Genomic DNA, 72,089 nt, shown 5'->3' with positions numbered 1-72,089 from the left:
AGCAGACTTTTCTTTTGAGACATTGAAACGATATTTATAAACATTTATATGAAAACTCAAATGACCAAAAATGGGCCAAAGCAATTTTGAAATAGAATAACAAAGTTATAGGCCAATACTTCCTGATTTTAAGATTTACCACAAAACTGCAACAGCTAAGGCATGGGCAAGTGTAATAATTTTCAATGAAACAGAACTGAGAATTGAGAAATATTTCCGCACATACATGGTCAGTTGATTTTCGACAAACTTGCCAATGAAATTCAATAAAGGAACGGAAGTCTTTTCAACAAATGGGTCAGCCTTGGTTGGATGTCCACAGGCAAAGATTGAATCTCAGTCCTTACCTTGAACCTGAACAAAGTTAAGTCAAAATGTAAAAGTGAATATGATAAAATATCTAGAAAAATATAGCAGAAAAATCTCTGCCACTATGGCTGGGCAAATAATTTTTAAATAAGGTACAGAAAGTACAAATCATGAAAGAAAACATGATAGTGTGTTATTAAAATAAAAATATATAAGAAACACAACCTTTTCTCTTTGAAAAACACTGTTAAGTAAATGTAAAGTCGAACCATAAACTGGGGGAATATATTATATATATATAAATGTACACACACACATATATATATATGAATATAACAAAATATTTGTAACAGGAATATATATAAGATTCTTACAGCTTACAAGAAGATGGAATAATATAAAAATGGGCAAAAGAATCAAATAAATATTGCACAAAGGAAGATATTCAAAGAGTAAAAGGTATGTAAAAAAGATGACCAATGTTTTTTATCAAGAAAATCCACATTAAAACCCCAGGAAATTTACACTGTACATCCATGAAAAGAGCTGAAATGCAAAAGACTAATAGTTTCCAGTGCAAGACAAGGTGTGGAGCCATGATATATAGGAAGTAATAAAGAGAAAAGAAATAAAACTTTTAGTTAAGATGTGATCATTTTACCTAATGTTGATTTATATATATTCAGTAACTATGCATATTGCACCTTAACTTGCTTAACAATTCAGAGACGATGGCTATATGCCTTTGCTTACTTATCAGTTCAGAGATGATGACTATGAACCTCTAATACTTCCTCTGAGGGGACAGTGGTTGTGAAACTGTGCTAAAGGTAAGGTGGCCGTGACTTGTTTTTCATACGGTAAAATATGCCTGCACATGTTGTACCTGAACAAACAAGCCCTTCTAGTCATTTTCATAAAATAGCAAATGACTTCATAATTCATTTTACTGCTTAAATAAAAGTCAAGTTATCTTCCCTGGAACATGTGTTTGTGTATGTCTATGTCTACTCAGCTATGACTACGGCTCTATCTCTGTAACCATAGGTACGTATCTGTATGTGGGAATTTGATAATGAGACGCTTCATTTTACTCCACAATTCTCTCATTGCTTGCATTTCTCTACAGTATTCACATATCACTTTAGCAAATCAAAATCTATAAATAATAAAATAATTGGTATTTTTTATTTAAATAAATAATGGACACTTTACATTGTAAAAGCCATAACGATATGAACAAAAAGGAAATTTGGGACAACTGTTCTGGTACCTGACCCCTGCTTTTTGTCTACCGGTGGTCTTTCTTTGCTTCTAGGCATTTCCAATATATTTTGGTAATCTGTACGCCCTCCTAATTTCTAATGTGACTTGACTTTAGTCATTCACATCCTGCAATAAGACTTATCTTTCAACTTTAAACCAGTTCATCTTTGGGATCCTGGATCTGTTTTATTCCCCAATATATGTAATTGTTTTTGTTCTTTCTTTTTCTTATTTTATGTTCACTTTATTTTGGACATATCCCTTAGACACTACCCCTGTAAGGGTGATGGTACCTGGCTTGTTGTCATTTTCTAGCACTCTGTCTTCTTAAACAGGTGATTCTGGTCAAGTCATATTCTCTCTAAGCCTTATTTTCATTATCTGCAAAATGAAGATAATAACACCCCTCCAAGTGTTGGGAGGAACTTTAATAAATGCAGAAGATTTCTAAATTAATTTCCACATTAAGAAATTGGGACTAGAGAGCTAGGACAGACACAAAAGGCAAGGTCAACAAGCAAATTGCTTAGCAACATTTTATCTACTCTTTCTCTAAATGCCCATATATCACAATGACCAGAAGCGTCTTTATTCAAAATCATCTCCCTACACAAAACAACTAAATTTAATTACAGTTGTAGAACAATGTTATCTTCACCTTTCCCTACTCACTGGAAATTTGATTTAACACTAAAACTCAAAAAGGGAAGAGAGGTTGGGTAGCAAAAGAAATTTCTCTCAGAGAGACAATCATTAAAAAAGAAAACATTGGTAACAATTGCTGTGGCCTACTTCTCATGTTCTCATTTGGCTTTTTGCCCAGATTTGCACAAATCACTAGTACTGCCCCAAACAATTCATGAATATAGAAAAAATTGGGGGAAAATGCCAAAAAAGGAAAAACAAACTCATAGGGGAAAAATAGCGTCAGTTTTTAATTACTGGTGCACTAATGAAGACAGTGAATCAAATAAGCAGTTTGTTCTCAACATGTTATCATGCAAAACACAATAAACTTGAAAGGTCCTGAAATAACAGTTCATAGCAAGTGGAGGAAAATGCCCTATAACAGTCCTTGGAAGAAGAAATGCATTAGTATTTTGCTTTATTATTCCTCATTGCAGGTTCCAATCTAATCTCCATAGAAATGGAATTCCAATTGGGCCTCAGAGATATCTTACAAGCACAATGTAATCCCAATTTGAGAGAGATATTCAAGTTAACTGAAATTCAGTGTACTCTCCTGGGAACAGTTAGGCTGAACTACTTAGGAGGGACCAGATTCAAGTTCTTAAAAGTAGCCTGGATGAATTCTAAAATAAACCAAACAAGAGCTAATATTGGAATATGAGGAAAAATTATTCTCTCTCTCAATCTCAATCTCTCTTTTTCACTTTGTTTTTTTCACTGTTTGTACCCTCATCAGCTTGTACATCTCTCTTTTCCTTACCTTTCAGAAATATGAAATGGTTATGAAGATGTAAAGGGCAAACATGCCCCCAAATTACACAAAGATTCAGGCATCTTGAGAAACAGTAAATACATATTTAACCACAAATCTAACACAGCGACTCTTGTCCTTAAGATATCCATGGAAACACAGTTTTATTTTTATTGCAACAAACACTATGTCCTTTATGATTGTCAAGAATAACCATTTTTGAAATATTGATGATATAACTATGTTTTCTGAAGTGCAACGAGATTTTTAAACTCATGTAATTGTGTTTGGACACATTGTTTGATTTGATAGTTGCCTCTTTCCTATGTTTTAGAAATTTTCTATTTTCCACTCAAAAGCATCTGATAGTAGAATGTATTTTTCTACGCAATTCTGGATATAGTAATTCAATCAACCTGAGCAACCACGTTATTTTAGTGATTTTTAAACAATATACCTGTGTACTAAGAGTGACTGTTGTAACTCATCTTCAGCATGTTTGGAGTCGAATAGGGTGAGGTTTAAGTGGTGGTTCTGCCACTTCTGGGAAGGTTATTGTAAAGCTGGCAGCCAGGTTTCTTAAGCTGTGAAATAATTCCATAGTGAAGATGAAATGCTGTAATGTAAGGGAAGCTCCTAGAACAGTGCTGAGTTGTGGCAGACAGCCCTAGGCATGGCCCTCCACCTCTGCTGGTCCCCTTCTGGGAGACCAGCTCTGAAGACCACAGGGGAGCTTTCGGGGCCCACCACTGTACCACCTGGAATTGTTCTCGGAGGTAGTGAAGCGATCCACGGCTTTAATCTGGGAGAGTTAAATTTTCTCTCTTAAAAAAATCTGGAACTGAGAAAAGTGAGGACATAGAGCCTGGGGAGCCATTAGATCTGAATGACGTCACAAGAAAACGCTCAAGGAAGAAGGAAGATTGGTTCTTGCTGCTGAGACCTCCAGAGCTGGCCTAGTTCCTCCCCTTCCTGATTCTGTCTCTGATCTTGTGATGAACAACATTTATCTTGCCCCATGGATATCCATGTATTCCCCCACTCTTTTTTTTTTTTTTTTTTGCTTCAGCTAGAAACAGACTCAGGTGCTTTTAAACAAACATGAACACATAAATGTGTGTAGAAGGGTGTGTGGTAGAAACAGACCTTCAGGAAAATGTGAGCTCACATTTCAGAGAATGGGTGATGGTTACATGAAAGATAAGCAGATTATCTTCTGTATTATGAGAAGAAAAACTGGTAACCCAGAAACAATTCTTTATAGTTATTGCTGGAAGGTGATGCTCTAAGAGACTTTACCCCATAGAAAACACTGAGAGACAAATGCCATTCTCATAGAATTGTATGTTTGCTTCTGATTGTTTGTATAATATGATGGCTGCCTCACTGTTCTGTTATCGTCTATAGTGGTTAAGCCAGGGTCACTGAAAACCAGATACAGAAAACTATTTGTTTAGGCTAATTGCTTACTTTAGCTTAATTTATGAGCTATCCCTGGTTACAGTGCACGTGTAGTGTTACTAGACACTAGGAGTGGACTTAGTTATGGAAGATTAGATTTAGAATTTCTAGGCAGCATCATATCATTAAGAACAGGTGTGCTGCCCACCTCCACCCTGAAATCTACTCAAACACACTTCATCTCAAGCAACTTTTGCTCAAGGAGGTACTGAATGAACTGATGCCTCAGTGCTCATTGTTACTTGCAAAATGACTATTTTTCGAGCTGATTTAGTTGATAATACAATAGAATCCAAGTTCTTTATAAAAATAGTTCATGTCTCCACCTATCCCATCTATTTCTCTTCGTCCACAGGTAAAATATTCACAAGATGTCTCTGTCTATAATTTTAATTTTATGTAGTTATATTGCATTTATATGTATGTCTATCTATATGGGTGTGTGCACACATTTTGAATATGTAAGGTATAGACTAGGAAACAATATTCTGAACACATATGTCTGGAAAAGATTTGTAAGAAAGTCACACAAATAAAAAATAAATAAAAGATTACCAATCCAATTTTTAAAAAGGGTAAAAGACTGGTGTGGACTCTGACCAGCTGTGTCCGTGGCGTTGTGGATGTGAGGAACAAATTCACATGGACTGCAGAAGTCCTGTGAGGAAAAGGGACAGCATGGCTACTCTCTGAGTGACAGAGCGCCCCGACCCTTGCCTGGACAGGCTTTTATTGCTTGTCTCGGAGCTTTACACCAAGAAAGGTCCTCACTTGTTATGCTCAGGTTTGCTTTAGGTGGTTACTTTTTACAGATAACAAAGAAAAGGATGTTGGGCATGCACAGGGAAAAGTGGTTCAACTGGTTATACTCTGTCCTTGGGAGAATTAGTGCAGACTTTAGAAAGTTACTTTAAATATATGCAGTAAATATTTGTTGCCTCAATTCAGGGTGAGGGAGTTTTAGCAAAAGCAAGCCTCAAAGTACCCTAGATATAATGCAGGCCTGGTTCCCCATGGGAGAGCTGATCTGTGGGCCTGGCTCCTGTGTGCTGCCTCATACCTGTCGGTTTTCTCAACCAGGGCTGAGCTACATTCGCCACTGCCATGTGGGCCGGTTCCCTATGAAAGACTTAAGCAGATGCTTCCAAAAAATGATGTGCAAATGTCAGTGAGCACATGAAGAGGTATTAATATCTTTGGTCCTCGGGAAAATGTCCTCAAAGTGATAAAAAAGATTAACAACAACTAAAAATTTAATAACTTAACTATTCTAAACACCTGGTTGTCTGTATATATACCATGTGTTAGCCATAGCTATAACTAGTCCAAGATCAGGGAAAGCTTATACCCATTTAGGGAGAAATGAAATGACACAGAATGTTGGCTTCATGAATGGACTCATCAGTTGAAGAAGAATGTCATATGAGTTGTATCAGCCTGTGAAAATTCATTTCAATATGTTTACAACTATTTCATTTTCCTGCCCCTGTAATGTAAATTTTTAAGTGCAAACTTTTGTGTTTGCCACCAGGAATATGAAAATGAATAAGAAGCCAGAGCTCCTTGGAAGACTCTGTCTTCCCAGAGCTCCCGGGAAGGTAAGAAATACAGCGACTAAACGTTATCATCATAACATAGTATGGAACATGCTTAATTTATGTTTGTACTGAGAATTGACCTTATCTGGGCAAGCCTATAACTACTTTGCACATGAAAAAAAACCCCAAAAGCATTCAAACTGAATTAAATAATAAATAGGCATTTTGCAACAAGAGAGAGGAAGCAGAAGCACAGGAAGGCAGTGGAACCAGCCTTTCAAGGCACAGGTACGTGAAAGCGTATGAGAGTGGGGAAAGAGTATGAGATGTGCTGAAATGGAGACACTTTAGGAGAAGTGGAAGACATTGCAATAAATGGAATTGAATGGGGAGGCCTAAGAAGAGCTGTGTGGGCTTGTAGCATATAGATTCTATCCTCCTTTAAGTGAAGAATGTTTGATAGTTTCAGTATCTGGAATCATTTTGGCAAAATTGATGGTTGAGAAAAATCTTGTGATAGGCAGAATAAAACTACTTTTTCTCCCCAAAGACATCCATCCTAATCCCCAAAACCAGTACATGTGTTATACAGGAAAAGAGATTTGGCAGATTTGATTAATTTAAAATTCTTGTGATTATTCTGGATTATCTATTCAGGCAGGCCCAGTGTAATCACAAGGGTCCTTCAAAGTGGAAGAGAGAGGCAGAGGAAGATTTGACTCCAGAGCAGGAGGTTGGATGAATGAGACGTAAGCAAGACTCTACCACCATCACTGGCTTCCAAGATGGAGGACAGAGCTGTGAGCCAAGGGCTGTGAGAAGCTTTTGGAAGCAGGTTCTTTTCTAGAACCTCAGAAGGATGTACCTTGGCTGACACTGAACTAGATATCAGTGACACCTCTGGTCTCATTTCAGACGTCTGGTCTCTAGGACAACTGGAAGATAATGCATTTTGTTGTTTTAAGCTACAGAGTTGGTAGTAATGTATCACAGCCACCACCAAAATCTAACAAAGATCTCATACATGGGTGAAGGGGCCCTGGGGATGGGCAGTATCCTTCCTGCTTTCTTCTTAGATACGAGTCTTTCCATTTTTCAGACGCTGGGGCTGAAGACAGGATCTTGAACACTGTTGAGATATGGGGCTTAGAATCATACAATAAACTTAAGAAGGGCACAGTCTTTGCAGCCAGACATACTGCAGTTATTATGGTCTCAGATCTGTCAAACACTTACTCTGTCACGTTGGAATAGACACTCCAAAGTCTGAGCCTGACTCAGCCTTCTCATCCAGAAAACAGGGAAGATCATACCTCTCACTGATTTGCCATGGGAATTAGCTAAATGTAGGCTTATAAATATTCTAGCATAACATTTGAGTATATATGTTTAGCACATGTTCGTTTTCACTTATCTTTCCAGAACACACAGTACAGTAAAATCTGAATATATATATGTGTGTGTGTGTGTATATATATATATATATATATATATATATATATATATCCAGAAGGTATCCAGCCATGTAATATGAAAAACAGAGACATTTACTGAAGAAGATACCAGACACAAGAAACAGTGTACATAGGACAAAGACACTTCAGCCCCCTTCAAAGTAGGCACCACAGGACCTCACACAGTTCTCCCAATCACCATCAGCTGCCCTTTGTATTTTCCTGAATCTCATAGATGGTCTGATATCTATTCCCTTTCAAAGGTGATTTTAGATATATATATATATATATAACTAAAAATATATATATATATGCATGCATATTCTGGGGCATTAATTAGGATGCCCAGTGATTGATGCAAATATGAAAACTAACAGTGAAAGCCTGTGGAAAACCATCTGGAATTTGATGGTAATCATACATAGAAGGTATGTGTACACCCCTACAAATACACACATGCATATGCACATACAAGTTACATGATTGACTGGATTTGGGCTTTTTTCTTTTGGATAATACTGTCACAAAGACAGAGATGAAAAAATGACTTGCCCCCCACCCCACACTGTGCCAGAGCTTTGCAAACCCACCCTAATGTGTGGGATGAAAATGCACAAGGCAGTCCTAGTGAGGTTCACCAGGTAAATCTAAATGTTCCCTTGAGGAGTTTGTTTTTTTTTCAATTTTGTTTTCACAGTGGGGTTTTGTTTTAACTTCCCTCAGTTTCGTACCAATATCCTGAGCAACAGTCTAGGATTTTAATCAAAGATCTCCTGTTGGTGTCCCAGTAGAGCAGCTGGTTGGGCAGCACTGAAGGAGAAGCTGCGGTGAGATGCAGTGATTCCCAAGAGCTTTATCTCTGCGGGCACTCCATGGGCTGTACACCACATTACCTTTTTCAAGGAGGGGCTTTTGCCTTTCATTTCTTCAGACTGTGGAGCATTCCACACACCATACACCACATTACCTTTTGCAAGAAGGGGCTTTTGCCTTTAACTCTATCCCCATCCCACTGAATGGCCAATATAAAACTTAGGGAAGTAAAATACCTAAAAGCTATTTGGCAAATGAGTTTCAAATATTTGATTGGTAGACCATTGTAACAATAGCCCAAACAAAAGCAAGAAAATAAAACCAAATAGTGCATGTAAAATGTTGATATTACCTTAAAGTACTTCCTTGAAAGTATCTACTTTTTCACAACCAATTAAAATAAGCATTGTTTTCTCCTACTGTGTAAATTTAAAAAATTAAATTTTCTGTGAAAATTAAAACTAATTTCCTAATACCCTAAACTTTCTATATGACAAATCAATAAGTCTTAATTGACCCCATGGTCTCTATAGTTAAGGATCAATTCTGGCCAATGTGTGTAAAGACAAAACCTTTCTGTTAATTTTTATATTCATGCTTTCTTAGAATATACATATATAATAAAGATTTTTTCTCCAGAATTTGCCTATGACAAATATACACACATTTTTATTTGTTGTCATCCCTTAGGAGCTATGATTTAAAGTTAGTACAGGTCTGGACAATACTCTAGATCCTGAGAGTATCTTTTTGAGCAAGTATAGGGAAGCCAGGTCATTTTTCAAGTGTTTTGATTCTAATTTGTAAAACAAGGGGACAGAGCTATGTGTTTTGCCTCAACTTATCTTTTTTAAACATTAAATATTCTATGATGCTAAATCCTTGTAGCTGTTGTTCATCCACTAAGCATAGGGCTAAGAATCATTTTACTTTATTCTCTGGTTCCTACATGTTTAAATTAAGCCTTATCCAGACCCATTATCTGCTTTCATTTTTATAGTCATCTTGTCCATCACCATAATATGAATGTTACATTGGCTCCTCTCTTTGATGTGTTATTTTTTGAAAGTGAAATTAGGTTTTTCAACAGGCTTTTCTCAACAGCAATTTCTGTAAATAGTTGTTCTTTATTAGTGGACTTATTGAGAGTAGATACAAAAGATATCTTCTATTACTAACACCTTACAATAGTTACAGAAGACACAGGAAAATATAGAAAACCTTTACAGAAAAGGGGTAAAGCATAAATAAAGTGCCCATGAGTAAGAGATGGACTGATGCCACTTGGGAAAGAGAATCTTCAGTTTGCTACTTGTAGCTGAAACTTTAGATATATCTGGACTGAGAATCAATAACACGATGCCAAAGCCTACAGTCTGTGTATTTTTAACATGGGTTAGTGGGCAAATAGTAAAACAACTTCACTTTAGGGACCCTAAGAGATCCTTATTTTTCCTTTGTCCATATCAAATTCACCCGTGTACTTTTATGTCTCTCTCTTATCCTGGATTTGATCCACCGTCGGTTATTTTTATCATAGCATCACTCATTTACACATACCTTAGGGTCCACCTTTGAAATTCAACATCAGTAGTAGAGTTCCATTTTCAGCTGGTTTAGAACCAAGTGCTGCCACCACTAGAATTGCCCATTAACTTCTCTCGATCCTCTTCTCTCATTTATTAGGCACCTACTGTGAACCAGGCACTTTAAAAATGTTATCACATTCAACCATGGGAGTAAAATTTGTTTAAGAAAAACACATTTCAGCTGTAGTTAGCTTAGTGTTTCTACTGCCTGAATAACAGTGTCCTCACTTGTTAAGAGAAGGAAGAAAAAGCTCATCACAAGTAACATTGTCAGCAAATTGAGGAAAAGGACCTGCCTTAAAACCTTCTTGGGGTATTTCCTCAAGCTTTCTAAGACCTTCACTAAAACAGTTTGACATAGCACTCATCCCTGCTTACAACAAATGTAGAAATCACTGCTCCAGGCTCAGACTCTCAGGGATCTCTCCTTGACAGTAATCTCTAATTCATCAAATTGTTTGACTCCCAGGTGGCTGACAGTATATGCCTTCTAATTTCATTCTCCTTTGCAGAGTGCTAGGATTCTTAATTGGGCAGGATGGATTCATATTTTATGCATCAAGAATTTACCCATAACTATAATAAAATATAAAGAATGTTGATTAAATTCTACTCTTCCTAGCTCCTCAAATCCCTCCAATTCCTTATATTTCTGCTCAAGTTATCTGTCTGAAATGTCTATATGATCACAGCTTTAAATGTGTCCATATCTGCTATAGTTTCAAGGATATTGATTAAGTTCCTCAGCTTAGCACAGAAGTCTATTTATAATAAAACCCTCACTATTATCTCTAACTTCATTTTTTGCCACTTCTCGCAAGCTTCATTTCAGATTTATGTTGCTTTATGCCATTGTATATTTATACATATCCCGTCTCCTAAGAATATCCTTCATTTTTTTCTCCACTTAACTCCCACTTAATTTTTTAGAAAGACTTGACTTTATCAAGTCTAAATGACAGGATATATAGCATTTTATGTAGTCCAGTTTGGTCTGTTTTCTGCACCGTGCCTAAACTGAAGAATCACTGGTTTATTTATCTGATTCTCTCATGAGGCCCTGCGAGTTTATAGGTGGAGAATATATCTCAGTCATAATTTGATTCAGTAATTGGAAGGAATTGGACTGCAGCTCTGTTTCGGTCAGGCCCTCATGCCCATCTCTCTGCATAAAGCATCTGTCTCCATTTGCATGTGCCATAGATACGTCTAACTCACTGTGTACGAAACTGAGATTCGCTTACTTTATGAAACATTAGTCTCCTTCTATATCCATTCTCTTTATAAATAGCTACAGTATCTGCTCAGTTTTCTAAGACACAGACTTTGAAATCATTCTTAACACTTCTCTACCCTCACCAGACTCTACCCTTGCCAAACTGTCACCCTTTCTATGTCCTTAAATCTCCAATTTCAAAGTCTGTCCATCTCCACTGCCCCTGATTGTGGACCAGTTTCTGGAAGCCCTGCTTGAATTACTAATATTCTAAGAACTGAATTCTCTGCCGTTCATCTTATCCTCTTCAACTGATATTTTACAGGACAACCAGAGTGATGTTCCTTAGGTACACAATACGTTACACCCATGCTTCATCTCCAGTACCTTTTGATACTCTACCATTGTCTTTGGGAAAAGTTCAAATTGCTTATTGTGGCTAACAAGGCTACTCACCACCTGGAACACATCAAGTTCACTTTTATGTACTTCATGTGCCAAAGTATTATCAAGTCAAAACTAACGTCTTGCTATTTTCCCCAAAAGCCATGTTTTGTTTTGTTTTTTACTTCCAGATGTTTGTGCTGATTCTTCTGCCTACAAAGTTTTTCTTTCCACTCTCTGCTTATCTAATTCTATCTTCATATTCGATTAGATATCACTTCATCCTAGAAATTTTTCTTGGTGACCCTGACTGTGTTATTTCCACAAGGATGGGTCAAAGCTTACTTGCTTTTGCTCAAAAACTTAAATATTCAACAACTTTGTGAATGGCTGTTAAACTACAGGTAGCTTGAGATTGGCTATGGTGAAAATATTTGCAACATGCAAATCAACAAATACTACAAAATCAGGCCTGGTTTGTGTGGGTCAGTGGACTGAGCTCTGGCCTATGAACTGAAAGGTCACCAGTTCGATTCCAGTCAGGGCACATGCCTGGGTTGTGGGCCAGGTCCCCAGTTTGGGTCATTCCAGAGGCAACCAACTGATATTTTCCCCACACATCAATGTTTCTCTCCCTTTCTCCCTCCCTTCCTCTCTCTCTGAAAATTAATAAATAAAATCTCTAAAAAATACTACAAAGTCAGGCTTTTAATTGTTCCCCTAGAGTGCCAGATTTACAGCATACTAATTAGAACACAAATGTTTCATGGCTTACCTTTATCATAGCATTATACACACAGTATTGATATTGTAAGTTCACTAGCTTATCTTCCCATAAGTTGTAAGTTAAAGTTAAAGATAGTTTCTTTTCCTTTATTTTATCACGGGCATCTTGTACATAGCAGATATCAAATTATAATAAGCATTTAATGCAAAGGGCTCTGTAGATAAAATAACACAGGAGAAAGTCTCCTTTTAATGTGGTATTTCTGAAGTTTATGGGGTTGTCCTAGTTTTAAAAGAGCTTTACCACTCTGGCTGGTGAGGCTCAGTGGATTGAGTGCCAGTCTGCAACCCAAAGAGTTGCTGGTTTGATTCCCATTCAAAGCACATGCTTGGGTTGCAGGCCAGGTCACCAGTAGGGGGTGTGTGAGAGGCAACCACACATTGATGTTTCTCTCCCTCTCTTTCTCCTTCCCTTCCCCTCTGGCTAAAAATAAATAAATAAAATCCTTAAAATTAAAAAAAAAACTTTACCTTACAAAGGTAGAAGCAGAGAAAGGGCTTCGGTGAAAGTCCGATGGCACATCATCATTCTTCACCAAGTCGCTCAGACATAGTAGAGATTTTTACAGTAATTGTTATTAGCAGAAAAGTATCTCCTTTCTTCTGTTTCTAGACATTTTTCCAGTTTTGGGTAATTGTTAGAGGTATTAAAAATATATATATTTCCACAATATTATAGGAGTTCAGAAATAAATCTCATTAAGTGCAAGTTTGTTATTAAAGGGGAGGAGGGATGACTGGGGTCAATCCACTGTGGAAGGGAGGAACTCATCATATACCTTTAAGTTAATTTTATTTCCAAGAACATCATTATAAGGTTAAATTGTATAGGAAAGCGAATAAACTTTGCCACACTGAAATTGATTATTTCTTACTTTTTGCCCAGTGATGGTCTGTTTCATTGATATCTAATAAGCTGTTATTAGATCTGTGGGAAAATTCTGATGAGATATTATTGTTCACAGAAGCAAGAATCTGTGATGCAGCTGGTAAGTTCGACAAGTGGGAGGTAAATATATGACGGAGATAAGACCTCAACATTCTTCTTACAACATTGTCGATGTCTGCAAAACAAAACTTCTTTATTTACATTTCATTTAGAATGCCATCTTATCCTTGTAGGTGTCCTCCTAGAAACATGCTGTTTACTTGGTGATGTCTCACTAAGAATTTTAATAGATTTATTTGATGTCTTCCAGTTATAAGTGATTGCCATCTAAATCATACTACTGATGAGCAAAGAGGAATATATTAACTCAGTTTTTAAAAGAAGGGATTCCTATTTTACGACAGCAGGGAAGGAACTGGAGTCTATTATGCTAAGTGAAGTAAGTCTGTCAGTGAAAGACAAATACCATATGATCTCACTTATGAGAGGAATGTCATGGACAAAAAAAACTAATGAGCAAAATAGAACCAGAGGCATAGAATCACGGAATAGGCTGACAGTGGTAAGAGAGAGGAGAGGTGGGCACTGGTGGAAAGAAGGGGAAGGGATTACTCAAAGAAAGAATATTAAGGACTCGTGGACATGGACAACAGCATGGGGACTGACTATTCAAGTTGGAGGGGAGTTAGGAGGAGCGGGGTGAAGGGAAGTATTGGGATAACTGCAGAAGCATAAACAATAAAACATTTAAAAAATAAACACCAGAAAAAGAAAAAAGAAAGAGAAGAGTTGTGGGTCCAGTCTTAGACCTGGCTACGTCTAATTCCTCAGATGTGAGGTCTGGTCTTCTGTTCTGTGGAACCTAAGGAAAGAAGTGTCTTTTCTGTTAGTTGTGGAGAAACAATTCAAGTCTGGGTCACATCATCCCATATCTACCAATTGCTTTGTTCAAAGAATGCAATACTTTTTCATTTGCCTATGCTTGTAAATGAGCATATATTTCAAAATCTAAAACATATTTCTTTATGTACATACAATGGTTTAAATATCTCACCAAGCAAATTACAATAATCTGATGTTCAATTTACAAATGCTCCCATTTTCCACAAGGGATGCAATGTACAGTCTCTTATAGTTACTGCACCCAGATCCCAATTAGGAAGTGTAGGTTTTGTCTTCTTCAGAAAGAGGCCAGATGATAAATTCATGTGTACCCAATATATACATCTAACAAAAATGATGTAAAATCACAATAACTTTAGCAAGAAGTTTCATTAGAAAAAGAAGAGAAGTAGAAACAGGATAAAACATTGATCTATAACATTTCTTACTGGGAAGGAAGAATACATACTTTCTCTATACCAATGAGCTTTATAATCAGCCAATCCATTCACTTCTAGTTCTTGAGAGAATATATTTCCTTCCTGTCACACCTATGTAAGCCTTTGGGGGGCAGCATGGATTCAGGAGCCTCTTTCTTTCCCTTCCTTCCTTCCTTCCTTCCTTCCTTCCTTCCTTCCTTCCTTCCTTCCTTCCTTCCTTCCTTCCTTCCTTCCCTCCTTCCTCCCTCCCTTTCTCTCTCTTCTTTATTCTCACCCAAGGACATTTTTTCCTTGTTTTTTTTAGAGAGAGGAAAGAGAGAGGGAGAGAGAAACATTGATGTGAGAGAGAAATATGTTGCCTCTCATGGTCTCCCCAACCAGAGACTGAACCTCAGCTTAGGCATGGGACCTGTCTGGGATTCGGTCTCAACATTTTCCTTCATGAAGGTTACTCCAACTGACTGGGCCACACTGGCCAGGGCAGGAACCCATTTCTTGTTACTACAAATTTAGGACCCTGCAGGATATTTTAGGCATTGAGCAAAGAGGTTATAATTATACCCAGCTCCTAAAACTATTATGGGCTAGTAACTAAATTAAAAAATATTGCCCCAAATCCAATGCCAAAAGATCCTGAAAATCAACTTCACTGTTGTGATTTATGCTGCTTTGCACTGGGCTGCGGTGTTTAGCCCAGCTTCCCAGACCTTCAAATCTGCTGATCCAACTTGGCCTCAGCTTTTGCAACAGGTTTAGTTATATACATATTACTCAATACAGGAGGCCTCATATGTTCCCTGAACACAGGCTGCCTCAAATAGAATTACTCTTTAAAGTTGGATGATGATTTAATTTAAATGGGAAGACGTACCTGGCTAGAGAGTTTCCCAAAACCCCTGGGTTCCATTATTACAATATCCTCTTGTGTTTTCTGCATCCTCTCTCCCATTTACATTAGCTCAGAAGCCGAGTTTATTGTTCTCATTTTGTTTGTTTGTTTTTCATTCCAGCAGCCTGCATGACTTTACCATTTGCCGCATCTTGACTGAAGACTGAAGGAACGGAGGACCTCTCATAACAACACACTGTGTTTACTTTTCGCTTTCCAACAGCTCAGCTGAGACTGTAACTTTTCTTTTTCCGTGAGATTTTACAAAAGGGCATTACAGAAAGACTCCAGTGTTCTGAAACATTTTACTAAGTCCCTTAACTGCCCAGTCTTGCTGGAGGACATGATCTTTATTTCACAGAGTGGTAGACAATATTGTAACCATCTGCTTCTTGTGTACAATAGTAAATCCTGAATCTGGGCCAGGGAACTCCTCGCCGCATTACCCTTTCTCCAAAAAAGTTTAGCCACTTTTTAAAATTAAATGCATTGGAGTGACATTGGTTAATGAGATTATACAGGTTCCAAGTGTACAGTTGTATGATACAGCAGCTGTATGGTGCACTGTGTGCGCACCTCCCAGACTCAAGTCTTTTTTCATCACTATGTATCTGACCCTCTTTACTACCCCCGCCCCCCAGCCCTCTGGTGACCTTCGTGCTATTGTCTGTGTCTGTGAGTTTTGTTCGTTTTTCTTGTTTGTTCAGTTTTTGCTTTCAGTTTTGTTTCTGCAACTATTACTAGCAATAAATGACTTCTAGGTACTAATCCCTTAATAAAGTAGGAGTCATTAAATTTCAATTTACAAAAATCTAACTCAATGTAGTTAGCAAAATAGCATTTCACTGGATGAAGTCATTGCGAAGTTCTGAGGCAGGCTTTCCTCAGATGTAGCAGAATCACCTCTCGGCCCCGCTGCAGCCCTGGGTTCTGCTCTCCTCAAAACTGCCTTTATTTCCTGGGACTGCGTCCTGTGTAAATAATGGGGGATTGTGCCCCCAGTGCATCACAGTTTCATTTCTTCCTATGGCTTAAACTCCGAGGAGAAGTGGAATGATTTTCCCACTGATGTTCACAAAAGTCCGAGGAAAGATGCTAATTTATGGCCATCGCTGAACGATTGCTCTCTTCGGAGCTAACATTCTGATGACCCAAACTGGTCCTGGAGGGCACAGGTGAAGAGTCACTTTAGCCCCAAACAAAACATAGGATTATTGCCCTGGCTGGCATAGCTCAGTGGATTGAGTGTGGGCTGCGAACCAAAGTGTCACAGGTTCGATTCCCAGTCAGGGTACATGCCTGGGTTGCAGGCCATGACCCCCAGCAACCGCACATTGATGTTTCTCTCTCTCTCTCTTTCCCTCCCTTCCCTCTCTAAAAATAAATAAATAAAAGCTTTAAAAAACATAGGATTATTATAAAACTGGGGAAGCATTGATTCTTAAATAGGAGGTTTATTGTCAAAAAATAAAAGAAAGAAAATGATAGAAAGAGAAGAAAAAGGGAGGGAAGGAAGGAGGGAGGGAGGGAGGGAGGGAGAAAATAATCTTTATATCCAGTAAATACTAAAGCTAGAACTCAGTGCATCAGCTCAGTGATTTTCATGTCATTTGGTGGAGTGCCAGCTATCATGATAGGGCTCAGATCATGTTCATGAGACGGGCGGACTAGCAGGAGTGACGTTACGGAAAGGAGAGAATGTGGGTCATCTCAAAGGTGGCCTGTGCATCAGTATGTTGATGATGAGTATACTGATGATGATCAGTATGTCAAGGGAAAAGGGACGCTGCACTAATTGAGACTAGCAGGTGAATGCGATCATCTATATTTTGTATTAAGATGAATGGCTTCAAAAGTCCATTTCTTTTCTATTAATCTTATTATTAGATACTAACTGCAATTTACATATCGTTGGCATTCACGCCACACTATCTTAAAGACCAAAGGAAAGAAATAGCAAACATGCAAATAAAACAAACATTAAAGGGATTAAATCCTTATCTTAAGGCATTTCTCATTTCTCAAACAGTATCTCTCTTGAGAGGGATACACGTCTGAGCAATAAAATGAGAATCAATTGACAAGCTCTTGTCTCCACGAAGAACATTGCTTTTCCTCTTCGTTTTCCATTTCCACCAACACCCCTCCAGCAACTTCAGTTACAAAATCCAAAAATACACTGCTTTTCATTTGTGGTTTAAAAGAGGATGTGAGCCTGAAAAAGCAAAGGAAAAAATGTATACATGTGACAAGCAGTTTCCAATATTTCTAAAAGTGTAAGAAACCAGCTATTGGGATATGTATCACAGCACTCTGTAAAACATCCTGTAAGAGGCGCTGGCCGGCATGGCTCTGTATTTAGGCATCTCCCATAGAGCGAAAGGTCACTGGTTGGATTCTTGGCCTGGGTTGTTGATTCGGTCTGGCGTGCACATGAGAAGAAGCTGATCAACGCTGCTCTCTCACATCGATGTTTCTCTCTTTCTCCACCACCCCCTCTCTCCAAAAATAAATAAATAAAGTCTTTTTTAAAATGTGCAATAAGAGGGTTGATTATATACCCCACAGTGTAGGGATAATGATGGAAAACGATCATTAAATATGATGTGATAGCATATTTATTGACATGAGGCCTCCACAATGTGTTTGACATGAAAATACAAAGCTTATGCCACAGTAAAAATAAAAGTATGCATGCTACTTATTTATTGATGTTGTTAGCCCAACATATTAAACTAGTAACCGTGTCACCCGGTGGTAATTGTTTGTAAGCCTCCTCTCTGTCTCCCAGAGCTGTTCCTGAAACTCTGGTCTGTGGCGATGTGTTCTCCAACTGCTCACGTCACTCCACACAAACAAGTAGACCCTGAATTAAATGTCTCGTGTCCTAAGAGAAAGTCACACTATGTGTCTGTCGATCGTCTAACAAATATACTCTCTCTAAGCTTTGGATTTAAAAATCCTTTTGTAAGTTTGGTAAAATTACAGGATACAAAATCAATGTATGGAAATCCATTGCATTTCTATATACCAATAATGAACAGTCAGAAGAAGAAATCAAGAAAACCATCCCATTTACAACTGCATCAAAAACCATAAAATAAAATTGAATTCTATGAGTAGGGTAAGCCTTACACATACCTAATTTTAAGCCATTTCTCTAAGTAATTTTTGTGTAAATATAAAAGTAAGGTATGCTCTTTATAAAAATGGGGAATAAATAAAAATGCTCAAGCACACAAAATGAATCTGTAATTCCTTTCTTTTGAATTATATATATATATATACATATATTCATATTGTATTGCTGTAACTAGAATTTATGGCTTCAGAAGCATGCCAAAGTCATTTTTATTTGATATTATAAGGTTGATATATATTTTAATATATAAAATTACAGCTGGCAATATCAATATCCCCTCAAATTATACCTATTCATACTCTTGTCATATTACTTGATATTGAACTTAACTGTAAATATCTTTTGATTATTTACTTTTTCTATGTTAACTTATTATACCATATATTAGCAAGATATCCATTTAAACCATAACAGAAAAAGCAACTTTTAAAAAAATTCTGGCAAGAATTCTTTGTCAGTGCTAGTCTAAAACAGGATCTTTAGAAAGACTACAGTAAAGTGCTGTAGAAAAATTATGAATTTTAAGCCTGAAATCTTGGGACCAATGCTCTTTAAGTTCCTCTTAATGTGAGCTTATGAGCCAGTTGATTAAATACCGTGAACCTCATTGTTTCTCACCTATTATATGGGGTTTATACTCCTTATTTTATTCATTTGTTTTGAGAACTAACTGTTCTATACATGTAAGACATCTGCCATTCAGTAATAAACACTGAATAATATTGATTTTTTCCCAAAGGATTTTGAACTACAGCTTTAAGAAAATAATGAATGCAACTCATAGGCTTAAGAAATTACTCATTGTTGAATATTTTGTGTTGCGTGTTTTCAATATTTCCCTGCAAAACCGGAAAAGCCAGGGATCGTGCTGCCTGCCACCTACCAGACCTGATAAGCAGAGGCAGGGATTGAATCCTTACGGGCACTTTATTCAGTTGGCCAGCGATCTGAGAAGACGGTGGGTTTGTACCCTAGCAACAGTCTTCTCTTTCCTTTCAAGCCAGCCTTTTTTTCTGATAAGGGGGCAAAAGTGTAGGTAAGAGATTTGGAATTCGGGAAAGAGGTTAACCAGATAAAAGCCACAGTCTGGCAATTTCCCTTACATCCTTTCATCTACGGACTGGTCATTTTCTTTATCTGTGTCCCATGTCTTGGCTGGTGGACTGCCTTTCCCTGGAACACAATTGCTCAGATACCACCCTGATTGCTTATGGTCTCTTGGGGAGCACAAAGATCTATCATTTGTGGCCTCCTGGAGTCAGGGAGGTCCGTACCTGCAGTTCCTGAAACAATGGCTTTTCACATGCATTAACTACTAGGCTTATTAACTATTACTTTAACCTAAAGGGTTCCAAACTTGAGTCCTCCATCACTTTTACCCATACACACAAAAAAGGAGGGGTATATTAGAGTTCTCCAAAGAAATGGTACCAATAAGTTAGGTAGGTAGGCAGGTAGGTAGGTAGGTAGATAGTAGATAGATAATCAGGAATTGGCTTATGCAATTAAAGAGGCTAGAAAGTCCCAAGATCTGCAGTCAGCCAGCTGGAGACTCAGGAGGACCAACGATATGAAGTCAGTCCCAACCTGAAGGCATGAGAACCAGGAGAGCCAGCAGTGTACATCCTAGTCTGAATGCTGGCAGGAGCAGAGGAAGGCCAACATTTCAGTCCCAGTCCTAAAGCAGGAAAAAGACCAATGTCCTAGCTCGAGGCAGCAAGCCAGGAGGATTCCCCTCCCTCCTCCGGGTGAACATTTTTGTTCTCTCCAGGCCTTTAACTATTGGATGAGGCCCACCCACATTAAGGAAGGCACTCTATTTAACCTCCTGACTCAAATGTAAATCTCATCCCAAAATACCTCCTAGACACACCCAGAATAATGTTTGATCAAAGTACCTGGGCACCCTATGGTAAGTTGACATAGAAATGAACCGTCACAGGAATAGGAATGGCGTGCTTACTTTCTGACAATGGACGTTTTGGTGTGGTTTTACTGCTGGTAGTTTCTAACTGCAGAAATGACCTCTGAAGCATAGGACATTTCCGTGGGAATTAATTGCTGTACTAGGGTTAATGGCCCACAGCAATGAACTTTCTGAGACAGCCATTAATCTGCCTTGATTATTATTGCTTAATTACTAACCAAAGTCTCCTCCTTGGTATATAAGTTGAATATCTCAGCTCAACCTCTTCCAGTTTAAATTGTTCATTCTTTCTTGATTCTTCTGGGCATATAAACTAATGTTGAAAACAAGAAAAATTCAGATAATCACAAGCACAGAAACTAATGTAATATTTTAAAATCAATAGATAGTGTTAATTTTATTAGTATTCATTTATTATCAAATCAATATTTACTTATGGTATCAGCATTGATCCTATTCAGCTTAAGGAAGAAGTAATTTTAACACATCACTCACCATCCTTTCAAAGCTGACTTTCTTTTTATTAGAAATCTAATAATGTTTATTACAGAAATGCATACATATAAAATGAGAAAAATACTCTGTATTTTACCACACAAATTAAACAACAAATGCATTTGGATACCATCTTCATAACGTTCATCGATGTTTTCTTTGTGCATCTTTGTGCGCATGTATAATATCTTGCATCAAAAGTCAATATTACAGCATAAAGTTGCTTCTATGTCATCTCGCATTCATTTTATATACTATCTTAATGGTGTATGTCAATCATAAAAACTTAAGTTTAAATCGTTTACATTAGGTTTTCATTTAGAATTTAGTTGCATACAGTTCTAAAATTAAAATGAGTTTGCAAATCTTATCCAGAGAAACACTGTTATAAAGGCAGGTTATGCTGGGATCAGAAGAAGAGAATCTTCAAAAGTAAAAGTAACTTGCATAAGTAGCTCTATTATGCCTCTGCCTGGGGCGAAGGCTTACTTTCTTTGTTCATTTAATTATCATTCAAATTCATTAAATTAATTAATATCAACTCTACTTTACATAGTAGAAACTGGGACTCAAGTAACTTGCTAAAATCCCATAACTAGTAGGAAGTAGCAAACCAAAAAGTTTAAATTGGTTCCAAACCTTTGCACTTTGGTTTTAGGCATCAGGAAAGTGTGGCAGAGGAGATTCTTAGAAATCCACCCATTTTATTGAATAGAATTATAAAGTATATCATAAAAATTATTCTGCTGCCTTCTTTCTTATGCCTTATTTTGTTCTCTAAAGACAACCTCTTCCAATTCTTTTAAACACTACTTGTTATATTTAGCATTGTTGTTTCTAGCTAATATATGCAGATAGGCATTATTACTATACTGATTTTATTAATATTTTATTGATGTCTATTATGAAATAAGAAACAATATCATATTAAGCACTTTGGCTTCCCCCATCCTCAAAATTATTCTGGTATTAAACAAGAATATAGCTTATACATTTTTTTGATTATGCAAATATTTTTCTTTGTTATTTTGAGCTGGGTTAGAATTAAGATTAAATTACATGTAATAAAAATCTTTTCCTCTCTGGAGTTAATACTTGTTTGAGTTTTAATTTGTTTTATGTACCTATCAGTAATTCTTTGGAACCTCTCTAATAGAATTCCAATACCATTTTCCAAAGGATGAAATCAAGATCTGTCTGGAAAAATTCCAGCCATTCTTAATATAATGAGAACTGTTTGTGTGGCATTGATGTAACCTGGCAGCCAAGGAGAGTGGACTGGAATGTGCTTGCTTAGACAATGATGACTTCACCGTACTAGTCAGTGGGGGTGGTAGGTGCCATTGAGTGAGCATGTGTACTGTGTGGCTGTCACATTTTAAGTGACTGAGGAAGTAAAGCAACAAATCTGCATCAAATTTTGCATTAAGCTTGGATGTTCCTCTGCAGAAACTATTCAGATGATTCAGAAGGCTGCAGCTATGGGAAACTGGTGATTGGCAGTTTCATTGACAACACACCCACTCATGCATCACATCTCTTACAGAGTTTTCTGGAGAAACATCAAATCACCCAGGTGACTCAGCCCCCCTACAGCCCATATTTGGCACTCGGTGACTTCTGGCTTTTCCCAAAACTAAAATCACCTTTGAAAGTGAAGAGATTTCAGACCATCGATGAGATTTAGGAAAATAGAATGGGGCAGCTGATGGTGACTGGGAGAATTGTGTGAGGTCCCAAGCTGCCTACTTTGAAGAGGACTGAGGGGTCATTGTCCTATGTACAATGTTTCTTTTATCTTCTTCAATAAACGTCCCTATTTTTGATATTACATGGCTGAATACCTCCTGGACAGACCTCATATATCAAATAATGTAATTTTCCCAAAGACTTTACCTGTGTATTTCTCTCCTGGAATTCTGCATTGTCTTGCTTTAACTGAAATGGTTGCTGTCCAGGCATATATGGTTATACAACATGAGACTATGTAACATCAACCTTGGAATTCTCTTTAACTCTCTTTATCAAATTTGTTTCCTGGATACTTTAGCTCCCTGTCTAATGAGTGTTAAACTTTTGTTTTTGAATTTCACCATCATGAAGACGTCTGCCTTGACTGATGATTTAGATAGCTGTAAAACTGTAAGTTAGCAAAAATGTTTCCTCAAAGCTGTCAAGTCCTTGTTCATTTGCAGGAGGTCAGTGCTGCTCTTCAGAGGTACAGAGAGATTTTGATAGAGTTTTGATTGTGTGTTTGAGCTTTTAGAATTTTATTTAAACATTTTTGTCACCAGCGTGACTTGAGGTGTTCTCTTTATTTCTTTTGTTCTAAAATTTCACTGTGGTCTGCCTTTCTGTGGTTCTTTTTTTCATTCATGTATATATGTATTTATTTGTTTATTTATTTTGCAGTGGGACCTTTCTTTTTTTAATTATTTATTTTTAAAAGATTTTATTTATTTATTTTTAGAGAGGGAGGGGAGGGAGAAAGAGAGAGGGAGAGAAACATCAATGTGCAGTTGCTGGGGGCCGTGGCCTGCAACCCAGGTATATGGCCTGACTGGGAATCGAACCTGCGACACTTTGGTTCGCAGCCCACGCTCAATCCACTGAGCTATACCAACCAGGGCGGGACCTTTCAATATGAAAACTCAGGTCCTTTAGTTCTGAAAATAGGCTTGTGGTACCTTTCTTAAGTTCTTCTTCCTTTTTCTTTAACCCATGCTATCTTCCTGAAATAATTTTAGTGACTTTCAAACCCCATTAATCATTTTTTTCTCTACTGTGTCCATCACATCAATTTTTGTTTTTATTCTTTATTTTTTTATGTCAAATCTTTCATTAAGGATTTTATTGTCCATTTCTAACTTCACTGTTTTAAGTCAAATTCATTGAGTTATAAACTAAATTCACTGAAATTTACACTGTTTAGACATGGAGTTCCACTACCACAATCAAACTGTAGGATATTTTGCCCCCGTTCCACAAAGTTCCTTCTGCATCCCTTTTTTTTTGTCAATTTCTTATTCTCACTCACTGATCTGATTTTGCTTTCTGTATTTTTACCTTTTCTAGAATGTTATACAGATGGAATCAACTTGTAGGCCATCTTTGCATATTGCATTGTTCAGTAGCATAATGCTTCTTTGATTTATCCCCGCTGTTGAACTTATCAAGAGTTCACCCCTTCTTACCAGTGATTAGCAGCTATTTCTGGATGTACTATAATTTTATAATCAACGCATTCCTTGATGGACATTTGAGTTGTCTTTTATTATATGTAACAAGGGGACATCCACATTCACATAGAGGTTTTTTTGTTTGTTTTTTTGCATGACAATATATTTTCATTATTCTTGAGCAAATGCTGTAGCAGTAATATTGTTGGGTCATAGGATATAAGTACATGTTTAACTTTTAAGAAACTGCTGAAAGCTTGTCCAAACACCTGCATCATTTTGCAGTCCCACCTGCACTGTAAGAGATTTATAAGGGCTCTTGTCTGCCCCCTTTCCAGTACTTGATATTTCACTTCTCGTTAGAAACCTCTGCAAGCACTTGTGTTTTGGCTTTCCCTACTAATCTAAGTCAATTACCACTCTTTCCTCCACTTTTAATCTTTCAAAAATGTGTTCAGAGTTCTTCCAGAAAGATGGAAAATATGTGCTTTTTCTTATCCTTTCTGCTAAAACCAGCTAAAAACTATCAACACTATATATATATACAAAACAAATGTACGAAGACCCCAAAAGGCGGAGAGAAGGCAAACTGTCTAGGGAACACGGTCCCAAGGAGCAACACAGTATGATTTTTGCCTCCAGGCATCCCAGACTTGGTGCTGAAGAAGTCATACGGCTAGAAATACGCACAGGTATAGACAGAAGGAGGACCAGGAAAGGGGAAGCCTGGCAAAAACGGAAAACTTTTCAACAATAACTTCTCTACTCTAGGCAATCAGCTCAGAAAATCTGTGGACCCACCCCCTTTGTGTTAGCGAAGGCCAAGTGGGGGAGCTTAGATCTTCACCACTAATGGGGTGTAATGAGGGTCTTCCATATCCCCACTAGGATGGTTACAGAAAACCACATAGGGAGCTGAAACTTTCAATTTTACTGACCAGTAACAAGTCATGGATCCCTTGGTATCAGTGGAAATCCCCTGGGGAGGAGACTGGACTCCACCTGATGATTATGCAGAATCCCTCACCTTCCCAGCAAGCTGGGGTCAGAAGGGACCCAGTAGAGAATCAGTGCTATTGCCCAGCAGTAGGGAGGCAACACCACCATGGTGTCTGGGGGACCAAGGAAGGAAGCAGAACTCCCACCTCTGTCCCACAAGGTGTCTCCACCTTGAGGCATCCATGGAGGCCTAGGAGGTAACCCAGACTTCTGCTTTCACCTGTGGTAGTAATTTAATACCTGTACCCTGTGCCACTGATGTGGCTTTCTACTATGTGACTTCTATCTCTAATGTATCAATGCTCCCTGATATGGTTTATTGTGAACAAATCACTGTCTTAGGATTCTAATATTACATTGTTATCTCAACACTTCATTGCTATATATGGTTCCACATAGTTTGTCTTTTTCTTAATTCCTTGAAAAGTAGAAAGTTATGGTTGAAATATGTCTTCTATTTTCTAGAACAAATGTTCCCTTAGAAATAGTTCTCCTTTTTTCCTTTTTTATCTTTTTATTTCACCATTCTAACCTATTATTATTTGCTCTAGTAATGTCGTATTGTTGTCCTGTCCTATTCTTCCAGAATATTTGTTAATGAAGTAGGCTGCTTCATCTGGACATGGCATTCGGCCGAATGTCCCGTGAGGGTGTTATTTTTGGCTCCCTGGAAACATTACATGAGCAATCTGTTTGGGTCTTCCCTTCAGCGCTTCAGATCAAAGATGGGAGGTTGTAGATTCTATTTCGTATCCCATGTTCTGATTTTATATCAACTCTTACTGGTGGAGGTGGGGCAATAAAGGGCTTTATACTGCTCTCTCGTATTTTAAACTTTAAATTGCTTTGTTTGCATCATACAAAGTATTGTGGGCATCAGAAGTAGAAGAGCTTCAATATGTGTGATTTCCCTGGTTTATTATAATTCAAATATTTGAGTTCACCAATAGCATCTGTTCCTATCTTTCTCCAGGCCAGTGCAATGGGGAATAGAAGATGACCTAGGTCATCTCTGGCTGTGTCATTTCTTATTCATACTGAGTAGATGGACTTCACTTGAGATACTGTGTTTGCCCCTTAGCAACAGACACTTCCAGGGATTTTCATTGTTTTTCATTTTATTATTTTTTAAAAAATTAAATAATATTCATTTACTTACTAATTAATTAATTATTTTAAATATTTTACTTATTTATTTCCAGAAAAAGAAGAAGGGAGACAGAAAGAGATGGAGAGAAATATCAAAGTGGTTGCCTCTCACATGCCCCTAGCTGGAGACCTGGCCCGCAACTCAGGCATGTGCCCTGACTGGGAATCAAACCGGTGACCTTTTGATTCATAGGCGAGAGCTCAAACCACTGGGCCATACCAGTCAGGGCTATATCAGGGCTAATTATTCATTATTTAATTGTTGGCGATAATTAGTATTATTATCTCTCTCCCTGTCATCAGGAAACAAGTGACAAGTGACAAGTTCTATTAATGACGTTGGTTTCTATCAAGTCACTTTAACAAAGGAGAACATTCCATTTTTTCCCTCCTTTTCTAACTTTACTCGCTTCCCATCTGGCCTACCACCACCTTACCACCCTTTCTTCTCAGGCCACTCATTAAGGACATTCCAAATTAGTAAAATTCCTCTTAATGTCCCACTTCCCCTGTGTCCCTCAATGTGCTGTCTGGTAGTGATTAGTGGGGGGGGGGTGGTGTCAACGGGATGGGTGTATAGTAATGCTAGACTGATGGAGGAAGACATTTCTGTGGCTTCTTACTGCCTGCTTTTAATTTTCATCAGCTAATTCTTTGCTATTGTACTGTACATTTTGATTTATTTATGATATAGAAAGTGTCCCTTTCACAAGACTGAATACTGCTATTTTATTTTTTCTATTTTAATTTTTGTGTTTATTTCCTTGAAATGTATGGTGAGGCATGTCCTGTGAATTTTAATTTAATACTCAATTTTTTCAGCCACCAAAATCTAATTAACAACTTACTTATGAGTTGGGCTACTTATTAGGGTAGCGATAGAACACATACAGATGAAGATATTTCTCATTTAGGTCTAATGGCGATAATGACAACCAAAGTTGCAACTTCAAGACCTGTGTTAACAAGTTAATTTATTCTGTTTCCTAGCTAATACCCTCTTTCGTGACATTATTCTTGAAAGTGCTAATTTTCGTCAAAAGAGTGACGGGTGAGTGAGGACAGATGTTTGAGAGTAAATGCATTATTTCACATGTAAAACCAACTCAAAGTTCAACGCCTGTCAATGATATGTCAGTTGTCAATTATCTGTCTACATCCAGGGTAGATAGTTTCTAAGCACTCTGTGGTGACCAGAAAATTTTTAATCTGCTGTGTTGGTGATATTCCCAGGTTTCCGTCAAGGCAGTGATGTGAGTAAACACGCACACACATGTATCTACACATAAACCTCAGCTTTTTGGCCATGACTTTCTAAGAAGTCACTAATGGTCAATTTCTAGAATATCTAATGATCTCGTTAGGGTCGTCCATCTCAGAAAAATGAACTACACGTGTCACACTATGGAAACATTAGAAAATAAATTAGTTGCTGTTGACTTACATTCCAGTGAAGGAAATAGCCTTTGAGAACTGCTGTTGAAGTCCCAGGCATGTCTCTAATAACCTTGGGATAATTTTATTGCACCTGAAATGCTTCTACCTGAGGAACATTGCACCCTGTTTAGATGCCTTCGGTAAAAGGATGAAGGATGCAACTTTCCCAGAAATTCAGAAAATACAACAGTATGTGTCAAAACAACACATACCTAAAAACCTGTTTCACGTTTCGGGTAGTCATTCACAGCACATGTCCTTCGAGCGATATTTTGTCCAGGATGTGTCTGCACTTGGAGCATTAACCTTCAGGCTGCAGTCTCCTTCTTCTACTTCTTCCTTTTCTACCTAGGATTAATTTTAATCAGATGGTAATTAAAATAGGTACTGCATAACCAACTCACATTTCTGCAAGTAATTAAAGCTTCTAGATTCATGCCTCCCCCCCCCCAGTCCTGTTAGAAGCAGTGGCAGATAATTTGTATTTTCCCTTGCAGCACAATTTTTGTAGCAGTAATGGCTCAAATTCTAATAAATCTCTTGCAAATAACGTGTCTGGGCTTTGCAATATAAGACAGAAATTATCAACTGTTCATTTGTTCTTCTTTCCTGTAAAAATGTATGTAATTCCCAGTTGTATGCCGTCGATTCTAAAAACTATAATTTGTCATTGTTTTATTATGAAATAGCGGGGAGTCGTCTCAGAAGTTGGGTTACTTGTGAGAACCTAGAACAAAGACAATCAGCATTTTTATTACTTCCATTCTTATTTCTTTTTCACAGTAACTGAGTGATACAAAGGATTTTGAAAAAAATCATTTCCACATAGAGGGAAAAAATAACCTTGGGGAATGTGGCTATATTTCTTGCTCATTTACCGTATTCCCATGTTGTAAAAACAGACCACTCATTTACCCAGTGAAACAAATAGTTTCTTTACGGAACACTTGCCCATTATCATTACTTTTAAGATGGACTCTTGAGGAGTCTCTCTATGTGCACACATTATGGAACATGCAACATGGGTAAGTGGAGCTGGCGTACACGAAATAAAATAAGCAAAGGTTTTCTTTCAAACGGGGTGCCACGTTTCTCACAGCTGCTGGTGTTTCGTATAGCCTCCATCCTGGAACCGCCTGAATGTCCCTGGCAGCCCCGAGCCTGGTACACTGGAGCACCTGCCAATGGCATGATCAGCAAACAGCGGCCCACCAAAACCTCACTCCTTGGGAAGGGATTGCCTCTTAGTCATTGCCAGAGTCTCTGGTGAGCAGCTCACTATGCATCTGGTGGTTATGAAATCTCATTTCATTACACTACTAATTTACAGGGAATGAAATTATAAACAAGGTGATTACCGAGCGTAATTTATGGCCCATGTAATTATATAACTGTCAAAGTGGTGCTGGCGGCAGAACTGTACAGAAGAGGCCTGCACTTTTGCCTGGTCTGCTGAGCTTGTTAATTGTCCACAGCTGAAAAAAAAAATATATATATATATTGCACTGCAAGATCAGCAACCTTCAGTTAGGAGAGAGGCTAGCTAGAGCTGGTTATAATTACCTGCCTGGCTGGCAATGCTGCCTATTGGCTTTGAAGACCTTCAGGTGCTGGAAAATTAATCCTCCAGCCTTTTGGTCAATGGATGTTAGAATAACATGTCGAACTTTCCTGGGTGGTGAGCAAGAGACCTGATGAAATAGTGGCAAATAATAAAATACAGAGCCACAGATATTATATCTCTGTATCTAAATATCTATCTACCTACCTATGCACTCATATTTACATGCACATAATAAAAGCAATGGTGTTAGAAAGGTAACTTAATGATGCTATAATGAAAGACAAGCAGAGACAAATTCACCTTTGCCATTTCATGGTGTATTAGACCTTTAATTATGGCTTTCTAAAGCACATCAGCTTGACTTGTGAGGGAGACCTGTTGCCAAAACAGGTGAAAAACAAGGCACAGAGCTGTGCCTTTAAACCAAAGTGCAGGTTCTGTTTAGCCAGCTACAGCCTGAGTTGGTGGGTTTGTTTCCTCCTCCAGCCACCCTGCAACAGTATCACGAGTTGTTTTGCTATTTTCATTTTGTGGATATTGCCTGGAAAACACAGGCACTTTTTTTATACCTTGATACCTGAGTAGCTTGTGCTGCAGTTAATCTGAAAGCTTTAATACACAGAGTTACATAAACTATATTGCCTGTGTAAATGGATCTGAATCCCTCTGTGACTGATTATTTTTAGCTTCTTCTACTGTAGCTCATATGGTTTGTTGATAATGAGCAGATGGGCCTAGTATTGTTCTCTTGCCCTGCTCTGACTATTTCTAGGACCGAGTTTATCCAGAATTCTGCGTCAGACACCTTCCTGAATAATAACAAAGACTGTAGTATAGTCACTATTTTCCTTAGAACAAGGGATAGTGAGTTGAAGTTTCTGGTCTGGAGATTTGACATGCATAAATATTAACTCCAAAGGTAGAAAGTAATTTATTTCATTCTTTGAAGTTAAAAAACACTATAATATATTGTATTATTTTAAGCGGAATTTTACATCCTACCAGTAGGACTCAAATTAATTTTATTTAAAAATTATTGAGATCCTAGTGCATGCCAAATATATTGTAATTTCCTAATAAGCTATAACGTAACATAGTTAGTCTATAGCAGAATAGTTAATCATCAGAAAATAATATTGTTGGAAGGGTCTATGAGGAGGTCTGGGTGTAGAAAATGTGTCTACAAGCTGATAACATCATATATTACTAGCAACCAGTCTACATTTTTCAGAAAGCAATTTCTCAATTTTATCAAGGTTATGTGGTCCCTTAGAATTAATTTAAGGAAGTAAGTAGAGATTTATAGTCAGAAAGGTGTTCATATGCAAAATTCTTTATTAGTAATAAAAGATTAGAGACACCTAAATTCCATTTCATGGAAGATTGTTTTAGTAAAGTGTATGCTATATAATTAAGATATAAGCTGAAATAAAATGAGCTACATAAACCACTGTATCTACATTATAACGGTCCATTAAAATGGAGTAAACTTACAGAAAATAAAAAAAAAAACAGTGGAAAAAAGAAAAAGTGGATGAGTTAGGTTGGTAGACTTATGTATAACTTTACTGTAAAAGCACCACCATTTCTAAAGAGTTATTTGTGTAACATGTACTACAGAATACTTCAAGACAAAAGTTGCTTTCCCATTCAGAATCCATTGAATTCTCCGTTTCTTAAAGACCGTGCTTGGCTGATGATTGAACTTGGATTCAGGATATCCTCAAGACGTATTCATTTGGCTGACATCTGTTGCCAGCTCAGGGGCATCCAGGCAAAGACTCAGAGAATGTCTGTACCTCCTGAACTGCTTCGTTTGTCAGGAGCAGAGCAGCCCAAAGGGCAGGATTCGCAGGCGAAATGCATGTGTAATCAAATTGCAGGGATGCTTTGGTGAAGAGGGGCCAGTCACACCCAGCATTTCCTCTAAGTTACTAAAGGTTCACAGTGGGGAATCCTATCTAAAGAATCTCCCCTGTTTTTATGATCTAGGGTTACTGGAAATTCAGCTTCAGGTTCCCAAGGTTCTAATGCGAGCTGATCTCCAGGCAGAGTGAGATATCGTAATAGGGGAAAGTGAAAGAAAATAGAAAGCAAATGGGGCTTAACTTCCAAGAGAAAACTATGAGATCATTATGGACAATTATATCTTTTGTTCTTTGCTGCTTGGTGAACCTATGGAGTCATATTTTACTCAATGATAGTGTATTTCAAGACAAAGTTTATGACAACTCTCTAACTTCCAGTATGCAACTGTGCACATCTCTGTAAAGAGGGTTGGTCTCAATACAACAGAAGCTTTTGACTGATTTGACATTTCTTACTTTGATTCAGACACACACTCCTTTTGGTTACTTATCTTAATAATAATCATGTTTTCTTAATTCTGCATTCTTCTCCATATTTACAAACTTCATTAGACATGGAAAAAATGCATTTTGTGTCTCCCAACTTAGGACAGTTTTCTCTCTTGAAACCAAGTAAGTCAAAAGATAGTTCACGCCCACCTGTGTAAGTCAGCCAGAACTGATACCTGGCTTCACAGTGGGGAACGATTGGCTCTTTTATTATAAAAGCTGCCACCAAAGAGAATGGGAAGCTACTGCTCAAAAGCCTGAATTCCTCAATAGTTTACAGGAAAGAGGTTTCATGAAGCAACAGTTATGCCTAATTATGGATAAGGTTCAGGGCCATGGGCTGTGTTGATTGGTCATGTTTTATGCAAGCTTTAGCAACTTGATTTATTCAGCTCAAGGGTCTATGTGACTATGGCCTGGTGGTCTTGAACAGAAAGTGAGGTCTCTAAGACAGCATGGAATTGTGAGTCAGTGACATATTTTTGGTAGCTGGAAGAGAAGAACAGAGCTATACATGCCATGCCTACCAGGCTGCATTCTTCTGTTCTCTTAAGTAGAGTGCATCTTTTGAAGCTCAATTTACAAGCAGGCCTGCAGGCCCCAAGACATGACTATATTCCAGTTGCAGCTATTATTACTCAACCAAAGTGGGGGTTCAGCTGCTTGCTGCCATTGATAGGCAAATTCTAGAGACAGAGGCTGGTGAGAAAGGAAAGAGGTTTTTACTCAAATGCTGCACAATCTGGAAGAATGGTAGACTCTTGTCTCAAAGCCCACCCCCTCCAGGAAACCCAGAGGAAAACCCAGCTGACCTCAGTCAGACCAAAACCAAAGGCAGCATCCAGAGCTACTTATCCCATGTGAAGTACTATCCTTTGGGAACCACAGGCAGCCACTGAGTGGTCACCCAAGCAACTCAGCTTTTCTCCCAGCCACTGTCAGTGTTCAGGTTCCCTCCTGGAACTCACATGTAGGGCTGGTGCTGCCACCAGCCATGCTGCTTCCAGGGCCAGAAGGTCTCATGAACACACTGGCCGTACACTTGCCAGGTGGGTCAGAGTGCATCCCTTCTTTCCCTTGTTACCTTTCTGATATCTTGGCACATCTGCCTGCATTCCCCTGGTCCCACCTCCAATCAGGTACTGGAAGGGGGTTGGAGGGCTTTTCCCCCTATCCAATGATCTGTCTAGCCTTGCTTGTGCTCACTGCAAAACTTCCTCCTGCCTCTGCCTTGCCTGGGGTGTGTATATGCCACCAGGAGCCAGACACTCTGTGTTAGGGGCAGAGCATTCACTAGGCAGAGCTTGGTTACCTGGACACTGCAGTCCTACCCACTGCTTCAGGCAGTTTGGGATTTCCTCCAGCAGCCCCTCCTTTTCCCTGTCCTCCACCTGCTCCCAGTGGTCTGGCCAGGCTATCAGTATCACTATGACCCTTAAGAAAGACTAATTTAATTTTTTAACTAAAAGCTAAATTTTAATATATATAGTCTTATGATTTGTTCAACTTCACTCTCTTCTCTTCTCTGCCACTTCATAAACACTCACAAATATTTCTCCATTCGCGGCAAGACTTCAGATGCAACTGCATTTCAGTAACCTCTTTAGCACTCTTATTTCATCACCATAGGCTTTCCAAAAACAAAGTTTCTAATTGGCAGGGGTGAAGGGTGTGTTTCCTTTAAACTCTCATGCTGCAAACAGAAACCTGCAAGGTAAAACATAATGAAATTAGCGCACTCTTCCCATTTAGGCAGAAAAGAAGTGAGAGCAAAAGTAGCTGAAGTCACATCACCAGACTTGTCCTGTTCAACTTGTCCTAAAAATCCTCATCTGCATGTTGTACACATGATCTTCCTCTCTCCCTCCATGGCTCTCATGAGGAAAGATTGCTTTTAATTTCCTTGATGTGATGGGTACAAATATAAACTCACTCGAGGCAAGTGAAATTTATTTTCTTTGTTTTACAGGGTTTTTTTTTTTCATCTGTACCTTAGACCTGGGCTCAATCTTAGGCTTTGGGGGAAATAGCCACTTGTGTCTTCTCTTTTCTCCAAAATGTGTTTATTTATGGAACACATGTCATTATACTTGTTAGACCTCTTCCTTTCTCCTGTTTATGTAGGAGACAAGTAAGGTGGTATTTCAAAATATGCTCCAATATCTTAGGTTGAAAAGGGTGATTTGCCTCTCAGCTCTGGTTTTATCTTTCCCTAATGTGGTTGCTGTAAACCTTTTTTTTTTTATTATTTCCTGAGGGGGACTGGTAAAATCCTTTTTAACAAGAGGTATTCACCTGAGTATTCAGAGAATTTTAATTGAGCAGTTTTGGGACCTTATTCCAGTAAAAAAAAAAGTGTTAACGTCTCAGCTGCTAAGGAAGGGTATTTAAACCTAGACATGATTTTCATAGCAATCTAATGGAATGCATTCAATTCAGTAACCGAGTAAACTGTGAAATACATGATTTGGGCAAAGCAAGTCCCCCAGAGGAAGACAATCATTCACCAGGAACCCTGCTCAACAGGAGGTGGGCTTTGCACATGACTCCCTGATATGTGCTAATATTTTAAATCTCCCTTCACTCCAGGCTAATTGGCAGTGATTCCTGCATGTGTCATACACCATGGGAAAAGAATACGAGTATTTATCACCTTATTCCTCCCAATAAATAAAATGCATAATTATTCTAATTTTTATTTTCTCTTTTATTTTTTCAAAAACTGTTTTCTTCCCCTGGTGTTTATCTCATTAACGCAATGTTGAATTATTTCCATCTGGCAGGTTGCGGGGATTGCCTAGTAGTGTGGAGGCCAAGCCAGAAACCAACATGATAAGTTATTTATTAGTTTTGGCCCTCTGGTTCCTTTCCCCTACTGGGGATTGAGGAGATAGTTAGTCATTGCTTATTTGGAATCTTTTCATTTAAAGGGGGAGCAAATGCTCCTATTTCTGCGCTGGAAAAGAAATACCAACATGCAACCAAATACGCTAGGAATACCCGTGCTCAGGTGCAAACTCTGAAACTGGTTGGAATGGGTGGAGATACCTACTGAAGGAAGAACACAAAGAGTGGAAGCTTTATAACTGAGAACCATTACTGATAGGCAGAGTAGTGGAAATACTGCTCCTGAAATAGGCAACTCAGATAAACAGGCGATTAGCTGGAAACCTATTACCAATGACCAGTACTATACATAATCTGTCAGGCTTAGACAGGAAGAGAAGATACGATGGAATGAACAACAACAACAACAACAACAAAAAGAGTGAGAAAAATTAATGAAGTACAACTATGCCAGAAGGATATGACTAAGCAGCAATTTTCTTCTATCCTGGTGTCCTTTAGGGGAGTCCTGATACGACAGGACAGGCTGAGTGTGTCAAGATTTCCAAAGCGCACACAACATGGTAATGAGTAGCCCCTTTAACATTTTGTAATAACTACAATGAAGTTAAATAGCCAGGTATCTCACATTGTATCAGCACTTAGGGTAATTCTTTAAAAAGGAAATAACATGATTGAATGCTGCAAAATTATAACACCACTCTGATATTTCTGTGTTTTTAGCTGTCAGCTCTATAGACAGATTTTGACATGGACAATTATTACATTTCATGACATATTTTCAAAATGCCAGTTCATATTTCGGTCTGTTTGTCCTACTCCATTCTTTGGCTAATGGATGGTCTTCTGACTTATGAATATGAATTGGCAATGCTGTAACCAGTAAAATTGGTGGCAAGGATGAATAATCTTTCTCTAGTATTTTCTTCACTTCTCCTTAATAACCAATAGTTACTCTCACGCGTCACATCATCTCAGGGCTCTGTCAATACCCTCCTATAAAATCTTCCTTCTGTGCCTTTATTAGTGCCGTCCTGACAACTGACTTGTCTTTTTCTCTTTCAGCATTACAGTTCTTGTTATGATGCTAAAGCCCATGTAAGTCATTCCTTCAATAATGTATTCCTTCAGACTTTGCAAACATTGACATATGGTTAAATATTTTGGTTGAATGTCTTACTCTGTTTCCCCACTCCACAACATTTTTTAACAGTAAACACTTTGTCTTTTCTTTCTGAAGAAAAGGCAATGAGATTACAGAGGTTCTCAGAAAAAGCTTTCAGTGCAATATAAGAATGCTTAACCATTGTGTAGTCAACAATCCTTATTTCACTGATGATCAAACCAAAGTTCAAAATTTGAAGAAACTTACTGATGTCATTTAAGGCAGATGTGAAACCAAGAGTCAATTGTGAAGCTTGACTCCAACTCCAACGTGCTCTGTCTGGTACCTGGCTACCTTGTAACTTCTGCTTAAGAGGTACACCAAATAGTTGTGATCAAGAGCCTTAATAATCTGGCTGTTGTGAAGAACACAATGCAGCAGCATCAATAAGTCAAATCCTGTATATTTGTTATCTATTGCTGTGTAACAAATTACCCCAAAACATGGTGGTTTAAAAAAAAAACAGTTACCATGAGTCAAGTACCTGGGCACAGCTTAACTGGTCATCCCTTGTCTCAAAGTCTCTCAAAAGGTCTCATTTGCAGGTTTGACTGACAAAGAGTATACTTGTAAGTTCATCCTTGTGATTGTCAGAGGCCTTGGTCATTCACCCTGTAGGTTTCTCTTGAGAGCTGCCTCACAAGACAGTGCTTTTCCCAAAGTGAAGGGTCCGGGGAGAGAAGACTGGAGAGGGAGTGAGACCTCGAGGTAGAATCCATTACAAGCTGACCCCAGAAGTGATTTCCTATCACTTCTGCTATATTTCCTTAGTTAGAAATGAATTGAGACACTTAAGGGGAGAAGATTACACAGGAGCATATATAGTACAGGAGGTAGTGGTCATTGGCAGTCACCTTATAAGCTGCTTATCACACCCTATTCATAAAGAATAAGATAATTAAAGCACAATTATTCTTCAACAACTATCATTATATTCTCCTAATTTTTAGTTCTTTAGGGTATGTTAGAATTAAGGAAGCCATATTTTATTAATCAACTCAATGATAAGTTACCAACTATACAAGTTTATCCTCAAGAGATGAGATTAAATGCATGACAACGTTGTTGATTAAAGATTGGGTTTGAATAATTTGCAATTAAAACAGAAATGAAAACAAACTTTTCATGTTAAGAGGAGAAAAAGTGAAAATGAAAATTGTTAGTCTGGAGCTTGTGTCTACATAAATGAAGAAAATGTCTCCTCTAAATGAAATTGCAAAATGTCTAGTTTGTTAAATATTGGACTTAAATATAGGAAGAAAGCACTGGTTTTATTATCCTAATAAGGTGCTTTTGAGGAAGTTCCACTCATACAATTAAGATAATAGTAGGTCTGAATACAAGAAAGGGTTCAGTTCTAGCTGAAGTCCCTGAAATTATCCATGGAAATAATAGTGTCCCGAACGAGGTGGGGCATTATAGACTCTTGGCGTATCTTAATCAGTTAAATAAAAATAATTCTGAAGATCTCTTTAACCTGTAAAAGAACTTTGATGCCCTTAACTATTATTCTTAAATTATCCATGCACCCTTTGTTAATGTGGCTTAGACTAGTATACCATTATAAAAATAGGAGTTCAATTCAAACTAGCTCTATGACTTTGGTCTAATTATTTTACTGATTTGCAATTCAACTTCCTAAGGTTTAAAAGTGGCATAATGATAGTGTCTGTCTCACACTTTATTGTGTAGATTGAATGTGATAATGTATATATGAAATACTTAGAATGCATTCAACATGTAAGTGCCAAAAAATGTAACATTATCATCTATCACAGTTCAATGAAATTATCTTAGCATCTGTGGTTCATCCCAGTTATTGCTCATCATATTATTCCCATTGTTTCCTATCTATAGAAAATATACATGATGAACATGAAAATATAAAATAGTGATAAATATTCCAGGTGTACTACAGATTTTATTGCTACTATGTATGACAACAATAACAGCTAACATTTGTTTTCCATTTCTTATGGGTTATGCTACTCTTTTAATATTACTTATTCTATGTTATCTACATAGCAACATATGAGTTATATAGAATTATTACTTTTTAAATACTGGTTTTCTTTTTTAAAGATTTTATTATTTAGAGGGGGAGGGAGGGAGAAAGAGAGGGAGAGAAACATCAATGTGTGGTTGCCTCTTGCACACTCTCTACTGGGGGCCTAGTCCACAACCCAGGCATGTGCCCTGACTGGGAATCGAACTGGTGACTCTTTGGTTTGCAGGCCTGGCGACTCAATCCACTGAGCCACACCAGCCAGGGTGAGATAAATAGGATTATTGTCCCACTATATATTTCTGGAAACTGAAACCTCCAAGGTGAGATAACATGCATGAGAACACACACTTTCTATGCAGGGGCAGAGACAGAGAGAATGCACAGTATAGAAGAATTGTCATCTGATAACGGTATGATGAATTGGCTGAATATTAGATAGAGCGACCCAGTTTCTTAAGACTATTTGCACCCATGTGCCATGACAAGCACATTTGGACTTACAGAAACATTGCTAGTTAGCCTGTACCTTGTTAAAATTACTCAAAACGAGACACTTCATAGGTTTCAGAAAGGCTGAGAATCCTCTGTAATTGATATATGGACCTTCACAAAAGTGTTCATCATACAGGAAGTAGGTGACACTGGTCGCTAACAATGTGAAGGCAGAAAGAAAGTCTGCTGAAAGGAAGATGAGTATGTGAATACTATCAGAATGGAGACGTTTTCCACAGCTACAAGGACTCAAAAGCATTTGATAAAGAGGGATTAAATTCATAGTGTGTATGATTTATAATTTGTTAATAACTGTCATTTATCATTTAATTTGAGTATGTCTGCTTATGTTTAGCAAAGTAGTTTGCATATCTGTGCTTTGCATAATTTATTTCAGAGTCAGTCATTTCACCTAATTCTTTCTGTTAGCATATTTCATTAAAAGGAATCTTTGACGTGTCCTTAAATATAGATATTTGTTTATTCTGGAAGTAATTTTCAGTCATTGTGCTGTGCCCAGAATGAGAAGACCAGACTGTAGGACCAAAACATCTCCACAAGAAATAAACAGGAGTAACCCTTAGGGAGGTGATTCTTTGCCTGTTTATTGGACATTTTTGTTCCTCTCTCATGCATTGTGAAGGGCTCTAAATCTCTGCCTTATGGAATATCATGTAAACAAAATTTACCATCTTTCAGGTGTGCCAAACATTTAAGAAACATTCCCAGCAGAATTATTAGGTATACCTGTCTGCAAATATATGAGGTTACTGTGTCTTTACCAGTGGTATATACTGTTCTGTACCATTTCCCCTTCTTGGAAACTTGGTCTTGTCTCTGTTCTTGGACCCAGAAGCAAAGCATATTTTTTAAAGATTTTATTTATTTATTTTTAGAGAGGGAAGGGAGGGAGAGAGGGAGAGAGAGAGAGAGAAACATCAATGTGCGGTTGCGGTTGCTGGGGGCCGTGGCCTGCAACCCAGGCCTGTGCCCTGACTGGGAATCGAACCTGTGATGCTTTGGTTCACAGTCCATGCTCAATCCACTGAGCTACACCAGCCAGGGCTGCAAAGCATATTTTTATAGAATCCTCTTGTGATCCCTGCCTCATTGTTCCTCAACATATGAGTCTTGCCTATAGTATTCCTGGACACTGGTTTTTCATCCCACCCTTTACTGATAAGCAAATCCAAGTCTGAGGTATTCCGGTCTTGGTTCTGGAGAATAGTATGATCTTTTAAATTGAACCAATGTTTACTCTTTCTTATCTTATTCCTTTCTACCTCAGCATTAGACTAGCCATGCAGTGGAGGTTTGCTGTAGTCATTGCTTGGACCCGAGTGGTTTCCTTGTCTGCTACTTAGTCCAGAATCTGCACCACCTCTCCTACCTCCCCCTCCTCATCCCTCAACAAGGAACCATGTCTTATTCTGCAAGCCAATCTGTTGGCCATGACTGGGGCAGCCTGATTGCCACCTAAGAGGATAATATTTTCCCTTGGATTGGACCAAGCTCTCATGGCCTCTGACCAACATATTGCCACCTGTCTTACTCCCTAATAGTAACTGACTCCAAATGTGCCCTTTGTGGCTGAAAATGTCAAGACCATTTCCAGAATTAGCATTGACATGTTTTCACTGTGTGTCACACTGACCTTGAATGAACGCCCTCTTGGATATCACTGTGGTGACCCATTCTCCGAACACCTATTAAACCTTAGTCAGCAGACACCCGATGTTGCTAGGACAATAACCACCATCTAATTTATCTTTTATGGGAATCCAAATATCTAATTTACTAGAAGATAGCTTGTTTTGTATCTTCCTTTGTAAGATTTCTTTCCAAAATTGCAGACCATCACAAAGGGTATGGTAAATGATTCTTAGAAGTCATTTTAGCACCTCCTGTCATGAAAGTTGTAACAAGGACCTCTTTCCTGGAGAGGTAGAGAAAAAACTTAGGGTGGGCAAATTAGATTGTGTTTTGTACCTAATTCCATCACTCTTGGCAAGATGGTAAAGAGTGATTGCATTTCATCGTGGAATTTGGGAACAGTTATCAAGTCCTTATCTTGGCATTGATTTTATTTTGGAAAAGCAGTTGGACGATGATGCTTAAGGATATCTATATTGAAATCTCCCTGCAGATTTACCTGGTTCTTATAATGGTGGAAGCACTGTTTCCTATCTTTTAAATACACTACTAGTAATCAACTACCTCTCCACCCATGAACTGTGCAATTTGACATATTTTAGGCTTGTGCAAGGCTAGGCTACTCTCAAATTTTCAAGATTGTTTCTTTCATAGATTCTTAAGGGGGATAGAATTCTCCAACTCCCTAGAAAGTGCTAGGTCCTCATTCACTTACGTCCTTCATTTATTAACCCATGTCACTTTATACATGTCTGTGTTATAGGCATCACAACAGAAAAGTTACAGCATACTAACACTCAACAATTGAAGAGAATTTAATAAAACAAGTATTTTTAATCATGTAGACATGGTTTAGGGAAACTAAAATGGTACAGTTCTATGCCTTAGCACTGGTTTTAATGAGGTACACTTACCATCCTGAGGCCTAAAGGGACCCTGGGCTGTTACTGAATCTGGAGGACAGTAGCGATGTGGAGTAGTCCCTAGCACGGCCACTCTGTAGATACTCCCGGTAAAGGAGACTGGAGAAGAAACACTCTGACAAAAGCCTCCTTCTGGCCTCTCATCTCTTGCTAGTGACTCCTCTGGGTGCCGTCCACCGAGCTCAGACCCCCAGGAGCAGAGCAGTAAAGGGGTGGATCTTTGAGGACAAAGAGACTGTGTCCACCATGGTATACCTGAACATAAGGTAGTCCTCTACAGGTGATTTTTTAAAGGCTATTGTTTAGAGCAATTTTAGGTTCCCAGGGAAATTAAGAGGAAGGTACAGAGTGTTCCCAGAGAGCTCCCACCCCCTCGCAAACACAACCTGCCCAAGGGTAGCACACGTGTTACATTCCAGTTGATGAACTTGCAGCCACACATCGTAATTATCAAAGGCCATAGTTTAACTCAGGGTTCATTCCATGTGGTTCAACAAATATGTAGTGACATATGCATGTATTTATAGTATCACACAGTTATTTTCATCATCTAACCGTATTTTATTTCATGTCTCTTTTGATTTGTCATCTGCCTCCCCAGCCACACTCTAAAATCCTGAAAAGTAAGGACTGCAACTTGATGTGCTCAGCTACCCGAGGGCTTTGCATTATGCCCAGCACATAGTAGGCGATAAATAAACATTTGCTGACAAATAAATGAAGGCAAACTTGCTTTTATTTTTAAAAGTAATGTGAGAATTGTGATGCAAAATCAATACAAGGTCATTTTCACAATATTACTATCCTTTCTCCTATTTAAAGTGTTCGGGTAAATATTATCTTCCAGGTAATAAAAATCAATCACATTCTCTAAATTTATGGGAGGGACTTTTTGAGTAAAATTACATTAGTTTAAACAGAGCATTAGTGAATCAATTGACTGACTCAATGTGCAAAATACTTGGTTGTTAAATTACATTCATAGAATGCTGAAAATAAGATTTTTTTAGGCTTATTGACTCAAAGCTATTATCTTTGATAATGATCTTTCCACTCCCACTGCCTGAATACCAAAAAGGCCTTTGTATATACTACTTTGGGGAAAATTACTAACACAATTCCTGGTTTGTAATATAAAGTACTCTAATTACAATTTAATGCTTCTTATTGATTGTTTGTGACTCTATCTGCAATTATACAATCTCATACACTCATATTTTCTATGAAATGTAAGAGGCTGAGACTTATTTAAAGTTTATTTGGTTCAGTTTTCCTATAGTCTTCATTTTCCCATAAAATTTCAGCTGAAATTTGACATTAAAAATTAAAACAAGAAATAAAGGAAGGCAGAACACTATTGCCCATAAGCAGTTTGACTTACACGCTTGGAAAACAAACAAAATCAACCACAAAAACATGTGATTTCTTGCCCCTAGACAGTGGACTTAGAAACCCCAAGTTAAAAACTCATTGTTAATTTTTTTTCTAATTGTGTGATCCTGGCAAATCCCTCATGAGCCCCAGCTTTTTCATCTGTAAATGGGGTCACGACCAGCTACAGGAAATGACAAACTGTAAGAACGAAAACAGATAGTCAAATGCTTCTTGCTTAGTAGACCTACAAATCTGTTTATTTCCAAAAGAATGTACTAGGAGTTTCTCGGGCGGTGAGTTTTTAATTAAGGGCTTGTGGGAAAACAGTTAACTGACGCCGTGTGAGCTCCGCGCACAGTTCCCTCTGTTTGTGGGAGATGAGTCCTTCCCCAGCCTCGGAGTTGTTCCTTGTACACGTATTCCATTGAGAAAGAGACAAGCAAAAACACACATAATACAATTAATAGCTTTTGAAATCCGTAGGGGAATGAGAAGAGTAGAACGAGGAACCGTGATTTCAGCAGGTGGAGAGTGCTGGGGGCTGCTTTGCGCTGGGTCATGACGGCAGTTCCCTCTCAGGTGGTGGCATTCCGGCTGCGATGGGAACACCTGAAAAGCCAGCACAGGAGACCCAGGGTAAAAAAGAAAAATCCCTTTGGGGTTTATCCCTCTCATCAGTCAGGTTCCATTCAGAAGAGCAGAAAACAATGTCGTTATTCTAATAATTATAAATTAATTTTGAAATGTGGTGAACCATGTGGTGGAAGATGAAACAGCCCAAGGGCTATTGCTGCACGAATGCAGGGATAGTTACTGGAGGAATCAATTTCTGCTCCTGAGACGGTGGGGACCCAAGGAGCAGCGTTCTTACACGCTCCGGGTTTGGAGGAGGAGTTTTGCAGGGCTGGGGCTCGGGCCCTGAGGGGCGGGCACTCTGTGGGCTGGTATCTGTGAGGGGCATAATGAAGCTGGTTACTGAAACATGGAGAAAGCCTGGAAATTAGAACCAACTGCTACTGCCAGTTAATATCGCGGAGGAGACACTGATAAGAGGTGTGACCAAGCAGAAAAGATCTTTCTGCCTCCCTTAGCTCTTCACTATCCCTCTTGCTCTCCACACAGGCAGAACTTCACTGGGCTCCAGCCAGTCAAGGAGAAACACCATCGGAATAGTCCCAGCTAAAGTGAGACGTGATAACTTAATAACCAGAAGCAGGCAGAAGTAGAGTGAGCATAAGAGAACTTGTACGTATCAGGTGCTGTTACAGGTCATTTGCAAAGAGTATAGATTTTACTCTATAAATGAAGATAGGACAGGGAGATAGCCAAAAGCTTAAATATAACAGGACATTTGGTTTATATGGGGAGACATAGTAGGTTGCTACATAAACATAGGTTGGAAAATGTTAAGAGGGAAGGCAAGGGAATCGAACTTGGAGGCAGATGGGGTAGTTCAGGTGGGACATGAGGGTGGCTTCCACCTGTGAAGCCAGAGAGGAGGGAGTGGATTGGGACTGTCTCGCAGAAGGGACTGTCTCGCAGAAGGGACTGTGGGGTCAGACTGGGAGGGCGAAGGAAAGCAATGAAAGAAAGACGACCCCTTGGTTTTTAGTGTAAGCAATGAAAGATTTAATATGCTTTATAGTGTTCATTATTATTTGAATTTTTCATGATTTATTTGCTTTCTTGTTAAAGTGGAATGTCCCCCAGTGAAATATGTTCTAAGTCAGAGTGCTTTTTTTTTTCACTGCTGTAACCCTAGTGGCTTTAACAGTTACCAGCACATAGAAAACATTTAAGACAATTTTTTACATAAGTTTAATCAAGCAGCTGTTCTTTTCATTATATTGCATTGACCAGAAGTTCATTTGTTTTTTTCCATATAATGGCTCCAGTAGTGCTTAGTTGTCTTTAATGTCTCTTGAAACAATTTCGTTAGATTGTATTGTGACAGCTGTCATATCAGTATTCATTTAAAAAAAACTTAATCAAAGTTGGTGAATTTTTGTGTAGGCATTTTAATATCAAAAATGGAAGAAAATATACAACATTTTTAGCACATTATGCTTTATTATTTCAAGAAAGGTAAAAATGCAACTGAAATACACACACACAAAAGGATTTGTGCAGTGTATGGAGAAGGTGCTGTAACTGATGGAACATGTCCAAAGTGGTTTTCGAAGTTTCATGCTGGAGATTTCTCGCTTGATGATGCTCCACAATTGGGCAGACCAGTTGAAGATGATAGTGATCATACTAAGACAGTAATTGAGAACAATCCATGTTATACCACACAGGATATAGTTGACATACCGAAAATATCCAAATCAATGAAGCTATTGGTAAAAATGAACAACATGTCTTTTAACAGAAAAAAAACCATACGGACTTTTTGGCCAATCCAACACAATACAGTCTAGTGAGGGCCAACACTGAAGCAAAATCTAAGTTCCCCTTGCTTCCTTTAATTATATTCCATAAGCCGATTATCACAATTTGTGATTATACATGCAATTATTTTGTGTGTGATGTTTGTTAAAGCTACAAGTACAAGGAAAATGTTTTGTTCACTGATGTGTCCTCCTTAAGTTTTCACAGTTCCTGAAATATAGTATATGTTTAATAAATATTTATTGAATACATGAGTGAGTACATTCAAGAATATATGTGAAAAATTGTATTTATGAAGTTGTAGGGAAACAAAAACACTGAATTAAAATGAATTCTCTAAGCCACTCTCCACGGATGGCTTTGCTTCTTTAAAGCTGGCTATGAATATACTGCCCTCTCATGGTCCACATCAGACTAAATTTAGAAAAGGCACGTTGTATCCATCCCACTATTATGTAAATTTAACTCTGAAGGGATCTGTACTCAGAGGTGACTCTGTAACCAAAATTTACCAATAGGAGCTTGCTGGACTTGTGGAAGAAACACCTGTTTCAATGTAGCCGATAATAAGGCTGTAAGTGACCTGACGATTGCAACTAAACCTATTGTGAGATTTTTAAAATACTCTCAGGATTAAAAGTCAAAGGACCTTGACCATGGAGTTTCAATATTAAAGATGGTCAGAATAATACAAGACAAAATCCCTAGGCACCTGGTTCTCAGCACAACTCTCTGCTCGTTTGAAATATCTTTGTTTGCTTTTCACGCCAACACCCGTCTAACTGGGGACAATCAAACAATCAATTCTACAGAGGTGACTTGCTGCAGAACAGGAACATATGTGAGCGCTGGGAGTGGAGGTGCAGGTGTGGGGAAAAGGGAATGTGAAGCTCATGGGCTCTGGGAGCGTGGCACTCGTTGCCCAGGGGGAAGTGGTGTTTTAGCTGCACTCCTATATTTCTCAGTGCAGAGATGTGACCTGCATTAATGGTGGTCTCAGACGGCAGAGACGAGAGAACACAACGGTAGAAAGAGCCAATTTAGAAATATGATCATTTGCATTTGTGTAACACCTTTCTTCCCCCTTAAGGAACCTAAGCACTTGCCTAACAAATCATTTTCTTGACAAAGGTCATTCTTGTCTTTGACATCACTCTGAATTCTTCTTCCCAGCAGAATAGCCTACCCCTCCATGCATTCAATTCCCTGCAAATTTTTCCTCTCCTCTCCCCAGAACATAAATCTAGTCTAGGGGAAATAAGATAATTACAGAAACTCTGAGTATGGAGGAATCCTTAAACATTTTTGGTCCAAACATGAGTCTGTGGCTGCACTCCTTTTTAATCTCTAAGTTGGAATAAGAACATAAACGCTGTGTTTATGTTTCTATAAATTTAATCAGGTAAAAGCCCTGGCTGGCATAGCTCAGTGGATTGAGCGCAGGCTGCGAACCAAAGTGTTGCAGGTTCGATTCCCAGTCAGGCTACATGCCTGGGTTGCAGACCATAACCCCCAGCAACCGCACATTGATGTTTCTCTCTCTCTCTCTCTCTTTCTCCCTCCCTTCCCTCTCTAAAAATAAATAAATAAAATCTTTTTAAAAATTTAATCAGGTAGATGTTTTTATTTGTGTAACTCATTGAATATGCAGATTTCTAAGGCTCGACCCAGACTTCCTGATGATAAGAAATGTGGAGTGTCTGAAGCTTGGGTCAGGAATGCACATTTAGCAAGCGTGTCTGGGCCAGCGAACAGATATATCCCAATGTCTTTCCGTGTGCTTATTGTTTTAAAGTTATACAATACTTGAAACATTCAAAAAGTCAAGAAATCATTCAAAGGAATTTTTAGTTCACCCAATATCCAGACCAAGCCTTTTTGCCTTATACGAATCAGGCAAATTATAAGCAATACACCACAGATGTGTGTAAAACCTCATGACTAATTTATGCTGTTCCTTTCTTCCCCACAGCAAACTCCTACCCTAAAGTCCTTGCACATTTTATATGGGAATACAGTATTTCTTTGTCAATATTATACTCCACTGTCACATCATACACACAGTTTCAGAAATCATGCATGTAGATCTTAATGAATGTCACAAAATGTTTGGCTTTGCAGCCAGAGCCCCGAGGAGAAAACTGAACACCCCCAGCACCTCCTTGGGCCCACTGAGGAGGCACAGCCCCCGGTGTCCCAGGCGACAGACACGGTAGATGCGTATGCCTAAGCCCTCCCCGGAAGGGGTTTAAATTTTCCCTTTCGTTCATGCGTTTCCCGGTGTAGGAAGACTCCCAAAAGGTCTACCCGCTTTTCGGCAGAATTCTGTTTGCCTTCTCATCTTTCCACCCTTTTATGTTTGGTGTTTGTTCAATGATTCACAGGGAGAAACCAATGTGTGGCGAGCTCATTTGTATAGATCATTTGTTCAGCCTAGAATCCATTCCCCTCCAATCCTGCCTGCCTCAGGGTCTCTGCAATGTCATTACAAGATTCATTTCGTATAGAGTAGACTTTGTTTTGGAGCAGCTTTAGGTTCATAGAAAAATTGAGAGGAAAAACCAGTTTCCACCTAGCCTTCCCCTCATCCCCCATTCTTAACGTCTTACACAAAGGCAGTGCATAGATTCCAGCTGAGAAGTTAGAAATGATAAGTTATTATTCACCGAAGTCCGTAGTTTACATTAGGGTGTACTCTCTCTGATGACCACTTTATAGGTTTTCACAAATAAACAGGGACCTGTTTACACCATTGAAATATCATGCAGTGGAGTCTCCCTGTTCTAAAAATCCTCTGTGTCCTACCTACTCAGCCCTCCTTCCTCGTAAAGCCCCTGATAATCACTGATCTTTTTTTTTTTTACCGTCTTTGAAGTTTTGCTGTTTCCAGGAGATTATGTAGTTGGAATTATGTAGCATGTAGACTTTCCAGATTGGCTTCTTTTACTTAGCAACATGCATTTAGGCTTCCTCTATGTCTTTTTGTGGTTTGATATTTCCTTTCTTTTTATCACTAAATAGCATTACATTGTACAGACGTGCCTTAGTTTATTTCTCCATTGACATATTGAAGGTCATGAAGGGGGAGGGAGGTAGTGAAGGGTAAAAGGGGCCAGACATATGGTGATGGAAGATGATCTGACTTTGGGTGGTGGCTTATTAACCAATGTCATATTGGTTAGTGACTTATTGGTTAGTGACTAATAACTGACTTATTAACCAATGTCACCCCAATAAATTTAATAAAACAGAAAGTTTTGAATATTACGAATAAAGCTACTATTCATATTCACGTGTAGGTTTTTGTGTGGGTTTCATTTGGGTAAATACCAAGGAGTGGTGTTGATTGGTCGCATGCAGTGAGTATATTTAGTTTTGTGAGATATTGCCAATCTTCCTAGGTGGCTATACCAGTTTGCATTCTCATTCGCAATGAATGAAACTCCTCTTGTTCCACATCCTCACAGCATTTGGTGTTGGCAGTGGTTTGCATGTTGGTCATTCTTATAGGGGGAGCGGTATCTCAGTGTTGTTTCACTTTTTTACTCCCTAATGACATATGATGTGGAGCACCTTTTCTGTTACTTTATTTGCTGTCTGTGTATCTTCTTTGGTGAGATGTCTGTGCAGATATTGTATCCATTTTTTTAAAATCAGATTTTTTCTTGCTATTGATTTTTAAGTTCTCTTTTTGTATTGTGAATAAGTGCCCCTTAGCAGATATGTCTTTTGAAAATATTTCTCTCAGTTTGTGACTTACCTCGTCATTCTCTTGACATTGCCTTTCACACAGCTGATGTTTTTAATGGAATGAAGCCCAAATTATTCATTTTTTTCAGAGATCATCCTTTCATTGTTTTATCTAAGTCATTCAAGAATTCATCACCTAGATTCTCCCCATGTTACATTCTAATAACTGTAGTTTGGTATTTTACATGTATGTATATTTATGACCTGTTCTGAGTTGATTTTTGTGAAAGATGTAAAGTCTGTCTGGATTCTTTTTGTTTTGCCTTGCATGTGGGATATCTAGTTGTTCCAGCATCATTTGTTGAAAGACTATTCTTTCTTAAGTCAATTAGCTCGACGCCTTTAAAATGTCAATTGACTACACCTGTGTATCTGTTTCTAAGCTTTCTGTCCTGTTCCTTTACTCTGTATGTGTATATTTTCACCAATGCTACATGGTCTTGATGACTGTAGCTCAAGGTTAGGTAGAGCCAGGACTCTTGTTCTTCTCTTTAGATATTGCATTGGCTATTCTGGGTCTTTTGACTTCCCATAAAAATTTAGATTCACAAAACAACTTGCTGAGATTTTGACTGAGATTGCATTGAATCTATAAATTAAGTTGGGAAGAACTGACATCTTAACAATATTGAGTCTTCCTAGCAATGATCATGTACCATCTCTCCATTGGTTTAAATCTTCATTGATTATTTTTCATCAAATCTTCTTCAAATTGTAACCAGCTGTCAGGTTATTCTTAGCAGGATCGTTGTTCTATGTAAACCTTTTTCATTATAGCTGGAAGTTGACTATTCTCCCAAATGAGACTTGAATTCTCTAAAGCTTGAGATCCATTCTAATGCAGAAGTATATTTGAATTTAGCATAAAGAACCACATTTCAGGGGTGAAAATGAGTTTAAGTGAACTATAGATCATAAAATCAAATGCTTTGGACTTTCAAGGCATGAGCTTAAACCTTTGATCTAGTGTTTGCTGTAAGTCTTGGTCAGGTTTATTTGATGTCTGTGAGCATCAGTTTCTTAAATCTACGCTCTGAGGATATGAACATTATCAATACAATATTGTTTGATGAAAATTAAATAGCACAGTATACTTATGCTGTTCAAATTGTTTAGTGAATAATAGGTAACACTCAAAATATTATTTTTATATATTATATTTTGTCATTGGTTATGGTTTTAAATAAATCAAACATTTTTACTAATGATGGATTTTTATAAAGCAAGCCTAAATAAGCAAATGAGAACATTCTTTAAAAGCTCCCTTTGCCCAAGATATCTGATAGTGTTCCAGGGGCACAGGAATTTTTCTGCCCAGCCACTAAGATGAGCCCTAAAGTGAAGGCAAGAGGAGTCCATAAAGCCCTAATCAAACTACCTTCCATCATTGTTCTAGACTATGCCTTCTTGTCTCCAAGGACTCGGGTACTATGGCAACTTTTAATACCACCACCAAGTTATAAAACATATAATAACCATGACTATCCACTGGTGCTCAGTTTCCAATGCTGGTAAGTATATTTTGCATTAAGAAATATCTTTGGAGCCCTGGCTGGTGTGGCTCAATGGATTGTGTGCTGGCCTGAGAACCAAGGGTTGCTGGTTTGATTCCCAGTCAAGGCACATGCCTGGGTTGCAGGCCAGGTCCCCAGTAGGGCACAACCACCCATTGATGATTCTCTTTTTTCCCCTCTCTCTAAAAATAAATAAATAAAATCTTTAAAAAAAGAAATATCTCTGGAAACCAATCCACGTGGGCATGTTCACTGCCTTAACTTGTACTACCAGTATTTTTTTTAACCTATTAGCTTTCTAACAACTCTGCCTCTTCCATCTTCTCCCATTACAAGGTATTATTTTGATATTGCAAAGATTTAAATTTATATAAAATATAAAAATAAACACTTTACTCTTCACCTAAAAACATTTAATTGCCTCCTACCACATCTACTATATTTGTTTTCAGATATACTGTCTCAAGATTATCTGGGATCATTCTTTAGTCTCAGCTCAGTATAGTGACCAATGTATCCTGAGGCTAACATGGAAATTCCCACATCCCAGGAAACCCCTTGTTTCCAGGAAAGGTGGCACAATTTGTCACCCTAGATGTACTGAATCAGACCATCTACTTGTAGGTAAATAGATCCAGAAAACTACATTTGAACAGGCTTGTCCAGTGATTCTTATTCACACACACAAAAATGCTAGAGAGCCACTGGCCTCACAGTGTATAATCTAAAAATTGTATACATTATATAATGCAATTTGGAACAGAATTTTATTATAATTTATTTGTTTAGCATTGTCTCTCACACACAGAAAAATGTGGCTTCCTTTAAATAAAGAAAATACATAATTTATTTTTAACCCACAATGACTAAAAGATAGCTGAATCTCATTTTTTAAATAGATATATAAATACGGTATCTACTTTGATTTTCCTATAGGGGGACTTTCTTTGTTTCTTTATTAGCTTTCCAAATAAATGCATGGTGAAGAAGGCTGAAATTTCATATTAAAGAACTTGATTTTTGCCTTTATTTCTAATAATCATGTTATTAATTTATTATGTACAATGTAACAAAAGGAATCTTTCTCTTCACTCATGTTTTAGTCTGAGCCTTATTTGAGTCTCTGTTGAATGAATCAGCACCATGAGATTGTGAATACCATGCCAGTGGCCATAGAGAAGTATGTACCTACTCTGCTTAAAAAGCTTAGCTGGCCACAGACAAAGATATTTAGAAGCAAAAAAGAATATATATTCATTTAGGTTCAATGATTTGGGGGTTCTTTTTAAAATATTAAGATATTATTTTCACTAAACAATCACAGTGGTTAAGTACTTTATCATTCTTTCTTATTTTGGAACCAAATGTGAATTTATAATATCACAAATGGTCAAACTATCTTTTTTTTTTTTACATTTAAGCATGAAAATATTAAAGAAATCCAAAAGAGTTTCCTTATTTTTTAAATATCATGAAAAATTCATATATAAAACAAATATCAAATTCAGTACTTCTTTTCAATTACCATCTTGTCTTAACATCCCAGCAAGTAAGATTTGAATGGATCATAGTTTTAGGACATGGCTAAGAATATTTTAAATCCCCTGGTGAGTTCTTAATGGATATTTACTTGAAGATTTTTTTCTCATAAGACATTTGCTCATAAGCTAGGTATTGGCCTTACTAAAATAATTTGAGGATTTGAGAACCAGAAGCAGTGATTAGGTCAAGTCTAATTCAGCAATTTCTTCATAATATTTTATATAATAGTCATTTTCATATAACACATAAATGACTTTTAATATAAATGAAAAAACACTGAATGGATTACCAAGGTAGAAATAGACAAAATTTAGTTGAATTATTTAACAAATATTCACTGTGGGTTTTTCTTTTTTAATTTTGTTTTGAGCATTAGAAATGCAATAACTATATCATGCAACCTGTTGTGAGAGATAGAATAATGATAAAAATAAACTCTTCTTAGTTTTGGGTCGCTTCCCCATTAAAGCCACATTCTCCTAACGTCGAGACTGAGCACGAGTGTGTAATGCACTATTCAAACTCGAACACACTGATAGTGAAAGCTACTCGACAAACACACAGAGATATGTACATGCACATATATTCATAACACATTTATTGAGTCAAAAGGCATTATTGTATTGGTAAATTTTAAAAGTTCTTTTGAAATGATTTTCAAAAATAAAATTATCTCTAAAAATTAAACGCATATACATGAAATACTATTTTCATGACCTAAATTACATATTTATATGCATTAAACATTCTACTAATATCTAGATATTAGATGACATAAGCTGGAGAGTTATTTTGGAACATGTTAATATACTTAATTTGCTTCCTTAGCTCCATTTAGCTCTAAAAATGTATGACTGGAATTTTTTTTTCTAATTTTTTTTCTTTTAATAATATAGTTTAAAGTTTTGTCCATAAAATTTATTCTGATTTATTTTAAACTTGCCTTTTTAAGTGATGTCCAACTGACTCCTGTCTCTAGGTGGACAATAATATTTTTAATTCATTCTTTACCAGTGCTAAGTTACCTCGTAACTTCAGAAAATGCTGCCAGTTCCAATGTTGTCTTCTCAGTTATTTAAATATCTCTACCCAAATATTTTCACATGTACTGTCTTTTGCATCCCTTGCAGTACTTTTCCCCAAGTATTTCTTTACAAAAATAACTCTATAAATAGACTGTTTCTATATCTAAGAAGGTGGTCTTTTACTGATATGAAATGCTACATTATCTTAGACCTATTTTACCTGAGAAATAAGTTTGTCCAAACAAAAATAGTAGCTCCAAGAAGGAATCAAAGAATCCAAAGATTCTTTCAGTCTATTCAAAGCAAATTTTTAGAATAGCAAAATTTAAACTTTTATATAACTTGATCTCCTAATTATTTAATTTATTCAGTTTTCCTTTCATATATAGTGATAAATTTCAATTAATTGTTCCTTGGAAACTTTGCTGTTAATAATTGAAATTGGCTATAGTTTTAATAGTTGATTTTTAAAAAATTTTCATTCATTGAATGCCTTCTAAATTTCTACTGATTTTGAGCCAACTATCACACCAACTTAGAAATTTAATTTACAAAAACATTTGAGATCATTTGAATAACAAACTAGTTTTTCAAAGGGTAACTCTAAAACATTTTAATAATCTAATTAATTATGTGAGAAAAAAAGCACTTGTTCATACTTGTCATGCTTAGGATTTTTTTTGTTTGTTTTATTCAAAGTCATTTCAGTGCAAAAATTGAATAGTTCAGCTATTCTGTCTGTTTATGATTAAGTATAAATGTACATGTATAATTTTAATAACTATAGATAATATTTCTATTTCAACTGGAAGAATTTCTCAGTTTGTTTGGATACTATTATTAAATTAAGTGTACACATCAACTTATTCTTGTATGTACATATTAATTTTAAAAGAACTTTTTTAAAGATTTTATTTATTTATTTTTAGAGAGGGAAGGGAGGGAGAAAGAGAGAAACATCAATGTGAGGTTGCTGGGGGTTATGGCCTGCAACTGAGGCATGTACCCTGGCTGGGAATCGAACCTGCAACACTTTGGTTCACAGCCTGCGCTCAATCCACTGAGCTATGCCAGCCAGGGCTAAAATAATTTTTTTTAACCATGAAACTATGCTATACTAAAATTTGTATCCATATTGTCACTGCAAAAACTATGATTTCTATCTTTAATGTTGAACAATTTAACAGATTTTTATAAGAACATTCACAGTAATATCTCATACTCTAGCTTTAATAAAATAACCTTTCTAAAACTTTATTTTGGGTGAAAAACTGAATCAAATTAAAATACTGAACCATTATTGAAATGAACTAATTTTCAATCTGAGGCATCTCTATTGTTGATACAAATTAACATCATTTAGAAAAAATAAATGAGTGAAATTAATTTAAAAGCTATTTAAAGGTAAAGTCATGCTTCAGAGGGTGATATATAAAAACATTTTTATCAGTTATGGCATCGTCTTCCAAAGCTGTCTCCTTCAGTAACTAAGAACACTTGAAGTACCTGCCCAGGTTTCTTCAGCAGATTTGTTATTTCTGCTTTTCATGTCCTAAGATTGAGATCTGTGTGAGCCCCAGGATGATGCTAAACATGAAGAAATATTTTGTGCATACTCTGAGTTCATCCTTGTTAAAATAGAAATTCAGTACTTATTTTTTCATTAAAAATGAACTATAATTTTCTAGCTGATGCTCATGAATTGATTAGAAAATTGGAAATTACTCAAAACTAAAATATGAATAAAAGGTCACAGATTTATATTGTCGTGTTCTAGAATTACATTAGACATGCTAAAACCACACGGCAAAAATGCTCACTAGCTAATGTGTCTTGGTCTGCTCTGTCTCTCTTGCCCAGCATATACTTTCTCCTGTTTGCCACTAACTCTGTTGAATGGTGCTCTGATTGCTCCGTGCATGTCAGGTCACCATGGCATGAGCCTTTGAATAGCTCGTTGCTGCACAAGTGGCAGGTAGGAGCAGCAGCATCAAATACCTCTTTCACCGCCATTCAACATGGGCATGAGGTAGCGGTCCCTAGCCCTGTGTTTCTGAGAGCATTTGCTATACCAAAGGGTGTCTTGTGCGCTGTCCTTAAAAGGAAGGTGTGACTTCTGTATGGTAAAAATTATTTGCTAGCACACTTTCCATTTTAACCACCTGTGAAATTTAAAACTATCTTTATTGTCCCTGAATTTCACACGATAACATATAAGACCAAAGCACCAACTAAAAGTTCAGTGTGGGCTTTTACCAGTTACATCTCAGCCCATTTTAATGCAAATAATAGTTGTACCACTCAAAAAAGCTGAAAAATTCAGGGTGACTGCTAAACTAGATGGAATTTGGGACAAGAGTGAAGAATAAGTCATATAGTTACTGTGTAGGCGACCCACTACAATAGCACTTGTTCTCATTTAAGAGAGTAGCTCCCGTAAGTCCCTAGGAATCATAAATGATGCTTCTTTCTGGTTTATGTCAGGAGCCTCCAGTTTCAGAGCTGACGCTTCCTGGCCACATGTCTTCGGCTACTTGTATTGACATCAGTTTTCTTGCAGCAATTACGGCTGCTGCTATTCCTTCTGAATGGTACCTATTTTGACATTGCTGTAAGCAATCTTCTCTAGTTGCCAAGCTTAAGTGAGGCATATTTTATACATACCTTCCTCCCAATTATGTTAAACTTCATTATCAGACTGGCAAGCAGGTTAGACACATACTCTCAGTCTTCGGCAGTGCTTTCTTTTGGCATATTTATTCAGTTCATTTTATTTCCCCCACATCTTTAATAATCTGTCACAGTTTCCCTGGAGACATAAACCAGGAGATCATTCGAATGATGCGACTTCTTATTTTTAACCTGAATTGCTATGTACTTGCTTTGGGATGAATACTTTTTTTTGCATGAACACTGTTTGGAGATTGAGTTAGCCGATGTTTTCTGACTTTTAATTCATAACCCTGGGGAGCCCTCAACACCCAAACCCTCTCATTATGGTCCCTCCAACAGGCACAATTGATGATTTATGCCAATCAAATCCCAGGGGGGCAGACAAACATACTTTAATAAGATCGAATTCACATAGGCTGTGTGGCTTAGATTGTTGACCTGGAATTATCTACACATAAATAATGGCAGTTCAATATAAAAATGTTGTAACTCATGTTTCTGTTTCAGTGAGAACATAAAGAGTGAGACAAAGAAAGTTATAGTGAAAAGATGCCATTTGAATTAGATCATGGTAGGTAAACCAGAATTATTTAAGTAAATAGAGGAAATAAGGTCATTTGAATTGGGGAGAAACTCCATTTCAATAAACTGATATGTAAAAGTTTGACTAATTTGAAAATTAGTGGATGTTTCTGGAGGATAGAATGAAGAATATTTGGCAGGAGGTCATAGGAGTTAAGACAGTGTTTTATTTTTTAAGATATTATTCATTTATTTTTAAAGAGAAGGAAAGGAAGAGGGAGAGAGAGGGAGAGAAACATCACTGTGAGAGAGAAACATGTATCTGTTTCTTCTCCCACATCCCCAGATGGGACCTGGCCTGCAACCCAGGCATGTGCCCCGACAGCCTTTTCAGTTTGTGGGACGACACCCAACCTGCTGAGCTACACCAGTCAGGGTGGAGTTGAGATATTGTTGAAAACGTTGCCACACTGAGAAATCTGGGCTTTGTTTGGTTGAAGCAGCAAGCAGACACAGTTTTATTAAATAAGGGAATGGAAAATGTACTTCGATCCATAGAGTGATAAGTCTTATAGCAGTTTAGTTAATGCTTAGAGAAGGGAATAAGTCAGAAACAGGTAATCTTACTAGAAAATGACTGAAGTATTCTAAAACATAGTCGTATATTATAATTATGGATTTCTAGGTCCTTAAGACTCTGACTCGGGGACCTGACTATATGTGTTTTGCAAGAATGGCCAATTGTTTAACTGCTCAGAAGTTCAGAAAACATGAACATCCTCGCAGTATTTCTGGTGAGAAGATCAAAACATCAATCACTTCTCTATTGCTTGAAGAGATAGTAACACGTATCAGAACTTAGTGCCCGGGAAGCATAGCAAGGTAACTTCTGGGCTGAAAGAAATGGAACCGCTGGATCAACTCCTTCAACAGCTAATCAAGTAGTCCTAGTTCTGGTCAACAAACGACAGAATTTACATTGGCAGCACTTTTGTCCAAGCTCTAGGGAAGTAAGCAAATACATAAAATATTTTTGACCTGGAATTACCTTAATATAATATCAAAGGACTACAGAGGAGCTATCCTCTCTTGCATCATGAAGAACAGAATTGATCAGAAGAAGGGTCCAAGGGCAAGAGTAGCAAGTAAACTGACCCTTTGGAAAATAGTGTTTCTTAAGAAATTCTTGAATTATTAAAGGAAAGGCAGGGGAGGTGGCTGTAAGGGGCTGAATCGTATTGGGAAAAAATACAATAAAGATTAAATACAATGCTAAAAAATAAATAAATGAAAGGCGAAGGTAGCATCCATGAAGAAGAGATTCTTTGGTGACAGGTAAGATGGAAGCTTTAATTTGATTGTAATGTTTAACAGAAGTGTAACATTATTTTTCTCCCAGAAGAGAAATTAATGATAATGATGATGATAGTACAGTAATGATGATATTAATAATAGCCTAGAATGTAAAGTGGCTAATATGTGCCAGAAACTCTTCTGTTTAACAGGCATTATCCAATTCAATTTTTGTAATAACTGTGAATAAATTACTCATTATCTTAATTTTATTGTGAAATATATTGATGATAAAATAGGTTACGTACATTAACCTAGTTTTTGATTTTGTGGTTAATGATTTCTGTTTTTCGTTTCTCTTTTAACTAATTTAACACATACTATTAGCCATTATGCTATACTCTGTCTCCTCTATACTGGTTCCCTGGGTTTAATCTTCTAACCCATTTCAATATAATAGAGTGGTGATTCGGCCACCTGAGACGACAAGCTCTCCAGGGAAAACCAAAGCAATCCTTAAATGTGTATTTGATTCCCAAACATAAGGCTTCCCTAGAGCCTTTCTGCTGTCCGTTTACACCTTAGTTCACCCTGTGACCAGACAACGACATGATGTGGTGTCAGGCCTGTGGAGTTGGCAGAACCTGGGTTTATGGCCCAGCCTATGAATGGGGTTTAGAAATGTTATTCGTGTACTTGACATGACTGTTTAAGTTCCTCTCACCAATTGTTGTGTCTATATGTCAATTAGATCAACTTTGGTAAGGACAAATCATTGATAGCACTTTTGTTATGTATGTTTCTTTTATCAAGTGTTGAGAGAAGTATATCAAGTTTTTCTCAGATTATCATGTATTTGTGTGTGCATATATGTGTGCATATATATGTATTGTATGTGTGTTTGTGTATAATGGGGCTCTGCTACTATTTGAAAATTAGAATTGTTAGATATTCGAGGCCTGTCTGGAAAAAGCCCAGCCATTCTTAATATAATGAGAATGGTTCGTGTGACAGCGATGTAACCTGGCAGCCAAGGAGGGTGGACAGGAGTGCACATGGGTGAACAGTGATGATTTCATTGTACTCATCAGTGGGAGAAGTAGACACCATTGTGTGACATGTGTACTGTGTGACCATCACATTCAAAATGACTGAGTGAGTAGAGCAATAAATCTGCATCAAATTTTGTGATAAGCTTGCACATTCCTCCCCAGAAACTATTTGGATGATTCAGAAGGCTTTCGAGAAGGATGCAGTGAGTGGCCAAACACTTCCAAGATGGTTGAGAGGCCGTGGAAAGCGATCCACGCCCTGGAGGGCCTGACGCAAGCAGAACACCTGAGAATGTTTTGAACTCAGCCCCTCAGCGTCCAGATTTGATGTCCTGTGACTTTTGGCTTTTCCCAAAAGTAAAACCACCTTTGAAAGGGAAGAGATTTTAGACCATCGATGAGATTCAGGAAAATATGACGGTGCAGCTGATGGTGATTCCAACAAAGTATTTTGCAGAGTGTTTTAAACAGTGGAGGAGACACTGGGAGAACCGTGTGATGTCCCGAGCTGCCTACTTTGAAGGGGTCTGCGGCTGCATTGTCCTATGTACACTGTTTCTTGTATCTTCTATCTTCTTCAATAAATGTCTCTTTTACATGGCGTGTGGCTGGATACTTTCTGGACAGGCCTCGTACCTGGTGAGTTCAAACATTTAATACTATGAACTGTTTTTTCCCCATACTGTCATTTCTTTGTCTTGATGTCTACTTTACCTATTAGGTATATAGGGTTTCTTTTTTGGCTATTGTTTATGTGATATAACTTTTGTCTATTCTTTTTGTATCTATTTATTTAAATATTACTCATGTAAATAGTATAGTATTATTGCTAGCTGTCACATTTGTCTTTTAACCGAAGTATTTCATCAAATTACCTATCATACTATTATGACATTTTGTGATGAAGTTTCCCATCTTGACATTAGCCTTCAACTCCTGTTGTTTCTTTTTATTTCTCCCCCTCTTTTGCTTTGGCTTAGTACTTAAATATTTTCTTTTTTTCCACTGTTGACCTGTTAGTTATCCACACTTTCACCATAGATCCTAAACATTAAAAAAATCCAGGCTTGCTTCAGGGCTTTAGAGCAGTTTACTACTTTATTTTTTCTCTCCTTTATTTGATATTATTTATTAAGTCAATATGAGCTTGAGAGCAAGATTTGACTCAAAACAATTTTGTATTCAAAGTAACAGTTATGTGTTAACATTTTCCATCTGTCTGTACTGACTGATTCTGTCATGCAAACACATCTATTAGACACACACACAGTAAGGAATTATGTCTCCAGAACATAGTATTGACATGCACAGGGCAAAGGACCTGGCAGGAAGAAGAGGAACTTTGCTGGTTTTTTTAATTAGTTAGCATTAAAGTGTATTTATTTGAGGCCTACTATGTGCGAGACACTGTACTGGACTTTGAAGATTCAGTAGTGAGCAAGAGAGACACATTCACTGCCTTTTGTAATACTACAGTCTAACATTTTTAATCGAGTGGTCTACTTTCTTATTAGTAAATTTTGAGTATTTTTTAAAATATTATGGTTCCAAGTCCTCTATTGAACAGATAATTTGCAGTTTTTTCTCTCAGTCTGTAGCTTGTCTCTTTAGTCTTTTAACAGTGTATTTCACAGAAAAAAAATGGTTTTAACATTGATAAAAATTAAACTTATCCATGTGAATGAAAAACAAAATGGCATACCAGTACACCCATACTAGAATGGGAAAGAGGTGACAATGTTAAGTGTTGGCAATGATGTGAACCATCAAGGATTCTCATACATTGCTTGTGAGAATGCAAAATGATACAGTTCTCTCTCTCACGCACACACATGAATAATGAAGTGACATCAACACTTACTATACAGTCCAGCAATCCTATACCTCAGTAATTACCTTAGAGAAATAAAAACATCTGTGACAGCCCTGGCTGGCATAGCTCAGTGGATTGAGCATGGGCTGCAAACCAAAGCATCGCAGGTTCCATCCTCAGTCAGGGCACATGCCTGGGTTGCAGGCCACGGCCTCCAGCAACCGCACATTGATGTTTCTCTCTCTCTCTTTCTCCCTCCCTTCCCTAAATAAATAAAATCTTCTAAAAATCTTTTAAAAAATTAAAAAATAATAAAATAAAAAAAGTCTGTGACAAACAGGTGCCCTCTACACACACACCAAAACAAAGGAAAACAAAAAAAAATACACCCTGGGCATGAATATTTAGAACAGATATATTCATAATTACCCCAAATAAGAACCTATCCTACTGTCCTTAGGAGACAATAAATAAGCTGTGGTAAGAGTAATACAATAAAAATGAGTAAACTGTTACTCATACAAGCAATAACACTGTTGAATCTCGAAGGCGTTATATTGATGAAAGAACTCAGTCTCAGACAGGTATACACTCTATGGTTTTATTTATATGACATTCAGAAAAGACGAAATCGTGGCTGTTGCGTGTGGGTCACTGGCCAGCAGTGACCACGGAACGCTGTGGATGGCTCGCTGAAAAACACGCGAGAAGCAAACACACACATGCACAGAGACAAGACTAGTTTCTGTGGGGAAGTAGGGACAGAATGGCCACCCCCCCTAGTGGGGAGGGCCCTGATTTACCGTCCACACTTGCTTTTATTGGGCTCATTTTGCATAATAATTCAGGTAAAGTACAGTACTTATCAGGGGGAAGTAAGGAACTATAGAAAACAAGGAACTCTGCTGGTCTATTGAGTTGGGGTCAAAGAGCTGTAAGACTTCCTCCATGGACCCCTCTTCCTCCTTGGAACCAACTTCCTCCTTGGACCCCTCTCATTCAACTGAGAGCATTCTAAACAAAGAAGGTTTCACAGTAATTTACGTGTTCTTTCTTAGGCCTGATCACCCAGGGAATCTGCCCTTTCAGCACAGAGCTGTACCACCCTCTGTCATTGTTTCAGGCTTAGCACAGGAACTAAGGCAATAAGGAGATTTTCTCCCAGACGATGAGAACTCAGGCTATGTCAAAGCCGAGGAGCGAGGGTCCATCACCCTCTTACGCTGCAGCCCCCCAAGTCCTTCTTTTGGGGGGGCCTCCCAAAGTGATCGTGCCTGCCTTAGGTCATTCCCTCCGTGGGGAATGTTACCTGTCTTTGGCTAACTGACCAAGCTTTTTGGGGTTCAGCAGCAGAAGCAGCATTCCTGCCAGGGAGATAAGCTTTTGTCTCCTTGCTGGCTTACAGTTCCAAGGGCGTTCCCTTAGCCTTAGCCTAGGCAGGGGTTTCAGCTTCTGATACCAGTCAGGGCGGTTCCCAACACGTGGCCATCGAGAACAGACCGCAGGTCGCCAGTGCTGCACTGAGGAAGGTGTGTCTGCTGAGGGCAGCGTGGGGGGCGGGTTTCAGGAGGTGAGTGACCTGTCCGTATTCAGATTGGGATGGTGGTTCCCCGACTCTCTACATGTGTTACAACGCTACCTTAAAAAACGGGGACTCCTTTATAAAGTCCATCATCCTGCATGTAAATATAAAAATAACAGGGAAAAGGTGCTTTCAGAAAGCTCTCAGACAGAACCATTGTCTTTAGGAGAAGAAAAGTGTCGTTAAGTACAACTCTCTTTGTTTGTACAGATTCCCGTTCACCAACCACACGGTAGTCACAGATGGCCCTCTAGGTCCTTGTTCGTTTTTAAATGAAATTCTACAAAATATTACATTTTACATTTTGAGAGTCACATCTTACTAATTGTTTACATATAATTTTTGAAAAGAGACATTGGAAGGAACCTAGGAAATTAGTTTCAGGAAAAACTCAAATGTATATAAACAAAGTCATAACAGTATATAGCAACAGTATTGAAATATTTCTTGTAGCCTCATTAAAAGCAATGTACGATCTTAACCAAGCCTATGTATTCCTCCTCAAGCATACATGGACTTTGAAATTGTATAATGTGACATAATCCGCGAGTGTGAGAAGTCATAATGCTTTGCTGTCTTGCTGTGACTGGTTTGGTGCTGAAGCTGGCACTGCGGAAGGGTATAGGTAGGGGTTTACAAATAGACATTGAATGTTAATGAAGCGGGGTCTTAGATAAGGCCCCAACGCCACAAGACAACAGGGAATTTTATTTTCTTGCCTGACCTCCCGTGGAACATAAAGAATGGACATCTATAAATGCATTTGTAGTGTAAATTATTATTTACATATTGCTCTCTGCTACTACGTTTTGTGTTCTATGAAAGGAGTCGTTTTAATTCATATCATTATCCTCAACATTCCAAGGTTACTTATGTATTGTAAGCTTTCAACAAAAATATATTTAACTGGATAGATGAATGAATGGTGGATAGATTGATAGATGATTGGTTAAATAATTAATGAGTTAAAGAATAGTGCTTTTTTCCTTTATCTTTTCTTGTTATTAATTAATTTTGTTGTTGTTCAAGTACAGTTGTCTCCCTTTCCCCAGCACAACTTTCCTCCGCCCCACCCACCCCCACCTCCCACCTCCCACCCTCAATCCTTCCCTCCTTTGGCTATGTCCATGGGAGCTTAATACATGTTCCTTGATGACCCTTCCCCTTCTTACCCTGTTATTCCCCTCCCCCTCCCCTCAGGTTACTGTCAATTTGTTCTTTATTTCAATGTCTGCTTATATTTTATCTGCTTGTTTGTTTTGTTGATTAGGTTCCACTTATAGGTAAGATCATATGGTATTTGTCTTTCACCACCTGGCTTATTTCACTTAGCATAATGCTCTCCAGATCCACCTATGCCGTCATGAAGGGTCACTTCTTGTTCAAAACGCCAGTAGGACAAAATTAATAGTTATATTATAGGACATACATATTATAATAAAAATATATATCCTAATGTAACAGGGTGCAGCCAAGAGGGGAGCCCCAAATAGGGATCTGTAATAGGGTCCAGAAGAGCCTGGAGATAATTGGCTCCACACCACAGGGCCACACCGGCCCAGAATGCTGGCAGCTGTGGCCAATTGTGAGAGGAGCCGGAAAGGGGCTGCAGAGGAAGATTGGCGCTGGGATTTAAATGGAGGCACAGTAGCCATTGGGGGTCTCTCTTTTTGGGACCACATGTCTGTTTAGGACCACGCGGCTTTGGTGTCTTGGTTGGGACCATGAGGCTTGGGTGAGAGTCAGGACCACGAGGCTTTGGAAGTGCTCCCTTTTGCCACGTGGAGGTGCTGGGAGGACTGTGTGCATTTGTGGGGAACTTTAGTTTGTGTTATTTCGAATGAATAATAAATTCCTTTCCTTTTCACTGAATCTCAGGCATTGAGAGATATCTTTCCTTTGGTGGTAGACATAACGAACCTGGGGCGTTCCTTCGGGGAATAGTATATTGCCCTTTGAGGCCCCCCTTGTTGCTCTGTAACACTAATATGCATGTTATATATAATTCAATAATTTTAGGAAGAGTCTGGAAAAATATAAATATATATATATTGATATAATATATAAATACATTTATATTTTTTCAAGTCTCCTACTAATATCATTTATTCTTATTCTTAAGTGTATTGAAGAGCTCTATGTAGGTCATCTTCTGGAACCTGTCTTCAACATCTACAATGAAAATTTTGCTATGGAAGCTACTTAGAGCCCCTTCTCTATTTTTTTTTTTTTTGAGTCAAGCCTGTATGATCTTTTGTATTAAGTAATTTCCTCCAGGCACAGGTGACTCACTTTATTTGAATCAAAGTGATTTCAAAGGTTCCATGTAGATTTTGCTGATGTGTCTGGTTTCCAATAATGAGTCATTCACTTTTTTTTTTTTGCAGAAGAGCCTTCCTCGGCTCCAAGTAGTGGAGAAAGCTAGAAGAAATTCCAGTTGGAAGTCAAGCAGAGCAGAATCAGCTGGCAAGTTTTCTTTTTCCATCAAATGATAGAACTGGTAAATGTAGGGGAATTTTGCATGTCTTTGCCAGTGGGAACAAATGCCTTTCAAAGACCCCAAACAAAAGATTCTCCCAGACAGTGGGTCTGGCACTCCCTTTTATAATTCTAGGTCCCAGCCCCGCGCCTGCTGAGAGGACATCAGCTTAGGGCGCCTTGAGTTGTTCATCTCAGGTAGTAAGTGCCTCAGCAGGATATTTTAATCCTTTTGCCTCTGCATACTAATCACCGAATCAGATAATCTCCTTCTCAGATGAACTCCATGGCCCTTCCTGCCCGTTTCCCTAGAAGTTGCTCTATCTCTTTAAACTCTTCTTGTCAGTAAGTATCTGGCTTGTTAGCAACTGGATTTTACAAGAGCTGCATGAAGCTGGAAAATAACTAATTCCCACTGCATATTCATCAGTGCGGTTTTATTTAAAAACAAATGAATGGCATCAAATCATCATGTTTCCCAGAATCACAGAATTAAATTACATACCATGTTTCAATTTCGACAACAAGACCAAAAAAAAAAAAAAAAGAGTTTGATTTGATCTATTACTTGGTCTACGACTGTACTCAAATAGCAGTGTTGCTCCGACTGCAATAGAAAAGCTATAGGTACATTGTATTTTAAAATGGCTCTTGGCATTTCAAAGGAATGGTCTTATTTAGTGGTGATGGAGTTCGGTCAGGACAGATGTAGGTGTACTTTAGAAGGACTAATATAGTCCATGATTGCATCAGAGGGGAGGGCTGCCTAGCGTCTTTTTTGAGTAAAAGTATTTGGAGGTACATGACCCTTCACAAACCAAACACATAAAAAATATGAAAGGATGCTCACAAAACAATCACTTTGTTTAAAAATGTTCAGCAGCTTGGGCTATGAGTACATGTTTAATGGCAGTTCTAACTCGGACTTTGGTTTTATTTGGACTTCATTCCAGAACTGTACCTCAAAACACGAGGGACAGTTTTAAAGCACACTCAGATGTTAAGCATCTAAGAGTCATTTAAAACGCCCCACACCTGGCCAAATTGTACAAAATATTTCTCAAGAGAAGGTATAAAGGGGTAATCTTCTATTATCATTGGCTTTGGAACATGTCACTTTTTTTCTCTCTGAGACACAGATTTTGTGCATTCTGGGTACAATAGGGCAAATACCAAACACCCTCCTTTCAGAATATACAGACGTTTCCAATGTCTTGAAGTTCCACCTGCAGGTCAGCCTTGGCCTTGAGCTTCTCATGTAGAATGCATGTTTCCTGCTCTCCGTAGTCTGTTTATTTGAGACCTATCGAACATATTGCCTGTGATGGATGTGGAATGGCGTCATGGATCAGGTTTTGAGTTTTCTCCAGTTACTGTGAAATGTGGTCTTGAGAAATCAGAATGGGCTTTACACGGAGAGAGCTTTGGATGTCAGCGTCTAATGGACAAGTTACTGAACTACTCTGCACTTCTCAACCACCACCTAAATATGCTGTTTGTGATGCTCAGATAAAGTAATACGATGAAAATATTTATAACAGCAAATATTTTATACTATTTAAAAATATTTATATCGAGATCTTGATTGTGCCACTTAATAGCTGCCCCGTTGAAGGGTGGTCATGGAACTTTTTAGATCTCAGTTTCTCTATCCATAAAATGAGGTCATAATAATGTATACCCATAGAATGGTTAAAATGAAAGTCACATCTTAGATGTGCAAAGTATACTTCGTTATGATACCTAGCACTTAATATGGGCTCACAATTTTATAATTAGACTATTGACAGTGTCTGTGTGTGATCTTGCCTTGTCTATTTGCTTGTTTACTTCTTATGGGAAGAGGTCATAAAATAGTTTCAAACAGGGTAAGATAGCAGGAGGAACACAGGGTTTTGCTGGGGAAAAGAGAATGTGTTTTCTGGCTCTCTTTTCCTAGGTAAGTGCCCTGCCTCCGGCATTATCATTATTACTAAAATGACCTTCCTAAGAAGTTACAATATAGGGTTTTCACACTGCCTTCGCATGGAGATACTCAACCAAATGTTTTTGTCAAAAGTTTTCTAGGCCCTTCATCTAACCAGTGTTTAAACCGGCATTTTCAGGAGATGAAGGGCTCTTGGAGCAGAACTTTTCATATAGGAAACCAATTAATTAGTGGCAGTTCTGGCTTCCGTCAGAGTAGTCAAGAATTTGTACATGATTGCATTTCTTTTTTTTAAAGATTTTATTTATTTTTATTTATTTTTAGAGAGGGAAGGGAGGGAGAAAGAGAGAGAGAGAGAAACATCAATATGCGGTTGCTGGGGGTTATGGCCTCCAACCCAGGCATGTGCCCTGACTGGGAATTGAACCTGGGACACTTTGGTTCCCAGCCCGCGCTCAATCCACTGAGCTACGCCAGCCAGGGCTGATTGCATTTCTAAGAAAGCATCCCTGTTGGCTCGTAGAACACTGCCTGCATGTCCCCAGAGTGGCCATTCTACTTGGGCCAGATGCCAGATGCGTCCCCTGTGTCCAAGGGAGGCTGCCCGCCTGCCCTTTTGGGTGACAAAGGCTGGAATCTCTGGGGTTTTGTCAGTTCTGAAAGTGCAGATTTTGCAGATCGTTGCTTTATTGACCTCAGGCCCATCCTTACTGTTTCTGCTTTTTTTAAAATAAATTAATTGGCTTTACCTTTGTCATATAAACCTAGCTTCAATCTCAGATTAACATGGAAATAAATATCACAGCAGCTAACAAACACTCAATAATATTTAGTTGACTAAGCGATTTATGAACTCTCCTAATTAACTGAGCCTCCTAATCTTGACACAGATGTAGGTCTAATACAGTGTACTTTACCTCTTTTGGTACTTTAAAAGTAGGTAACTGCTATACCAAATTTCTTCGAGTGACTTGCCCAGGTATTTTGGCATTATTGAGATGCTTAATGTAATTAACTAATTCTAAATGACATCAAACGACAGAGGCTTTATTCCTTCAGAAATCAGTGTTTACCACGTGTCAGGAACCTTGCTCAGTTCACTGCCAGGATTAATGTAGCTTCTGGAGTCAGAGCAGTGGCTTTAAATCTTCATCTGTAAATGCAGGTGATAGTGATAACAGTACCAAACTCACAGGTTGCTATCGTGAGTAAAGTGTAGATAAAAAGCAGTTAGAGTAGTGATGAGCATAGAGAGAAGTGTTTGGTACATGTTAGATATTACTTTTATTATTACCATAGCAATGGTAATAATATACAATACCATATTATATTATAATACACTATACTATCCCTTTAGTATACCATATTATAAAATATTCTATTTAAATGTATCTACATATGCTCATATACAGATATGTGTGCATACATAAAGATACGTGTATTTGTGCTACACAGTATTATACTATAATACTAATTGTCCCCACTTTATGGATAAAGCAGTTGAGGCATAGTGTAGTTAACACGCTTGCCAGTGCCACGAGGGATGTGTGGGTGGAGCCGGAAGTCAGGCCCAAGCAATTCACTGGCCCGATGCTCTGCACTTTTGCCTGGGCACCTGTAGTCAGAACTTCCAGAAGAAGAGTCTTCCCCAATAGACCCATGTTATAATTTGAAGAACTTAATAGAAGATATTTCCATTTGAATAAAGCCAAGTCATATTTTTAAAAGAATTGGAAAACAGACATTGGTAAGTAAGCTGGGAGTTAAAACTCTAAAGGCCCAAAGGGTTGGGAGGTAACTTAACACTAACGTGTGAAACAGGTGAGGTAGAACGATGGTGCCTGTGGTCCACCAGAGAGCAAAAACTTGAACCATGTTGCTCCTTATCATGTAGAGACGTGAGTACTCCACGACTAATTTCTCAGAAAGGGCCTGGCACCTATATATTTGTATGTAAACAGTCTGGTTGTCAAAACAGGAGTTACTGCAAAATACTTTAAGGCGTTGTAAAGTCTGTCTGAAGAAAGCAGTTCCACAGATTGAATTTGGCCGACCAGCCACCAGTGAGTGTGCCGTCGTCATGAAATACACTAGGAGACCATAGGCTCCTGAATGACAAATTTGTGGTAAATCGTTATATTACAACAAATACATTAGCTGCACTTCTAATGAGCTGAATGAGTTTTTATTCATTTTTTATTTGGTTAAGTTGATCAGGATAACATTGGTTCGTAAGATTACATAGGCTTCAAGTGTATATTTCCAGGACACATGATCTGTGTATTGCATTGTGTGCTCACCACCGAAAGTCAGATCATCTTCTAGTGAACAAAATGTGTTTGAACAGCATCTACCCATTAAGTTTCTTATACACGAGGAGCTGAACTTCCTGAAGAAATTCCACTCCGAGACTCGGAATTACTTGGGTAGTAGAATACATCGCAGTCAGCCTAGTACCTGGGGAAAAAAAAAAATCTGTAGCTGCAGCGGCTGTGAGTGCTCATACAGTCTTGCTTTTTCAAGTCCACACATGATGTTCCAGAGTAGGGCCCTTATCATGTATTTCCCATCTTCTTCCTCTCAAAATTCCCACCAGTCTTTGGTGCAATATGTTGTCTTGGTTTATTGAATGACTTGGAATGCTGTCATAAGTATCTCTCTAGTTGCAACCCTGATGAAAAGATTAATTCTTGCTTGGTCTTTTGTTTACTATCTCTAGTTGTTTGGAATCCTACTCCATCCTAAACAGACACCCCTGGGAGATAAGGGGATTGCCTTACCCCGCCCCCCCCCCCCCCCACAGACCTTGATCCTTTCTGGAGGCTAACAGTTGATCCCTAAGCACAAGATCACCCATCTCAATGCTGACCAAAGCAAACTGACTTGGCTTGGCACACTTAGAATATGCTTAATATGTTATAATTATTGCTATGACCATTTTTGTTTTTATAGTTGTCTGTGTGTAGTCTTGAGCTATCTACTGAAATGTAGACTTTTTTGTGCATAGGAGCTATAAAACTATTAAACCATATCATATAAAAAAAAAGCTCAGGATTTCACTGAAAAAAAAAAAAAGTAAGTGACTTTTCATGGTAAGTGCTCTGCCTCTATTTTGTCATTTGTAATACTTACCATGGTTTTCTCACTCAGAGGTTAAAATATGGAGATTTCTGTTTGTATTGAGAATGCTGGGAACTTTCGCTTCGTCTGATGGCAATCACCCCTAAGGTGTGCTCAGTGCTTTTCATGCCAATCATTTTCACTATTGTATTTTTCAGGCCCAACATTAGGTCCTCTGTGACACTTCTCTCCCAGAGGTTAAAACACGTGCGTGTTTTGCATCTCAAGCCGGAAGGTGCATAGCACTGTAAAAGGAAGGAAGTGGGATCGCACTGTCTGAAACTTGAAATGAAAACTAAACTAACGGGACCACAGGAAGCAGATCAAGTCCATAGCGCTCTATCTTACCATACCACACCTTCTAATTAATCTAACGTAATCCACTGAAAATGCTTCAGAGGACAGCTTAGAAAATGTAAAGGATGTGACAATATGTACAAAGCCTCTAATCCATTTTCAAAAGGGAAAGTGAAGTGATCATAGACCAAGATGGAAAACATTCTAATCATGGTATAAAACATCAATTTTCTTACCAGGACTATCAGTACCATAGCAGGAATGATGAATTGAATTCAATTTATTTTCACGTGCCATCTTGTATACCAAATACATGCAAATGTGAGGGACAAAATAATAAAATAGCATTTATTCTAGTACTTGGGAGAGAATATTTTCAACTCTCATGTGTCCCGGGGGAATGACCTGTGATGTCTCTCAATCGGCAACGTGGTAAAGTTTATCATGCCCTATTTTCTTCCATTTCACTTTTCCTTTGGCTTTCCACTCCCAATCACACAGAGTTTGTTACAAGAAAAGCAAGGTAATTCAAGGAGAGGAAGATGGCAATGCCAGGGGGAGTGATTACAGATCTCTTAGTTACGACTAGGGACTAAACACTGAGGATTCGAGCTCAATACTTAATTTATTGAAGGCTGACGGGAACATCAGGTGAAAACTGGTGCTTTGTGAGTGTCCAGACGGATCTCTGTGGGAAAGTACCCTAGTAAACTTATTTTCTAGTTTTTAAAGTATTGTCAGATCAAAGAGGGTAATGTAAATGCTTTTACCTCATTTGAATATCCAAGTTCAGAAGACAGAGCTGTCTGGTATCCTTCAAAGAATGATAAAAAAATCTCTTGTAATACCCTAGCCAGGTCAGTTGAGTTACTGATAGCCCATTGTGGGGATTTTTGCATTACTCCAGAGTGCACTGATAAATGTGAAGCTATCTTTCTGTTAAGTTGGTAACTGATTGACTATTTTCAATATCCCCTACCACCACCACCACAACCATTCTCTAAGCATGAGAATAAAAGGTCTCAGACCATTTGGGGCTCAATGACAACATTAAAACACAATCACTAAAGGACATAGTAAACCAATTTTATCAACACCTTTGTCTTGTGCTTACACATTAGGCGTGAGACATTTTAGCATCCATGTCCTTTATAAATATTGCCTTCACCTTGGATGTAATCATGATATTTCAGGGCATTTTTCCTTGAAGTCAAGTAGCTTGAAATTGCACAGGTATTGTCAGTACAGTCAAGGAAGGTAAAAATAGAAAATTGACCATTTTTATGCTTCAAAAACACCGCCTAGGAATCCTAAGCATAATAACTTTTTCCTCAAGACTCTTTCAAAAGAGTTTTCTAAATCAAGTCAGGTAGTTAAACATTTGCCATTGATTCCACGTACCCTAAAAATTTCTGTGTGTATAATACTGAACTCAAGTCTTGTGTCCGTAATTCTTCCTCTTAATGAATGCTCCAGCACTAACTATTGAAAAGCAATTTAGTTTTATGAAGCTCTAAGGATCAAGTCTCAGAAACCATTATTCATATGATGAACCACACGGGCTCTCCACACTGTCCCGAAGCGCTGTACAGAAATGATCTTTTGTATTTGCGCTAGTGCCACCTGATGTGATGCTATTTATTGTGAAAACAAATCTCAAAGCAATAAAAGGGTGGTGCTTTGAAATATACCTAGGTATATCCATGATTTTTAAAAATAGTTAAATAGCAATATCTCAGATGAAGTCTTTAGTGAATGAGGCTAGCAACATAAAGGCATTTAAACTGTTAGAAATACTTTTAAAATGGATTTCCTGAAGTTTTGAATAAGATTTAATTTCTTCAGTTTATTAACAAAGTTACTGATTTTGAAAAGTACCTAAGCCTAATCTTTTTTTCTTTTTAAGCCATATCTCATGAAATTTTCTTGAATTAAATCTGTGTTTATTTGACATAAACATAGAGAAAGATTGAAACATTTTAAACTCCATTATTAATTCATTTGGTAGCAATGGACTCTGCTCATCTTAAAGAGCCTCAAAAACACTCCACATTTAACGCCCAGAAAGATTTAGAATGTTAGCATTTATTAAAATTTATAGAGTAAAATACAGTGGGAGTGAATTACCCAGAATAACCTTCTCAGAATATATACATTGAGAATATAATTGGTATGCTTCTCATTTCTAGTAATTAGCCACTTTAAATGAGTACAAGGTGCATTTACATGGGATAGAAATATAATGGCCAGATTGCCTAAGCCAATTATATGGATATTGTACCTGACACGTGGTTTTACAATAAGAAAACACATTTGAAGTAAGATCTGTGCTGAAATACCTAAAATATAACCATAGTGTATATACAATGTCATATCATTATGAAAATTTAATGAGAAGTACAATGCAAAGGGGTGTATGGTTTTCAGGTTGAAGCACACCTTTATCTTAAATAGTCCATGTTTATCCTATTAACTTCATACTTCATTTTTCAAATAACCCTTTTGTATGTGTTTTCATGCTTGATATTAATCCACATATATGTATATAATATATATAATGCATATATATGTATGCATATATATATATATATATATATATATATATAGTGTGTACATATCTAGTCAGCATGTTAATTTGGAGATTAAAATTTTACAGGTCAAATTTTTAGTCTAGCTTAACCATTTCCAAAACATCATATAAGGTGGATAGTGAAATTGTATTTACCTGTTTAAAAAATCTCACAACATTAATCTAGTAATTTATAAAATTAGAAACTTCCTTAAACATCACTTATTTTAAGGATGAGACCATCAAGCTTAAGGAATTATTCAAACTTAAACAGCCTATTTCTGAACTCAGTCCCACAGCCCAAGTTATCTCTCCCCATCATAGGTCCCCCACAGGACCCCCCCCCCCCCACAGACACACAAAACTCTCTGCAATCTAACCAGTCATTTATAATGAGGCAATATTGCTATGTAACTGTGCTAAAAGGTGAACTCAACTAAAACTGTACCTCTGGTTGTAGCTCCACCCATATA

Source organism: Phyllostomus discolor, chromosome 8 (genome assembly GCF_004126475.2).
Source record: "Phyllostomus discolor isolate MPI-MPIP mPhyDis1 chromosome 8, mPhyDis1.pri.v3, whole genome shotgun sequence".
Classification (NCBI taxonomy): domain Eukaryota; kingdom Metazoa; phylum Chordata; class Mammalia; order Chiroptera; family Phyllostomidae; genus Phyllostomus; species Phyllostomus discolor.
The sequence above is the reverse complement of the archived record's forward strand: the minus strand, read 5'-3'. Positions refer to the sequence as shown.